Here is a 72,089-nt window from a genome sequence, read left to right as displayed (position 1 = left end):
AGCTCTATTCATTTCTCACGTCTGCTATGGTTTGGCTTTCAAAGTACATGCAGTGCCAGCTGCCTGTGTTCATCAGACTATTGATCTGTGACTACAACGAAACACAAGGTACAAGAGAATATAACTTGAGCATGTGTTTCTTTTTTTCCTTTCAACACATGTAGTAATCTGAGTGAAGAAACTTGGAAAATAAGATACACCAACTTTGTCTGACAACTAATGATTTGCAACTAAATAGCAAGTTATTATAAATTGACTGTTTGGCAAATTAGAGGTTAGATTGAATTCCAATCTATAGACAATATAGCAACTATTAAACATATTTGAGGAGTAAATTGCCAGTATCCCATCTTTTCACCTAATCAGGGATATAACCTGTTAAAAAAATTGCACCCAAAAAGTGTTTGGAAACTAAAATTGAGTGCCAAGTAAAGTAGGTTTTTGTAGCAACAACATTTCATAAATCTGGAGTATGCAACACAGAAAGAACAAGAAAAGAATTCTGCTGCCAGAAAAGAAACATACAACACATAGTAAATCCCCCTGATTGTCTTTTTTGCTTTGCTGTAGTTGGCTATGCAGGATTGGCCAAACTTCGTGTATATGAATACCGTGAGCTAAAATTTACCAGGTAAATTATTTTTGGGCAGCATGGTGGCTCAGTGGCCTTGCAGTACTGGGGTTCTGGGTTCAAGTCCCATCTAGACTAACATCTGCAAAGAGTTTGTATGTTGTCTTTGTGTGGGTTTACTCTGGGTCCTCCCTTTTACTCCCACACTCCAAAACATACTGGTAGGTTGCTTAGATTGTGAGCTCTATGGGGATAGGGACTGATCTGTCAAGCTCTGTGCAGTGCTGCATAATCTGTGTGCTATATAAATAAAGAATTATTATTATTACAATCAACAGCTATTGTAGGTCCGTGGACAACCATACTGATATCTGTAAAACTAGCAGTATTATTTTTATAGTAGGAAAATATTCCCCAAAAATCCATACTTTTCAAGCACAGTAGTCCAGCATTTGAATTGTAAATTATCAGATGAGACTATATTACTGAAGCTTTAAACTCTGCATATATACCCAGTCTAGGAAGCCACCAATTTAACTAGTATGTTAGGATCAGTCATGAGCCCTAAAAATTATTATGCTTCCTCGCCAAATCCAAACCACTAACAATTTTCTGTTTGTTCTGCCTTCGGAGCTGCAATCCACAGACATCAGACAAGCTTTCTTATGTTTTCATTAGAATACAATGTTGTATTACAGACTTCTAGCAAGTACGACACCCTGACCTTGAACGCTAAATTTTTTATTCAATCTTTTCCTGTAAACTGTTGTAAAAAAAATGCAACTTCAATGAAGCTATGCAAATTGCTCCAGCTTCCTGCCAATTTAAACATCTTTAAGAATTTTACAAAATCAGACATTAAATGTCATTCAGTAGCTGCTGATTTTATCTGTAGTCTGAGACAGGGGCCCGTTTCAGTCTCATCAGTAGACGATGCACCATGTATATCCTGGGTCACGTAATTCTCCAGCTAGTTAGCCTTAGGACTGGACTCGGCCAAGCATGAAAACTAGCAATATATATTTGACAGTACAAGGAGAAAAAAGCCGAGTTTCGGTAATGAGCTTACAATTCAGGAACAATTTGACACGTCTGCATTACAGTGGAATGCAGCTCACATCCTGTGGTATACATCTTAGATGTGAAATTCAACTCATACTTGCAATTTTCACATATGCGGCTTCCTGAAATACAACAGTAGGCACATTCACAAAGCTTTCATTCACAGAGGAATGCTCTCTAAAACGTATTTTATTCCTGCTGGAGGTGAAATATGTGCCATAACCATCAGCATTTCTAGGCAGTAATTATGAAGTGTATGAATATGTCTGATTCATGCCGCCTTCCAAATATTTCAGATAGATGCACTATACCTCGCCAAACGCTTCTAACAACATAAGGGCATCATTTTAACCACTGCACTTAAAATATTTTCACTTTTCGAAAATCTAAAGTGCTTCACACGTTATTAGTTTTTTAGTCAATGATGAGTCATTATGTTCTCGCACATCTCAAAGTGCATTTGTTTGATGAGCAGATTTGAAATTAATGGATGATCTGTTATGAACTTATGACTCTGTTAGTGGAATAACTGGTATATGAATTTACACTTTTCTCGTCAAAACACTATCAACTATCAGACCATACAGATAGCCCATTTTTTAGAGCCAGGGAAACACATTACACAATTAGCTTCCACTGGGACTTTTTTGCTAATTTATTCTACTTATGGAGTTTGGCTTTGCAGGCCACTTTAATAGTAATAATAATAATTCTTTATTTATACAAAGCATGTCAAATTGGTCCCTGTCCCCATGGGGCTCACAATCTAAACAACCAACCAGTAAGTTTTGGAGTGTGGGAGGAAACCGGAGGACACAGAGGAAACCCATGCAAACACGGAGAGAACATACAAACTCTTTGCAGACATTGACCTGGGTGGGATTCGAACCTTTCTTTTGTACAGAGTCTTGAAGGAAATCCACCATCAAGATCTAACATGGGACACTTACTCATAGATGCAGGCACCATGACTGTGGTAATCTTCTTATATTTGTTATCTATGGCCTCCTTCCTTCTAAAATCAACTTTTAAAATGATGTTAATGAGCGTGAAGGGCTCTAGGGGACATTACAAGAGCCTCTTTTTGTTCTGTGCTCATGGACTGTTGTCTCCCCCTCCCTCTGCTCTCCCAGCAGTTCCCCTCCTTCTGCCTAATGTAATCTCACTGCAGTAGACTGAGTTCCAGCACATGGTGGGAGAGGAAGTGCTGTAACACTGTGCAGCAGGTAGGGGCTCTGGTAACTCTTTCCAGAGTCTGGCTCATTAGCATAATGTTAAAAGTGGATTTTTGAAGGAAGCACCTAACCCGCAGCACATAACAGGCTAACTGCTGTGATCGGTGCTAGCATCTACCAGAATTTTAGAACAAAGAAGATTACCACAGTCACAGTGTTCTATGAAAGAGTATTCCTGGTATGTCATGCTTGATTTTGACAGTAGATTTCTTTTAACCCCCTTGAAGAACAATTTTTTAAATCTTTTCCAAGCTGTAACTTTTTGATTTTATTGTTGACAAAAGTGAAGGCTTGTTAACTAGTAGACAAATTTATATTTTTTAGTGGCATCATTTAATACCATATTTTTCAGACTATAAGGCGCATAAGAAATCCTTTAATTTTCTCAGAAATCAAAGGTGCGCCTTTGTGTACTTTATATATGAACCGTACTTACAGACAACAGCCTTGAACTGTGCACAGGTCTGCGACCTGCTGGTCAGTCATCCTTATAATCAGGTGCGCCTTATAGCCCTATGCGCCTTATATATGAACCTAGATGTTTTAGCAGGCATTTATTGATGGTGCATCTTATAATCAGGTGCACCTTATAGTCTGAAATATGGTATCCTGTGCCATGTAATGGGAAGTAATTCCAAATGTGGTGGAATTGGCAGTTGAAATTACACCTCTCCTTTATTGCTTGGATATCAGTAAGACCACAAAGATTCCAAATTTATATAGTTTAGTTATGTCATATACATTGAATTATAATAAATGCATTGCGTCTAGCTACGTAAGCTTTTAACAGACTCCCAGCTGTCAATGCACCGATTGGCACCCACCAATAATATCAGAGAGGGCACCAACCTGCATTTAGATGGCGGCATCCAGGAGTTCACTGGCAGCACCTAACAGGTTTACTGCTGTGATCGGTGATAGCATCAACCACAGCAATTACTGGCAGGTGCCAACTGTTAATTACCACTGACACCCGACGCATATGACACATTCTATGAGCCCTCTCTATACATCTCTTCATGACAGACCAGTGTCTATTTACATTTGGTGGTCATGAAAGGGTTAAACCCTTCACGCAGCAGGATGTACTATTATGACCTGGTGCTGCGGGGAAGGGGGGGGTGTATGGAGAGAGCTCACAGAGCTGCCATTAAAAAGTACAATTTGTCCCGCACATAAGAAGCCCTCATATACCTCTGTAAACGTAGAAATACAAAAGCTATCACCTTTGGAATGAGGGGAGTAAAAAACAGCAGCACAAAAATGAAAAAGAGCTGAGCCCTAAAGGGGTTAAAGGTCTTTCACGCTCTGTTAAGGACTTTGTTTTCACAGCTACCATAAGTAAGACCACCGTCAGCGAATCATTCATGGTCTTTAAAACCCTGTATACATGAAAAGGTGTCTTTGTCTACGCCTCTTACCTAACCAATAATCTCCTACACCTTACAAATGAGATTTAATAACATTGAAACAGCGACTTTCAACAGAGTTCCTTTTGGAAAAAAGGGCTTCATTTCCCAACATGGGAAACTTATTTGTATTTTTCATGCTCCATTAACTCCGAAACAGGTGTTGTCAAAGACCACATTGGAACTGGTAAGACATTTTGCACAATATATCTGCACAATGAGTAATTTGTATTTTGTGCTTAAAGGGAACCTACCACCACAAATCTACCTATAAAGGTAGCTCGGGTGGTAGGTGGATCAATGGGACGTTAGGATAGCCCTTTTAAGGGCTAATACTCACGTCCCCGCACTTTTTTAGTAACTTTTATTAGACTTTTATGCAAATTTTGTTATGCGGCTACTGGAGCATGGAGTAGCTGCATCTGAGGTTACACGAGGCGGCTACCCCACGCCCCGGTAGCCTCTTTTCCCCTCCTACTCACCATCTTCGGCGGGCAGCTCCTCGTAGCTGCGCGCCCTCGTCCGACGATCCTGCCGTCTGCGCATGCGCAGAACAGTTGGCTCGCGCCTGCGCGGTCATTGCTCCAAAGCCGGGGCTGCACAGAGGCGGGCCTGCTGTTCTGCGCATGCGCAGACGGCAGGATCGTCGGATGATCCTGCGCGCCGAAGATGGTGAGTAGGAGGGGAAAAGAGGCTACCAGGGCGTGGAGTAGCCACGCCATGTAATCTCAGATGCGGCTACTCCACACCCCAGTAGCCGCATAACAAAATTTGCATACAAGTCTAACAAAAGTTACTAAAAAAGTGCGGGGACGTGAGGATTAGCCCTTAAAAGGGCTATCCTCACGTCCCATTGATCCACCTACCACCCGATCTACCTTTATAGGTAGATTTGTGGTGGTAGGTTCCCTTCAAGGGAATCTACCAACAAAATCAAGCATTATAAACCAAGGACACTTACTCATTGATCCAGGCACCGTGACAAAAGCCTAGCTTTATATTCCTACATGTTTGTCAGTTTACCATTTATATGTTTGTTGTTTGGGTTCTTAGTACGAGATAGTATTCTTTTGTACATTTATAGCTAAATGAAGTCTCTATTCTATCTTATATGTTCAAGCTCATACGGTTAAGCATGTGTCCACATTTCTCAACAAGTGAAAATAGTTACACTGTGTTTGTGATGTAATGGAGGAATGTAACAGGATGAAATATAAATCTGAATGTCCAAATATTTGTGACATACATGGGAGATAATAAATGTCAAGGAAAACTGTCTGTTTTAAACAATGACTTCCTTCCGGAATGATGTCTGTATTATAGTTCTATTTATAGATTAAACAGAAGTACATCATGATCTGTAAAACACAAAAATGTGTCTGAATGGACAGTCAATAAAATCTCTTCAGATTTTTTTCTTCTTAACAATTACATCTAATAATAATGTGTGCAGCAGAAAGGAACACGAAGATTCAAGTTTGAAGATAAAATTGCAAGTTGCAAACTTGAGTCATTCTTATCTGATTCAAACTTGAGTCATACTTGAGTCATTTTTATTAAACTCGTGAATCTAAGATATTAAAAAATTTTCTTATATAATACAAATGAGAAAATCGTGATCCGGGATCCAAGACTTAATTAACAATTTAAATAAACAAGCTAAGATACTCTAAGATAATGACTCATTAGGAAAAGAAGTGTGCAAACACATCTGTTAAAGGTGGCCATTGGCTTTAGACAATAGTAGTTTGACAGCTGCACTGGAGAAACAACTTCTGGTTGAACTGCCTGCTATCCAGAGATTTTGGGATAAGTCTCAGAGAACTCATGATCTGACTGTCACTTCAGAACATGGGCAACGATCCATCCCAAAATGACGGTGCCCTGCGCCACTTGACTACTTGTACATGGCCACACCACAGTGATTTAAATGCTTTTGTAGCAACATTTAAAGAGTCAACGCCACCTATCGCAGGCCTTAATGGCCTGGGGGTTGTACTAAATCGGGGACCAAACTAAGATTGGCAATTACTGAAAGCAACTATGAAATTGAACAATTTCCCTGGTCACTACTAGGGACCTTAAGGATTACTACAAGAGGGTGTTGAGCCTCTTGACAAACAACCTGCAGATTGCAGTCTTTACTATAATCTCCTATAGTGACAGATGGCAAGGAGCAACCTACTGAAAAGTAGTTATTTACTTGGTATGACCATCAATGCAATAAACCATTCATTCTTCCTGTAAAAATATATTTGCAACAAATATGGGACTAGTCGGAGCCCCAAGTAATGGAGCCTTACTACTTCAACTGCATTACCTTACATATAGAAATGTTTCCAGTGGAAAATACAGTGTCACACAGAGACCATAATGCTGGTCCATAACATTGAAAAGTAGGGACTCTCTCACAGCATAGGATCCATGCACACAACAATCGTCTATTACTGATCTCATATGCAGATTCTAATTCAAATCAGTTTTTTTTTTTTTTTAAATCGGAGTATTGTTAAGTCTATGCATAAGCAGTATTGTCTTATTAATTCTTACTGCAAAGGCAGGCTCACCGTTCTCTTCTAGATATTTTAGATTTCTTATGAAAATATTGAACACAAAGAATCTGCTTTTACAAACAAATCTTATACGGTTGATACATCAAAGATTTATGCTGCTTCTCATATTCACTGTGAAAAGCATAAAAAAGGAGGTTATAGGGCAAAAGACAATCAACTATTTCCATTAACAGAGTAGCACTCATGCCAGTGTGACCCAAGGTCAGATCAGACATGTGCTCTATCTCCCCTACAGCTGCTCTCAGAACGTGCAGACATTAGAGCTGTCAAGGGCCAAATCTATTATCAATGGGAATCACAGATTATTGTGCCATTTTGTATTGTGAACACGTGGACGATCAACATAACAATTGATTCACAGAACTTTACCCTGCAATTTTCACCCGTGTTTTATTATACGTCAAGTCGTTTGCTCATAGTTAACATCTACAGAGCCTGAATAAAATCCAAGCAATGAAATGTTTATTTGAAAGTACAATATACAGCTTCATGTATTGTTCATTTTCAATGATATTTAGCAATTTGAAGCATCATGTCTTCATATAGACATGGGATTTGCTGCATATTGCAGCAAACACCCACTGCTGTGAGTGTCAACCCTTTGATTGCCGCCGGCGACATTTAAAAGATGGCTTTAAAAAAATGTAAAGATATAAATAAATATTCAAGTTAAATCATAAACATGTAAAGTATCACCACATCCCCAAAATGCTCTGTCTATTAAAATGCAATAATAGATCTTTTTCCCGGCATTAAACCCTATAAAGGGAAATAGCGTCCAGATGTCTCAAACACCACTTTTTCGTCATTTTGCAACAAATAAAAAAATTTTACAAAAAGTGATCAGAAGGTCATACCATCTGCAAAATGGTAGCAATGAAAACGCCATCTTATCTTGGAAAAAAATACACCTTACACAGCATCATACATCAAAGTATTACGTTTAAAAAGTTGTTAGCGAATAAGATGACAAAACAAAACAAATTATTTTTAAATTTATCAAAACACATAAAAACCTGCATAAATTTAGTATCCCCGTGATTGTACCAACCCAAAGAATAAAGTGGAGGTGCTTTTTGTAGCACACAGTTAAAGCCGTAAAACCAAGGCCACAAGACAATGGTGCAAATAAGTTTTTTAACCGATTTCACAGCATTTGGAATTTTTTCCTGCTTTCAAGTATAAAGCATGGAATAATATATACCATCGCTGCAAAGTGCAATTTGCTATGCAGAAATATTGTTTCATATAGCTCTGTACACAAGAAAATGAAAAAGTTATAGATTTTGAAGGCAGGGAGTGAAAAATGAATGAAAAAAGGCTGCATCCTTAAGTGGTTAAAATAAAAATACTCTCTTTTACTTTATTTTGTATAAAGCAAATATTTTTCATGATAAATGGTTAAAAATACATAAAAAATGTAACAGCTAATTTTACCAAATTTGTCCTAAAATATATTTGTCATTGGTCATTTTTTTATGTAGAAGCCTTCTATGAAGTCATCAGACCTGAGTCAGTATAAAAGTTTAAATTATTGACATTATTGACAGCTTCTCTGTTTGTTCTGTCAATGATTGGTGGTGAATGATTATTAGTAATGGGAGACCAATTTTTTTTTTTGCTAAATTGGAGTCTCTTTTTTCTCTTTCTTTCTCCGTGAAGAGAAACCACTATCTTATCTCACATCAAAGTTATATGTTCTTGAAGGCATGCAAATTCTCTGTATATCTTAACTCTCCAATTTCTTTCTGTGAAAGGATATGAAAGCCGATCGTATGTCTAAAAGATGCTACAAAGAATTCATTTCCTGTCACATAATTTAGATGATAGGTCTCTGGGTTTTTTTTAAAATTTTCTCCCACCCCACCCCCATAGTACCCAATGCTCTAAGCTGTCTCATGTCTGTTGTATTTAGCATTGCTTCCTGCCTCATGCCTGATTTCCATTTTCATAACCATGGGAAAGGAATCTTCTTCTGAGTGTCAGGCCAATATCCCTCCTGCTGCTGCTGCTGCTCCACAGTCACTGGCTTTTCCTTTATTGGTTCCATTACTTAATTAATTGAGTCTGAACAGACAAGAAACCTTCATCTTATTCAGGCACATCACTTCTTCTATATTTGATCTGTCCTCTGCAATTTCCATTAACTAGTACAAGACAAAAAATATCAAAATGTTTAACATAATGACTTTCTTAGAGGTCGTGAGTAGTAATAAAGAAATGGGTGTTGCAATCATTAGTCTAATTAGAAGGCTTCCAGCTAAAGTTTTCTTTGGTGGCAGAGAGGAGCTGAGTATCTTCAACTAGTTTGATCCACTTATTAGTCTCATTACACATCCACCTCTCCAAGTCACACTTCAAAGCGCCTCTTCCACTTCACAGCTGAATACGATATGATGTGCTAGAGAGGGCAGGCATGGTACACGTGCTCGAGTGGAAGCTGAGAAGGCATCATTAACACATGTTTTTAGGACATATCAAGTAAATTGCAGACTTGTACTTATACGTGTGCCTCATTAATTAGCTCAAATAGCTTGATTTGAGATTAATAAAAAGGAGATATTTATCAGAACAGTACAGTGCGTGACAGAGATCATTATGGACATGACAAGGTCATTGTCAATTCAAAGCCATCATTTACAGAAGCTAGTTATCAGACTGCAGAAATGTACTTGATGCAAATTCTCAAGAAAGTCCCTTTCTTTCTTGCTTCATGTAGCAAACAGGTGTTTAGAAATTGACACACTTTTTTATTAATTATTTCTATCTTTCGACAGGAATATGGGAAAATGGGAAAAGGGAGTATTAATTAATGAGGAGATTCAACACCTAACAAAGTGGTCATGCCAGCTTCATGACCTGGAGGCCACAAGCAGATAAGAGCCAGGGCTCTCTTGTCGTGCCTCACTGGTTTTTATTGTGTTTATTGCAGTCCTGTCATAAATAAGATGTCCCTGTATTTATCAATCTGTTTTTTTTTTTTACATTTTTTTATATCCTTTGATGATCGATGCCTAGTGTGTATAAAATGCTGTGAATGTTCTGTTTCGTGCACAACATCATTTCTATAAAGCAATAACAAGTGATGACGGCACTACCAGCAACCACTACATAAAAGTTAGCGTATATCACATCCAAACAAAAATCCGAGGCAGGTGTTAGTAAATACCAGGTTCCAATAGTGCTCAAGTCCCAGAATAGCACAGTACATATGTCATGGAGCTTAAGTATATTGGAAAGGACGGCACTCACCGATATCCTGTAGTAAATCAGTTCTTCTTCATTGTGAAAAAAACAGTACTCACATATGTAGGACAAACAAGGGAGGGAGTGGGGAGTAATGCTCACAAAAAGGCAACGGCCATTTCGTGCTACTCGTGCTTCTTCTGGCCGGAACTGCTGAGAGTCCCTCTCTGATTGCAAAGTGCTACACAGCTTCTCTTGGAGGCCGTGGATCTGAGAGGATATTGATGCTGTGGCACCTATTACCTCCTTTGAAAAATACAACTTCTTCTCTCTTTGCAAAAAACTACAGCAGATGAGGGGGTAAAAACCTAGACGCTTTTCACCACAGAATGGTGAAAAACAGTATAGACCGATCTGGAGACATACTCCCAAATCACAAAAGGGGCAATCGGATACCCAAAAAATGTTGAAGAAAAAGAATATCTTTGCACAAGATAGAATCCCAAAGAGTCTGCTGGAAGTGACATCCGCAGACTTTAGAACAGATGAATCCGACATGGAGAGTGTCCATTTCTCAAAAAAGCACTCTCACAAGCTATGCATCCAGTAATGGCTGAACTGGCCAATATAAAGACGGAAATTGTGAATGTAGGCACTATAGTGAAGAACCTAGAAATAACATGTTCTGGCTATCTGCTTTCTCTGCCACCCTGGTGGACTGTTGGAAACTTGGACTACAGAGTCACTAGCCAAAGTGGCTATAGACCTGTTCTCAACTTTGTTGTTGGTAGATAGACCTGCTAGGGTTGTGATCGAATGCATACACCGTGCACTACAACCATCGCCCAGACCAAACAAATCCCGAGGGATGTCCTTAGTGGACACTTCTCAAATTTTGTCTGCAGCCTGAGATAAACAAAAAGTTAGGTATGGCAATGAGGAACTTTTGTTCTTTCAAGATATTGCACCATCCACATTAGCTAAGTGCAGGCTCTTAAAACTGCTGCTGGAAGTCCTGTGCTATTCCCGTTTGGCTTGGCTTTTCCTGAACATAGCAGGAGAATCATCTTCAGAACACTGAAGGACTTGCACAACTCCTGGAGCATTATGGGGTAAGGGGTTTAACACTTGCTGATACACATTAAATATCAGAGCAATATCATATACACAAGTTGTGTAGTGACAAGAACACATCTTTAATTCAGCCTTATTAAAATTAGTACCCAGCACTGAGGTATGGACCTTTTTTCCCACAAGAAGTAAACAATGAAGTTTCTGGTTGAATGACATCAAGCAGAGATCTAGAATATTGATACAGAAAGTAATTAGCAAAATTGTATGACTTTTCATTACACAAACAATATCAATTATACGCTGAAAGTGGACAACCTCTTTAATGTTTTTTTTTTTTTAAATAGGGGAAGAGGTAAACCTGTAGATATATTATTGTGTTCACTGGCTGATTCAGATCTGCTACAAGCTTAAGTTTAAATAAGCTTATTATACATAATGGGACACATTTACTAAGAGTGGCAGTTTGCCTGTTTATAGTCCAGGGTGTTCCAGATTCAGGATTTCTTCCGAACGTTCTTTATTAATCTGGTGCTCCATGCACTGCCCGGACCAAGTTCACCAACATTTTTGTGGTGCAACTTTAACATAGGGCGTGCACACACCTCTGTCGGACTTTGCTTGATAAATCTGGCGCATGGTCCGACTGAGCAGCGGAACGCCCCCTAATTTGTGTCATATGATGCCTTGTATAGCTGCTCCAAAAAATGGTCGCGTGTGACACAATTGTTGTGCGGGCACTTTTTAAACACATGTGCAAGCAGTTTGCACCTAAAAAGTCGGTCAGAAAACTGGTGCAAGGGCCTAAGTAAATGTGCCCCTATATCGAAGAACCTACATTATCAACAAAGTATAATTTCAGTTTACTAAATAAAACCCAGTTTACTAAATAAAACTTATATTGTGATGGCATTTATGACTTTTCTGATTGTTTTTACCTAACCAGAAGCAATTAATTGATGGCAAAGGTCTAGCTAAAACATCAATTAGTTATGTTGTGTTATGTTATTTTCTAAATAAAGATACATGAAAAACATGTTGCCCTGATAAAATATATAACACTGAATAGTCATCAACTAACCCAGTGCTCATTAGAAAATCTACATCTGTCCAGGTCCAGTCACCTGTGCTGCAAGTACTTTATAATAAAATGAACCATGTGACATAATACATATGACATGACTAAGAAATAGATGTACATAATTACTTTCTTCTGTTTTATTTCAGTGTTTTAATTTGTAATTATTTACTTTTCTACATCACAATAAAAAAGGTCAAAAACTACAGCACTGGGTTCATGGTTAGAAATTTCTAAAGAAAATGGATCAAGTCTTTATCCTCTAATACTTTTCTTCTATAGTTCCACATAACCAGCCATTTTATACTCAACACCAAACAATGATATTATGATGGTGGTTGTCCATGCCCGCTGCTGTGTCACCAGCCGTTACCACTGTGCTGTTGCTGCCCTGCTGTTTGGCATGCTTCCTGCCATCATCTTGCTCCAGACTGATGGTTTCTGGGAAAAGGTGTTTCCTTTCCATCGCCATGGAATAAAAGATTCACTCCAATCACAACTCAGCTTTCATTTTATTAACTGCTGTGTGAAAATTAAAGCTGAACTTTTATTGGTTACCATCAGCAAACAGTTTTGTTCTCAGACACTTCTGATAAAATATTCATGGTATGAAGAATCACATGGCCCTTGACGTTATTAATCATAATTATCAATAAACACATATACACAATGGGCCACATTTATCACTTTTGTGCGCCTAAGTGTAGTAGTTGCACCTAAATTCTGGCGCACTGTTTTGCCAGAATTATCACAAGCTACAACCATCTGTGATAAGTATATTTTCTGCCTCACTTTACTTTAACACAGTTTAGGCGCAATTTTGGCGCAGTTTCGGTGTAATGTTAGATTCGGGCACTTACATGTAATCCTGCTACAAGCTCCCATCTGCTTCTCCCACATCCCAGAATGAAGATAACACTCACAGCAGCACCCAGGTGTGTGACACCCAGCCAGGGGTGCACCTGCCATGAGGCGAGTTGAGACTTTCTCCTCAGGGCGGCACGCCTCCTGCTGGTGGAGGGCGCGGCATTTTGCAGGCTGCTATGCTGCTCCGCTACTACTAACAATAGTACTTGCATCGTTCAGATGCAAGTACTATTGCTGACACAGCAAGCCCTTCCTGTGTCACTACCACAGAGGCAGCCTGGAGGAGCGAACAGGAGGAGGAGGATGAGCGGGAGCACCACATTCAAACATGTGGCTGGTCTCCCTGGAGGTGCAGTCCAGGCAGAGCTGACAGGAGAAGCCCCGCCCACCAGCCCGGGCCTCCTGCAGAGAGGAGACAGCTCCATCCACTGCCATGACATGTATCCCCTGCCTGACCTGGACCTCCTGCTGGATATCAGGTAAGTGACATGTGTATATGTGTGTGTCCTCCCTGTGTATATGTGTTTTGTCATGTATATATATATTTGTGTGTAAAACATGCCATGTGTGTATATAGTATATAGAGGTGTAACGTGTAATAGCTGTATATATAGGTGTAATGTGTTGTGTGTGTATAGAGAGGTATAACGTTTAATAGCTGTACATATAGGTGTCATGTGTGTGTATAGAGAGGTATGCATTGTGTACCACATGGCGGCACGCTATATGCATTGTGTACCACATGGCGGCACGCTGAATGCATTGTGTACCACATGGCGGCACGCTGAATGCATTGTGTACCACATGGCGGCACGCTGTATGCATTGTGTACCACATGGCGGCACGCTGTATGCATTTTGTATTGCTTTATTTTGACACCAAACCAATAAGATAGATCTGGTCCTGACACTCCCTTATACACGCACCAGCCACTTTATTAGGTACACCTGTCCAACTGCTCTTTAACACTTAATTTCTAATCAGCCAATCACATGGCGGCAACTCAGTGCATTTAGGCATGTAGACATGGTCAAGACAATCTCCTGCAGTTCAAACCGAGCATCAGTATGGGGAAGAAAGGTGATTTGAGTGCCTTTGAACGTGGCATGGTTGTTGGTGCCAGAAGGGCTGGTCTGAGTATTTCATAAACTGCTGATCTACTGGGATTTTCACGCACAACTATCTCTAGGGTTTACAGAGAATGGTCCGAAAAAGAAAAAACATCCAGTGAGCGGCAGTTCTGTGGGCGGAAATGCCTTGTTGATGCCAGAGGTCATAGGAGAATGGGCAGACTGGTTTGAGCTGATAGAAAGGCAACAGTGACTCAAATCGCCACCCGTTACAACCAAGGTAGGCAGAAGAGCATCTCTGAATGCACAGTACGTCAAACTTTGAGGCAAATGGGCTACAGCAGCAGAAGACCACACTGGGTGCCACTCCTTTCAGCTAAGAACAGGAAACTGAGGCTACAATTTGCACAAGCTCATCGAAATTGGACAGTAGAAGATTGGAAAAACGTTGCCTGGTCTGATGAGTCTCGATTTCTGCTGCGACATTCGGATGGTAGGGTCAGAATTTGGCGTCAACAACATGAAAGCATGGATCCATCCTGCCTTGTATCAACGGTTCAGGCTGGTGGTGGTGGTGGTGTCATGGTGTGGGGAATATTTTCTTGGCACTCTTTGGGCCCCTTGGTACCAATTGAGCATCGTTGCAACGCCACAGCCTACCTGAGTATTGTTGCTGACCATGTCCATCCCTTTATGACCACAATGTACCCAACATCTGATGGCTACTTTCAGCAGGATAATGCGCCATGTCATAAAGCTGGAATCAACTCAGACTGATTTCTTGAACATGACAATGAGTTTACTGTACTCAAATGGCCTCCACAGTCACCAGATCTCAATCCAATAGAGCATCTTTGGGATGTGGTGGAACGGGAGATTCGCATCATGGATGTGCAGCCGACAAATCTGCGGCAACTGTGTGATGCCATCATGTCAATATGGACCAAAATCTCTGAGGAATGCTTCCAGCACCTTGCTGAATATATGCCACGAAGAATTGAGGCAGTTCTGAAGGCAAAAGGGGTTCCAACCCGTTACTAGCATGGTGTACCTAATAAAGTGGCCGGTGAGTGTAAATTACATATATGGGGTGGGAGGGCCGTCTTTCTATGGCCCGCCTCAGGCAGCAGACAGGCTTGGTACACCCCTGCACCCAGCACCCAGTGATCTCCTCAGCAGAGGCTTCTCCTAGAGGGGATCCCCCAGTGCTGGTCTCCTGCTGCACCCCTGTAATTCTGAACAGTATCCCCCTCAGACACACTGGTGTCTGAGGGGGATACTGGGGACACTTGTCAGTAGTATGTGCAACATTCTGCAAAGTTCTCCTCTCTTGCTCTGAGCTGAGGATTTTGCAGAATGTTTTGTAAATAGAAGGTGATGAACTGTAAATAGAGTCTGCAGCTCCTGTCTGCAGAGTATCTAATGTCTGTGTGATCTGTTCTAGTGTCTGGCTGAGCTTTGCTGCTGGAAATGAGCTGCTCTGCAAAGGGACTCAGTGCTTACTTCTCAGTTTACGCCACCTTCGGGCTGGAGTGTTTTTGCGCCCGTTTTTGTGCCTAAATGAAAAGTCGCAAGTGATGAATATCATTAGGTGCAGCAAAACATCTGGATTGGTAGGATAGATGAGGGAAAGCTGGTTATTTTTGCTTTGCAGCTAGTTTGGCGTTTAATCGCAAAAATGGTGCAAAAACAGTGCGCCAGTACGAAAAGGCACAAAAACAACAGAAAAAACGAGTGATACATGTGGCCCAATATGGTCAAAGAAAAAAAAACAATAATATAAGGAAAGTGTATGTCCACATCAGGTATTGAAAACCACAGTTTCAATACAAAACAATCTTGGAGGCATAATATTATAATCACCCATTACATTATGTTACTAACTGTCAGTTCTAAATTAATACACAAAACAGAGACAACAAATTTAGGGTATGTTCACATGGATGTATTGTGCTCCATTTTAAGTTATCTACACGGCATTGATGAGAAGCAAATGGGGGAGATTTATATAAACTGTGGGAGATTTATCAGAAATATCTGAGAGCAGAACTGGTTTAGTTGCCCTTGGCCACGAATAAGAGCTCAACCTTAAAGGAACCCTATCACCACGGATCTACCTATTAAGGTAGATCGGGTGGTAGGTGTCTCTATTGTACGTGAGGATAGCCCTTTTTGAAAAAAATCCTAGACAGCAATTAGAGCATAAGAACATTTATTAAAGGGCCAAAGCCACTTTAATGAATCTGATGGGCAGACAAACTCCAAAGACAGACATAAAACTGTCCCAAGAAGAAGCCTAATGATAAATGCAAACAAAGAAAGACAGAAAGTGTAAGCTCACCTGTGGAGAGTAAGGGGTCGCTCCGTATAAATGTGGCTGTGCTCGTCGGGACAAGGAGAAGCCTGGTCCGGTCCCAGGTAAGATATATGAATATGGACGAAAAAGGAAGGCGTCCTTCGGCACCAGCTTTATCGTCCATATTCCTAATGATAAATACACCCCTCTCTTTTCCTTGTTAATGCTGAATCTTGCTTCATCTCTACAAAATATATATGTATAGTTATGCCAATTTCATTTTATTCTACATAAAAAGTTATAAAACATAATCATTTTACAGTATATACTTAATCATCTACAGTATGTAACTTTCACTTGTCCTTATGCCCTTACACTTCACTAAGTATAAAGTTCTCCTTGAGGTACATGCCCGCAATCTCATTTTCGCTCTATATTTTTGACACAGCATACTGTACATGTGCTTATCTCTTCTGGTTTGTTCTATTTTCTCCTCCATAATACACTAAGGTCTGACCTATTTCTTCTGAGATTGAGAGAGCCAACTGCATCTTGTCTCTTTTTAATATCGCAGCTCTAATCAGTCTGATTTCCAGCTGAAGCACAGTCTCACATAGAGGCTATGTAAATTGCAGTCTCAGCTGCTTTATTACATATTCAAACAAGAGATGGGAATGCAGTGAGCTCGTGATTTCCAACATGATTGTTTCATTTATAAGGAAGCATTTTTCATCACTGAGAAGGGATCCAAGAAAAGCTCCAGCTCTATCTATCCAGTTTTGGAGAATAATATCTAATATGGTTTAAAAAAAGCTTTTTCTTCCATAGTTTGTAAGAAATCCATGATATTTTCTCTTTATGCCTACCTACATAGTTTTAGTAAATAAAATACAGTAATCTACAAAAAAAACTGTTTGCTGCTATATTCCATATTAAACCAGGTAAGAATCATTAAAGGGCACCTACCACCACGAATCTACCTATAAAGGTAGATCGGGTGGTAGGTGGATGTATGGGACGTGAGGATAGCCCTTTTTAGAGCTAATCCTCACGTCCCCGCTAGCCTAGCATAAACTTTATTGCCCTAATATGTTAATTTAATTAAGCGGCTACCGGGGCGTGGAGTAGCCGGACACGAGGCTACACGGCGCGGCTACTCCACGCCCCAGTAGCTGCTTTCCCCCGCCTACCCTGTGATCTTCGGCGCGCAGCTCCTGGCAGCTGCGCGCCCTCGTCCGAGAAGCCGGAGTTCTGCGCATGCGCAGTAACTCCGGCCTCGTTCCCGAGATCGCGCATCTTGGCCGGAGTTACTGCGCATGCGCAGAACTCCGGCTTCTCGGACGAGGGCGCGCAGCTTCCAGGAGCTGCGCGCCGAAGATCACAGGGTAGGCGGGGGAAAGCAGCTACTGGGGCGTGGAGTAGCCGCGCCGTGTAGCCTCGTGTCCGGCTACTCCACGCCCCGGTAGCCGCTTAATTAAATTAACATATTAGGGCAATAAAGTTTATGCTAGGCTAGCGGGGACGTGAGGATTAGCTCTAAAAAGGGCTATCCTCACGTCCCATACATCCACCTACCACCCGATCTACCTTTATAGGTAGATTCGTGGTGGTAGGTTCCCTTTAATGGCACATTTTTTTCGAAAAGCAAAAAAATATATATATTATTATACAAAGAGTCAAGCAATTTTTTTCTGTAATGAATGTCTGGAGGAATAATTGAAAAACTTTTACTTAAACTATCATTTTGTGTAATAGTTTCCAACACCAAAATTCTATTGCTAATGATTGCTTAATTATATGAAACATTATATGTGTGCAAATTATAATGATATATTTAAGCGACTACAAAAACAATGCAAAATGATAAGCTCATCAGGGGTACAAATAAAGAAGGACGCTTGCACCTGGTTGAACTATCACTAGTCAGGATACAGGATGAGATATGGTTAGGCATGGAGGCATATAGTTCAGTTTTCCTGCTGTACTTACCCAGATGTTGCATTAGGACCTGTTAGGTCCAGCACATTTAACCCCTTAAGGACCAGGCCCTTTTTCGTTTTTTCGTTTTTGCGTTTTTATTTTTCACTCCCCACCTTCAAAAATCTATAACTTTTTTATTTTTCCATGTACAGAGCTGTGTGATGTCTTATGTTCTGCGTAACAAATTGCACTTCGTAGTGATGGTATTAAATATTCCATGCCGTGTACTGGGAAGTGGGAAAAAAATTCTAAATGCAGTGAAAATGATGAAAAAACACATTTGCGCCATTTCTTGTAGGCTTGGTTTTTACAGCTTTCACTGTGCGCCCCAAATGACAGATCTACTTCATTCATTCAGTCAATACGATCACAGGGATACCAAATTTGTATAGGTTTTATAATGTTTTCATACATTTACAAAAATTAAAACCTCCTGTACAGAAAAAAATTCTTCATTTTGCAGTGTTCTTGCGCTAATAACTTTTTCATACTTTAGTGTACCGAGCTGTGGGTGGTGTCATTTTTTGCGACTTCTGATGACGTTTTCAACGCTTTTATTTTTAGGACTGTGCGACCTTTTGATCACTTTTTCAAAATGGCAAAAAAAAATGCAATTTGCTACTTCGGGCGCTATTTTCCACTACGGGGTAAAACGCAGTGAAAAACGGTTATTATATTATGATAGATCGAGCATTTTCGGACGCGGCCATACCTAATGTGTTTAGGATTTTTACTGTTTATTTATATTTATATCAGTTCTAGGGAAAGGGGGGTGATTTGAATTTTTATGTTTTTATAATATAATTTTTTTTTTTTACTTTTTTTTATTTTTTTTTCACTATTTTCAGACTCCCTAGGGTACTTTAACCCTAGGTTGTCTGATTGATCCTATCATATACTGCCATACTACATGTATGACAGTATATGGAGATTTTGCATACCATCTATTACAATGTGCAGATTGTAATAGATAGCCTAGATCATGATAGCCTCGGATCTTTATGTGATCCGAGGCTGTCATGACAACGGATCGCCGCTCCCCGGTGACGTCACGGGGAGTGACGATCGGAGCTCTTTAATGCAAGCGGGTGTTAGCGATGGGCGTTTGCTTCATTATGAAGCAAATGCCCGGTGAGTATGAAGAGGGCTCAGCCCGTGAGCCTTCTTCTTACTCCCCCATGCGCAGCAAGACGTAAGGGTACGTCTTTTTGCTCTATGGGGTTAAAGTCCGCTGAAGGATGTATTCAAGCTGGCTCTATAGATACTCAATGTTATTAATTTGGCAACCATTCAGGAAAAGAAAGTGTTCAAGATGGGAGACATTTCTTGGAAACGCTTGTGGTCTGTTGGTAAACACTTTCCTGCTGAAAAATGCCTGTTGGACATCAGTTACTATTAGGGTGACCGCCTGTTGTGGATTTCAAGCACTTTGTTCAATGTGTCAATCCATATCAAATTAGGATAAAAGCATTAAGCTAGAAACCTCCATCCTGGAATCTCAATAGGTGGTGGACAGTAAAAATGTTGGAGATAACTGTGCTTGTCAGCAGAAAAAATTATCTTCTCTACTGATGGTCTGTGTATGTGTGTATGCTCTTTATTAATCAGCCAATTAAGTTAGGTGAAAACATCCTTGATGGCAGTTGAGGCAACCATACTACTTTTCTCATTTCAATATTGAACCTCTCTTAAAGCCTTTGGCCAAAATGAGATCTCTTATAAATAAAGAATCCATGCATTGAACTCCTGTTGTCAAAACAGAATATCCCTGCATTAAGATGTGGTTGTCCATAAGTTGTATCTCAGCATTCAGCTCCTCTAGGCTCCAACCATTACTATAGAGTTCTCCAGCCCCTGTTGCTGTCAGCTACTCATGGTCCAGTGGTTGGGGTAAAACTAGTGCTGCACCCAGAGAGAGGTTAGGAACCATTGAGTATCAAGTACTGGACAGAGAAATATTGAGCCATTATTTAAAAAGGCCCTAGTGGGGGGGCGTGGCTTGGCGATGGCGGAGTAAGTCGCACTGACTGCGAGCTCCCGGCCATTCCCGCCAGATACCTACGGCACACAGCGCTCTGAGCCTGGATCCCACCATGGTACACAGGAGGGGACCGAGGAAGACCACGGCACCCCCAGCAGCCGATCCGGGAGCCATTACTAAATTCCTCAGGTCAGCGGAGCTGCCTGAGGACGAGGCGCACGAGGCTCCCAAGATGGCGGCCGCGACCGCTCGTCGTCCTCACACCGCAGCATCATCCTCCCAGCAGGAGCTGGGTGAAGCGGAGGAGCCAGCCCCGCAGTCCCCAGGCACTTCGGTGAGTGCCCCTTCAGAGGGGCATCATGAAGAATACCCCCCACTATCGGGGAATGGAGGAGATGTGCCTTCATCCCAGGCCTCCCCTTCTTTAACCTGGCCTTCCACCCCTCACAGGGCCTTACCTCCCACCCCCACTACAAGCCAAGGGGGCAATATCTCCCCATCCCAGGGGGCAAGTGCCTCACATCAAGAATGGGACTGGAAAGCACACATACGTGCCATGCCAACCAGGCACGAAATTAATAATCTTTTTTCAAGGTTGGAGGAATCTCATAAGAGGGACATTGCTGGTCTGCAAAAAGAAATACATCACATTGGCCACAGGGTGGCAGAAGCGGAGTCTGCCCAGGAGAAAATTCTAGATCAATTGGACACTCACTCACAAGTTCTACAGGAACATGCATCCCATATCTCTAGCATTTTGACACATCTGGAAGATATTGAGAACAGACACCGACCGTAACAATCTAAGGATTAGAGGCGTGAATGAAGACGTGGAATCATCTAAGCTTGAAGAGTGGGCTCAGGCGTTTTTTGCAGAGATCTTGAATCAACCTTCTGCCTCTCCAATTGAACTGGATCGTATCCACCGCACACTGGGCCCTAAGCCGGCGGCGTCTGAACGTCCCAGAGACATCCTATGCCGAGTCCATTTTTTCAAGGAAAAAGAGGAGATACTTCGCCGTGCAAGGGAGCTCAAGGATATCACGTTCCGTGGATCCAAAATTATTGTTCTCCCAGATCTAGCGAAGAGAACCCTTCAACTGCGGAGGGCCCTGCGTCCTCTATTGACGGAATTACAATCCAGGGACATCCCGTACAGATGGGGCTACCCGTTTCAACTGATCGCTAAGAAAAATGGGAAGTCGGCTGTCTTCAGATCCCTCGGTGATCTTCCGAAATTCCTGGGGACGTTCGAGCTGCCACAGATAGCCCTACCTGAATGGCCTGTAATCAACTCGGCCCCGGTCCAACCGCCGAGAGAGAAGTGGCAGGAAGCACGCAGAAGAGGCTCTGACCGGGCTGCGAACCACTCTACAGGAACCTGAACGGGTTTTCTTTATGCTTTTATATCTGTTAGGTGTTACCTGTTTTGTTTTCTTTACTATGCTGTTATAATCTTTTTCCGCGTGGCCTCATAATAACACCTATACTCCTCGATTAGTCACAGGATACAATACCTGTGGGAGTTTAACAGGGACCTTTATAGTCTTTAATTATTTGAAAAGCTAACTTAGAAGCGCTTAATATACTTTCTTCTGTATTATTAATAAACTGTTTTTTGGCGGAGATGTGCCGGGAGACTCGCCCCCCATTGGTCTCCTCGCCCCCCCCTTAGGGTTGCGGTGCTGGACATCGCCTTGGCTTTTTATGCCTTATCTTAGATTTACTAGGCTCACTAGGAGCCTAGGTTGTACATTTTTTCATGTATGTTATGTTCGTCATGTTTGTTCCCCCCTCTCTTCCCTCCCCGTTCTTTCCTGGTCTACCCTCCTCCCTCCCCTCACTACATCATCTACTCATGATCTAAGCTCTCCTTTACCCAAACTATGGCGGTATTAACTTTCTGTACATACAATGCCAGGGGTCTAAATAAACCAGAGAAACGAAGCCAAATATTATATCGCCTCCATAAGAGACGAGTTCTGGTAGCAATGTTTCAAGAGACTCACTTTAAAGTGGACGGCATCCCCAAATTACAGAATAAGTACTACCCTGTATGGCACCACTGCCCTCACCCCTCTAGGAAGGCTTGTGGAGTCTCCATAGCCTTTCACAAGTCATTCCATCCGTCCATATTGACCAAGGAAATAGACACGGAAGGCCGCTACATATTTCTTAAAATCAATTTACTGGGAAATGTTTTCACACTTGCTAACGTTTATTTTCCTAACCAGGGCCAGGTGTCTTTTGGCTTGGGGGTTCTGAAAAAACTGGCTGTCTTTGCTGAAGGATCTGCACTGATTCTAGGAGGCGATTTCAACGTTCCTCTTGATCCTGCACTGGACTCATCCACAGGTAGGTCCTCACTCTCTCACCCGGCACTACGTAGACTGAGACGCTCATTATTAAACCTCAAATTAGTGGATATGTGGAGGGTGCTTCACCCGGGAGTCAGAGATTATAGCCACCATTCTCAAGCGCACAACAGCTATAGTCGCCTAGATTACCTCTTTGTATCACACCAACTGTTAGATCGGGGTCCTAAGAGTTCTATCGATTCCGCCCTTTGGTCAGATCATGCCCCAGTGTACGGATGGCTAGGTCACCTGGGCAAACGCACTAAGGAATTCTCCTGGAGATTAAATGACAACCTGCTAAATGATGCCCTATGTGAAGCTGAGGTCCGGGGTGTAATCACGGACTTTATCTCCACAAATCAGGCTCAACATCTTACAATGCCAGTTAGATGGGAGATTTTAAAGGGATCTATCCGAGGGGTGTTTATGGCGCATGGGGCGCGCCTTAAAAAGGAGAATTCCGCAAAACTGAGCTCCTTATTCTCAGAATTGGGGTCTAAAGAAACCGCTAATAAATCTTCCCCAACTGATCTTTTGAAGTCGGAAATTTCAACTATTAGGCACAAGATCCTCCAAATATTAGATCAAAAGAGCCTATGTTTTAGGGATAAGGTGAGAAAAGACTACTTCGAGTATGGGGATAAATGCGGGAAATTGCTAGCCAAAACCCTACATCCTAGGACCCCTCAGGCACCAGTAATGTCCATATACTCACCTCAGGGCACTTTAGTTAACTCACCGAATGAGATACTCCGGGAATTTAGTAACTTCTACTCCGCTCTGTATAATCTGGATGTTCCAGCTGCTGACCCTGTGCGATTCGTAGAGGAGATCTCAGGTTATCTGGAATCTCATTTCCCAAACTCTATTTCCCCAGAAGAAGCCTCTGCGATTGATAACGACTTCACCTCAGAAGAAATTCTGCAGGTAATAAAGGAACTGAAAATAGGCAAGAGCCCGGGGCCAGACGGCTTCACACCCAGATTCTATAGAGTCTTCGGTGAAGCCTTAGCTACACCTCTGACGGATTTCTTCAACTCTATAGACATCGACAGTCCCTTTGACCCACAATCTCTTAGAGCCCACATTTCCGTTATCCCTAAACCGGGCAAGGACCCCAACCATTGCGGAAACTATAGGCCCATCTCCTTGATCAATATCGACCTCAAAATATACTCCAAGATTTTAGCCCTACGCATCTCCCCATTTATTCCAAACTTAATTCACCCTAAACAGGTGGGCTTTGTCCCGGGTCGCGAGGCAAGGGACAATACCCTAAAAACGCTCACCCTGATCTCGTGGGCTCGGTGCTCGGGGACCCCTTTATGTCTGCTTACGGTGGACGCCGAAAAAGCTTTTGATAGGGTACATTGGGGGTTCCTGGGGGCCACTCTCACGAGGATAGGGTTGGGAGCAAAGACAAGGAATAGAATTATGGCCCTCTACACAAATCCGTCGGCGTGTGTCAGGGTTAATGGGTCGGTATCTTCCCCCTTTCCCATCCGCAACGGCACGAGGCAGGGGTGCCCATTGTCACCACTCCTTTATATCCTGGTGATGGAGTCTTTGGCTTGTGCACTTCGTGATAACCCATCAATTAGAGGTCTAGAGGTCAAAGGAAGACCCTATAAACTCTCACTGTTCGCTGATGACTTACTCATTTATGTCTCGGATCCGGTAGTAAGTTTACCTAATATTATGAGGGAGTTTGAGGCGTACAGTAGAGTAAGCAATTTTAAGGTCAATGTCCAAAAATCTGAGATCTTGAACATTAATATCCCGAATCATCTGGTCTCCTCCCTGTCCTCCTCCCTCCCTTTTAAATGGGCAAATGGGCATATCAAATATCTTGGAGTGCACATTCCATCAGATCCTAACCAAATTTACGCTCTGAACTACACGCCTTTGCTTAGGAACATTGAAACTGATCTCAAATCTTGGAGCTCTCTGTCCCTTTCTTGGTTTGGTAGGATGAATACACTTAAGATGGACTCCCTGCCTAAGATCCTCTACATTTTTCAGACGGTTCCCTTAGATCTAAGCACCGCTTTCCTAGTTCGTCTCAGGAAACTAGCTACTAAATTTGTCTGGAAAAACTCCCCCCCACGGATAAAACATAGTATTTTAACAAGACATAAAGAACTAGGAGGGGCAGGCCTCCCAGATTTCTCACGCTACCATAGAGCGGTCATTAGTAAAGTGGTACTTGACCTGACAAGTCGAAACAGTGGAAAGCTATGGGTAGACCTGGAATGTTCCTTACTGAATAATGGCCATCTCCCAGATCTGTTTTGGCTCCCCCCTAAGAGTGATTGGAATTCCTACAACATCTCACCACTAATGATACATATCTTGAAAGTCTGGGGTAAATTCGCCATCAGGGTCAAACTTATTAATGTCCCCGGTCCTCTGTCCCCGGTCATGGGCCTTCCCGGAATGCCGGAAACCTTAAATAGATGCCCTATTTTACTAAATGACAATGGTCGTCATAAGACTCTGGGGGAGATAATATCCACAACAGGGATACGCTCTCTAAAAGACATCTTAGGAGATAGGAGACCTTATCCTGGGGTATGGCTACATTACCTTCAATTACGTAGTGCTATTCAAACTCTGACTCCCGGGGGAACCTTGACTTCCACACTTACGGCTTTTGAGTCCATCTGTAGTTCAGCCAAGCTGACTCCTCATGGAGTGTCTCTAGTCTATGGGATGTTGTCGGGTTGCGGGGGGGAGGACCTACCACTGCCATATATGAAGGCATGGGAAACGGAGTTGGGCAAAACCTTCACCAAAGAACAATGGGAGAAGTCCCTCCTCCTAACCCATAAGATGTCGGTGTCCAACAAAATCCAGGAGACTAATTTTAAAATCCTTACTAGATGGTATAGAACCCCCACTCGCCTACATAGCATGTTCCCTTCGGTTTCTCCTATTTGTTGGCGTTGTCACAAGGACAGGGGCACCATGCTTCACGTGTGGTGGGACTGTGGAGTGGTGGCAGCAGTGTGGAACGCCATTTGGGATCTCTACAAGCAGCTATACGGCTCCACAGGGAGCATTTCTCCTGATATTGCTCTGTTATCAATGCTCCCAGGGCGGCTGAGAGACATAAAAAAAGGCCTCCTACGACACTGTATAGTGGCAATGAGACAGGTAATCCCTAGATTGTGGAAATCCACTTCTCCACCTACCAGACTATTGTGGGTGGAGGAGATGGACAGAATGAGACGAATGGAGGAACTGAGAGCATTAGATAACAATCAATATGATGTTTTTCATAAAACCTGGTACAGATGGGACACGTTCAGGAACTCACCTGCTCTAACCTCTTGGATTTAGACGTCGTAATTGTGGGCACTACTGTTTCAACAACAGGGGATACCCCTTAACCTAGAGGTGTAGTGATTGTTCCCTTGTCTCCCCCGTCCCCTTCCCCCCCCCCTTTTTCTTCTTTCCCTACCCCCTTATTTTTCCACTTCTAGATGTTTAGTTAATGTTAGATACGTTTATATTTGCTTGGTTGAGCTTGAGTCCTACTTGATTATGTTTCCTTGTCATAACTAAATATGGGGCTGCGACCCGAACATGTGCCTGACTTGTAGGCTTCTCGCTCACTTGCAATAAAGTTTATTGAACCATAAAAAGGCCCTAGTGATTTTAACATTAAAGAGACCCCCCACCCTTATTTCTCTAATGATTGAGAGATATCTTTCTTGTGTGAGACCTAGAAATCAAAATTGGCCAGGCTGGAGAGGTGGGAGTATATCCAAAGTCTTTTCTACATGCTTGAGTTTTATAAAACTATGTGTAACCCCTTACCGCACAATTACATTTGCCAATGACATGGTGCTGTAGTGAGTGATGCAGCAAACACTGCTGATAACATCCGCAATCAGTATTAACCATTTAAACACCTTGCCCACGCAACAATGGGCATTTGAATGCCGCCTCCCCTCCTTGTGACATCATCAGGGAGTGTTGATACATTCTATTAGGCCCACAAGGACATGGCAAACAAAGAAAAAATACAGCAACAGCAGGAGCAAACAATGACAAAATTGCAATCCAATAGAGTAGTAAAAAATACATGCCGAAGATCAGATACCAAAAGTTTAACAAACTTTGACAAGCCTTGACAGAAGTTTTGACCAGCAAAGAGTGTAGCCTGTGCTGAACACTAATAGAGCGACTAGGCCCTGCTCCCGTGGAAAGAGCAGGCAATCACAGGCACACAGAGTTAACTCTTGCAAGACAAAGGCAGGGTGCAGATTGAAGGGTGTGGTAGAAGTCAGGTCACTAGCACCCAGTCCAGACTGCCGGATGAGACAGTAGGAGAAAAACTCAACACTCCTAAACCTACAAGCATGGGCAGAGGAGAAAGCTGACGCAGACATGACAAGGGCTTTATCCTTACGGGGTTAATCAAAAGCATCTCAGTGTTACAAATAATAATAAAGAAAGGCCTATTGGTAATTTTTTTCTGCCTGTGTATTGATCACCATGAATCTGCTAACAAGATCCCTTTATCATTTTGACTTGATTTTCTGACTTGTGAGGGCAATGTGATTTTTCTTCTTTGCTCAGGGCACAAAAATGTCTAATCCCACTCCTGGGTGTATTTTCTGGTTGAAAGGTTTCCTGTGACATTATTTTAATAGGGAAACATTGATGTTGAATCCTGGTCAAGGTAACACCACCATTGTTCCACAATGTGTGGCTCAATCTTGTGTTATTTTCAATGTAAGTAGCAAGTAATCATTGTTATCACTAAGTCATTGTTGTCTCCTATAGAGAAAGAAAAGCGTATTGTTTATCATGATGCAGTCAATATCAGATGACATTCAGAATAAAAGGAGGTAATATTTGATAGCTGAAATACAATATTTGGATTCCACTCACATCGCCCCCACAAATTCCATCTGTACTATGCAGCTGGTATAAAACACATTTTGTGCTGTTCAGAAGTGCTGTAACATGTGTTGAGCAGACACTATTGATTGTCACTACTTCTTGTATTGTTTAAAAGTAAAATAAATGGCACGTCTGTAAGCTGACCTTTTTCAGTTGTGTAGCTGAGATCACGCTGTAGAATTGAATGAAACATGGAATGGAGCTTCTAACTAGTTCCGGAGCAGGTGGATGCTGTGAGCAGCTGGTCATCTATGGTGGTGGATATCAGACCTCCAAACCTAGCCTAATGGTAGTTCATCGATAAAGTCTACCTCTTTATTGCAGTGTTTCATACTGATTACATTGTAATGTATGCATCTGTATTTGTTTGTTTGCAATTGATTTACCGTGAGTTCATTCCAGCAGAATTCCAGGCTGCAAAATATACTGGTTGAAGTATCCCATAAATAAGACCATCTACACTCACCGGCCACTTTATTAGGTACACCATGCTAGTAACGGGTTGGACCCCCTTTTGCCTTCAGAACTGCCTCAATTTTTCGTGGCATAGATTCAACAAGGTGCTGGAAGCATTCCTCAGAGATTTTGGTCCATATTGACATGATGGCATCACACAGTTGCCGCAGATTTGTCGGCTGCACATCCATGATCGAATCTCCCGTTCCACCACATCCCAAAGATGCTCTATTGGATTGAGATCTGGTGACTGTGGAGGCCATTTGAGTACAGTGAACTCATTGTCATGTTCAAGAAACCAGTCTGAGATGATTCCAGCTTTATGACATGGCGCATTATCCTGCTGAAAGTAGCCATCAGATGTTGGGTACATTGTGGTCATAAAGGGATGGACATGGTCAGCAACAATACTCAGGTAGGCTGTGGCGTTGCAACGATGCTCAATTGGTACCAAGAGTGCCAAGAAAATATTCCCCACACCATGACACCACCACCACCAGCCTGAACCGTTGATACATAGCAGGATGGATCCATGCTTTCATGTTGTTGACGCCAAATTCTGACCCTACCATCCGAATGTTGCAGCAGAAATCGAGACTTATCAGACCAGGCAACGTTTTTACAATCTTCTACTGTCCAAATTCGATGAGCTTGTGAAAATTGTAGCCTCAGTTTCCTGTTCTTAGCTGAAAAGAGTGGCACCCGGTGTGGTCTTCTGCTGCTGTAGCCTATCTGCCTCAAAGTTCGACGTACTGTGCATTCAGAGATGCTCTTCTGCCTACCTTGGTTTAACGGGTGGCGATTTGAGTTACTATTGCCTTTCTATCAGCTCGAACCAGCCTGCCCATTCTCCTCTGACCTCTGGCATCAACAAGGCATTTCCGCCCACAGAACTGCCGCTCACTGGATGTTTTTTCTTTCTCGGACCATTCTCTGTAAACCCTAGAGATGGTTGTGCGTGAAAATCCTAGTAGATCAGCAGTTTCTGAAATACTCAGACCAGCCCTTCTGGCACCAACAACCATGCCACGTTCAAAGGCACTCAAATCACCTTTCTTCCCCATACTGATGCTCGGTTTGAACTGCAGGAGATTGTCTTGACCATGTCTACATGCCTAAATGCACTGAGTTTCCGCCATGTGATTGGCTGATTAGAAATTAAGTGTTAACGAGCAGTTGGACAGGTGTACCTAATAAAGTGGCCGGTGAGTGTATATGCAGCATGAAGCAGAATCTGGTCATCCTCCATAGCCCAGCCATGTGGTAGGTAGCCATTTTACTAGGCATGATACAAATAGTCTTCATAGCCATATTAGGTTGGAGTATTGCAACAAGTATCAAGCAAAGTGGCCAAAGTATTCAATCATAACTTTTAATTTAAAGGACTAAAATCAATAAATATGCCAGCACAAACATACAAATAGAAGTAAATCAATACATTAATCTTACAATCACATGGATAATGTGGAACGGTGTCCAAGATAAAAGAAGGGATAGATCTTGCCATGTTTCACTGTAAGCAGCTGGGCAAGTAGTAGTGCGGGCCGGAGAAGGAACAACCGGTCATATACTCCAAAGTGAGTTGTGGGAGCACCCTATTACACCATATCACCCACTATAGCACCTGTCCTTACAAGGGCAGTCCCAAACTGTCCCTTTTATGTAGGTATGAGCCACACACAAAAAAATCCACTTGCATAATCCTGACACGTTTCTGGTGATGTAATGTCACCTTCTTCAGGGGGAGTATGATGGATATGCACATAATATGGCTCAGTTACATAGGTTGACGCTATAATGCACAGGTTGATAGTGGCTGTGTACCCATACTTGACACTGCACAGTAGCAGGTGTGAACTAGCGTTCTAGTGTCAAGTATGGGTACCAACCTGTGCATTATATAGTGTCAGCCTATAAAACCGAGCCATATTATGTGCATACCCATTATTGTCTTTCCCCTGAAGACGGGGACATTATGTTACTAGAAACGTGCTAGTGGGGTTGTAGTGTGAGGCTCTTACCTACATGCAAAATACTATTTGGGACTGCCCTAGAGGGTGTAATAGGGTTCCCCCAAAACTCAGTTTGGAGTATATGACCGGATGTTGGCTCACCTGCCTGCACTACAACCTGCCCAGCTGCTTACAGTGACACATGGTAAGAGCTATCCCTTTTTTGTTTGTCTTGGACGGCTTATGACATTATTTATGTGATTGTTATGTTTTAATACTTTGGTCACTTTGCTTGATGTGTATTTAAGATATAGGGTGACTTCTAGATTGCAAGTGTGGCTTATTCTCAATTGTTGTTGCTTTTTCATCAGTAGTATTGCAACACACTTCTACTATTTAAACCCCAGAGCTGCATTCTCCTTCATCTGAATGCCTTGCAGGAGTGTGGAACAAGTCTTTTCATGCGATTTATAGTTTGGTAAGAAGTTTTCTTGGGCTTAAAATAACCTTTCCTTTAAAATCCATCATATATCATGCCTTATGCAACAAAATTTCCAACTTTATGGGCATTTTGTCCCGCTTGCATGACTTTTTTTAAAAATTGGGTGCGGCTGGCCAAATTTGCTATAACCTGTATAATGCTGCAGGTGACATCTACACGAAGTCGGAACTAGGACAGATTTAAATTCCAGCCCACAATATTTTTGTACAGTAATTGCTTCCCCATATGTAATATAATGTGTTTGTGTAACCTGTATTGCGCTGTATCGCAATGTCCTGTAACTATGATTGTATGCAACCAAGGAACTAGTAAGATGTAAGAACGCACCTCTAGAATTATTTATGTATTTGTATCGTTATAACTGTCTCTAACAATTGCCGGATAACTATGTACAAAATAATTTCCCCCGGAGGGGATCAGTAAGTTGTATTGTATGGTATTGTATGACGTGAAAAAACGTGCCAGACCTAGAACATTTGCCCCATTATTCCTTCATTAATCAAGAAAGCCAATCCCAGCTCTATGAAATGAAGTTACTATAATTCATATGTCGCTGTATATTCCAATGATTGGTCATATAATAATATATGCAACATTAAACGGGAGCATTCCCAGATATGGAAAAGGAAAAAAGTGTGTTTATAATTTTTTCTAATTATTTAGTTATTTTGATACCTGGCATTAGCATTTCTAACCTTGGATGCACAAGTCCGCAGTGTAATAGACAATATACTGTACATTCAATACTATAAAATGGAGTAAAGTGATCACACTAGATTAAGGTGGTATTTGTTATTTTCTTATCTCTGAGCTTTGTGTGAAGGCCTCTGTGAACAAACAGTATGACCTCTATAAAGTAAACTGATGATGCCATTGTTGCAGAAAATAACTCAACACTGATGGAGTAAGCTCACATTGTATAGCAGAACATGCAGCATCTCCCCAGGACAGCTCTTGTCACAAGCCTACTGCCTGAAGTGGCTTCTTCATTCTGTCACATTAAAGGATTGCACCTGAGAATAATAATAACGCCAGCTTAGACGCTGCAGGGTTTTAAGTATCACTGTACAACTCTTTGAAAAGCCGTCCCTTTAAAAAAAAGCAAACACAAAAGGTCCTTTTGTCAATGGTAAAGCATCTTTCTTATTCATCTACAAGATCATTTTAGTAGCAATGTATCCGCTTTCATGAAACAGCAAATGTTTCCTCGCTGCTGTGTACAAATTTTATGTAATACACCCTGGATTCATTTCTTACAATTTCCGCACTGCTTTCCCATCTTCTTTAAATGAGTTTAATAATTCAAGACAAACACATAATCAGAATCTACATATCAAACATATTCTATATCTGTGATGTCATGAAATCTGAAGATTACTGGATATAGAAATAATAATACTGTTCTCTACTCTATTCCCTTGGTGATTATTTTCCAAAGATATTACAGAGATGATATCTCATATCTACAGTATATATAATATGGTGTAGGGGCTTTCCCCACATGGACCACAAAGCAACCGCGGGGTCCTGCCCCTGCAACCTCAGCTAAACAACTGACTATTGCAGCTGTCTAGACCGACTTTAAAGGGGTTGGCCCCTATCACACAACTTTAAAAGGGTAACTACAAGAGCCAAGTAGGGTCACTCATGTAGCACTTAGCCTGGTAACATTTCTCCCATTAGCAGCTTCCGGTGACGTCTTCTGGTGTAAGGAAGCTGTATGCAAATATCCACATTTATAACCACTTCCATAGCAGTGTGTGGATGTCCTTGGCATGTCTTCAAATTACTGCTATGGGTGTACTTACCCTCGAAAACTTTTCTGATAAAGGCCAATCTCTTTAAGGAAAATGTAGGGAATATCCATCTTAATAGAAAAAGAATGCTTAAAATGTGCCAGAACACGCTGACCCCATATTGCCTTATAGATGGGATCCCTGTTTGGTCAGGTACACTCAGGAGGGCTTAAAACAGGTGTTGTCTTTATACTGTAAGTGATCATACACTTGGGATGAATTCACACAGGGCAGATTGTGACTGACATTTAAATAACTTTACCATCTATCTGGATGGATATAGAAGAAATCAAGGTGTTTTATACTAAATGGCTACGAAGGAATGGAAATGGTTTTAAACCCTTCCTGAACCCTGCTGTAACTCTACGTCATAGGATACGGGTAGTTCCTGCACCTTGATGTAGAGTTACGTCATGGTGATTGCCCAGGCTCAGAAGCTGGGCCCGGGAGATCTCTGTGGCATCCCCGCAGTATGCAATACATAGAAAATGTAGTCCAAGCACAACTATATGCAGAAAACGGGTTTTTATTAGGACATATGGCCAAAATTCATGCGTGAAGCAGCCTTTATCAAACACATAGGGCAGCAGGAAAATAGGAAGAATTGCAGTCTTATGGTGCCTAGGGATAGTACAGCAGTATTCTAGATAATTGGCGCTTGCTATGGAGTTTTTGGTCATTTAATACATTGTGATGGTTTAATTTTTGGCCAAAATGAATGTATTGTCTGAAAAAAAATTACAGTTTGTAAATTATTCCTACATTTTGTTTTAACTGCAACATCAAAAGGGTTAACACACTTCTTAAAGTTGATTTTTCATACATTGAGGGGCATAGTCACTTAGAGATGGGCAGGTGCCCCCAAGTATGGGTTTTGGTGATTTTCCTAAACATGAAAAAATTGCACCCAAAATTCTTAACCTTCTAAGAACCTAAGTAAAAAGAGAGGATAAAAAAAACCAAATCAATATAAAGCAGATATTTGGGAAATGTTAGTTCTTAATATATTCTTATCTTCCACCAACATCATCACTGATGGAAGAATTATAATATGGTGCCATACATGGCAAATGATCTGAATCCTTTTACAGCTGTGATATTAACTGTGTTTATCCTCTATGTATGGGCACCGTAAACTGAAAAGTGATATGTATACAAAACTTTTTTATGTAGATTAGACCACATCCCGTTTCCATTTTCTATTAGTTCACCCATACGTAGTCTGTGGCACAGTGGTTAGCATTATTGCCCGATAATACAGGGATCATAGTTTCTAACATTCGTATTACATTTATGTTCTTCAGATGTTTTTGTGAATTTCCTCCCACATTTCAAAGACACTTTGATAGGGAATTTAGATTAGCCCTGATGTGGGCCTAGGGTGATGACAATGTCTGTAAAGTGCTGTAGAATATGTTGGAGCTACATCAGCAGGTGAAGCTAAAAAAAAAAAACCCTTTAAACCGACAGGTTTTTAAGAAAGGCCATCATCATCAGTGGGTGGGTTCAGCTAAAAGTTGATGTCAAAAGGCCAATCTACTCCATTACATGGCAGTGCTTTCTATATTACAGGAAATCACACTGACATATTGGCATGCACCCCCTCTGGCAGGATCTTATCTTCTTTTAGCTCCTTAAGTCCTTAAATTATGCAAATTAGACTGAAGGGCTCCAGATGTTGATGGAGCCTGGAGCCCTTCAGACTCATTTGCATAATTTTTAAGCCCTTTTTTCAAAAAAACAAATAAATAGTAAGCTAAAATAAGAGCAGATCCTGCCAGATGGGACACAAACCAGTATGACAGTGTTCTTAGCTTACAATCAATGATCCTAGATTTCCTTTAAATATACACTATATGAGCAGCAAATTGTCATTTTAACTAGGGCTAAGGAATCTGATTCTTTGATACGGTATTTATCCTAATAACCAGGTCCATCATTACAGACAAAGTGGGTCATTTACATCTTGTATACATCCAGGACAATTTTCCCTGCTATCCGTTTTTAGGAAATTGTTTTGAATCCTTTGGTGTGCTTTGTTACAAACAGCTTTCCCCATATTGCTAATAGTGATTAAAAAAACAATAAAACTTTGAAATGAACAATTAGCCTGTGAGGCAGAGATTACACTGGTAGTAGCTTGTTGCTCGAGCTGTGAAGGGAGTGATCTGACACCTGCATTGCTTATTAGGCTGTAGGGATACATTACTCTCTTCTAGTGTCTTAGTCAAAAATTGAGTAGAAAATAGTTTATAAGGTTTTTAACAAAATTGGCAAAATAAGAATCCTAATATTAAGAATTGCTTCTTTGTCCATATGCTATACACAGTATAAGGAAATAATGAAGCACTTTTTTTCTAGAGCTACTTCTTGTTTTGTCCCTTAACTTTACAATGCAGCATACCTACTATCCTTCATCAGCATTTGTAAGCCAAAACCATAAGTAAAATCTACAGAGAAAAGTATAAAGTGGTTGGAAATCATGGCTTTCTTTCAAAAAGTGTGCCATACCTGACCATTGTATGTGTCACTATTGCACTTCAGCTGTGCAGGCGGTCCCCTACTTAAGGACACCCGACTTACAGACAACCATAGTTACAGATGGACCCTTCTGCCCACTGTGATCTCTGGTGAAGCTCTCTGGATGTTACTATAGTCCCAGACTGCAATGATCAGCTGTAAGGTGTCTGTAATGAAGCTTTATTGATAATCCTTGGTCCAATTACAGCAAAAATTTTTAAACTGGGACAAAAGACAAAAATTTGTCTAGAACTTCAATTTTAAAATATACAGTTTCGAATTACATACAAATTCAACTTGAGAGCAAACCTCTGGACCCTATCTTGTATGTAACATGGGGACTGCCTGTATAGAGATGAATGGAGCTTAGTTGCTATACCACACCCTACTCATAGTCAGGAGAGGCGGGTGTGATTAAATCGCTCAGGAGCAGTAACTAAGCCATTGTTCACACTGCCGGATGAATGTGAAGCACAGGGAAATTCAACATCTTCTCGGCATAGAAGTGCCGATCAGGGAAGACATTGACACAGATATAACATCTGGCCAGCACGGACCCACCCACATTTATGCTAAAATTATATAAATCACTTTATTCCAGGTAATTTGTTAAGTCACTTGTAAGTAGGGAGGGAGTATAATCAGTGTTGCGGCTTTTCTACAATTGACAACTGATATTTGTCAAGATTGCCAAGAGATTTTTACAGAATAGAAAACACAGAAATATCTACTGATGTGATGTGATATGATGTGATGTGATATGATGTGATCGAAGAAGTTGCACCATTGTGAAATACATAGAAAATGTGACTGTGTTGCAAGACGTGCACTTACATGCATCGGGAGGAAGATGATGAACTCCGGCGGACCTGAGTGGGGAGCGACACATGCAGGATATCGGGCGCACGATGTAAGTGAATCGCGGCAGCTGTGCATTCTCGTTGGACAACGCACCTCACGCAACGCACAGGGATGGGTAAGTAAATGTTCCCCTTTATGTTACCAAAATGATTTTGAGATGATTTTTTCATGACACATTGTACTTATAATAATAATTCCTTTATTTATATAGTGCACACAGATTACGCAGCGCTGCACAGAACTTGCAAGTTCATGCTTTGCATTTATTTATGAAAAAAAATTAAATTTGCTGAATTTTTGGAGAAATTTATCATTTTAAAAATTTTAATCTGCTTTTGAGATGGATAGTTTTACCACCCAAATTAGTTATTATACATTTCCTATATCTCAACTTTATGTTTTCATCATTTTTTAAAAGTCATTTTATTCTTATATGACTGTAGACAGCTTACAACTACTGGCAGTCCCCGGGTTACGTACAAGACATGTTCTATAAGTTCGTTCTTAAGTTGAATTTGTATGTACACTCACCGGCCACTTAATTAGGTACACCATGCTAGTAACAGGTTGGACCCCTTTTGCCTTCAGAACTGCCTCAATTCTTCGTGGCATAGATTCAACAAGGTGCTGGAAGCATTCCTCAGAGATTTTGGTCCATATTGACATGATGGCATCACACAGTTGCCGCAGATTTGTCGGCTGCACATCCATGATGCGAATCTCCCGTTCCACCACATCCCAAAGATGCTCTATTGGATCGAGATCTGGTGACTGTGGAGGCCATTTGAGTACAGTGAACTCATTGTCATGTTCAAGAAACCAGTCTGAGATTATTCCAGCTTTATGACATGGCGCATTATCCTGCTGAAAGTAGCCATCAGATGTTGGGTACATTGTGGTCATAAAGGGATGGACATGGTCAGCAACAATACTCAGGTAGGCTGTGGCGTTGCAACGATGCTCAATCGGTACCAAGGGGTGCCAAAGAGTGCCAAGAAAATATTCCCCACACCATGACACCACCACCACCAGCCTGAACCGTTGATACAAGGCAGGATGGATCCATGCTTTCATGTTGTTGACGCCAAATTCTGACCCTACCATCCGAATTTCGCCGCAGAAATCGAGACTCATCAGACCAGGCAACGTTTTTCCAATCTTCTACTGTCCAATTTCGATGTGCTTGTGCAAATTGTAGCCTCAGTTTCCTGTTCTTAGCTGAAAGGAGTGGCACCCGTTGTGTTCTTCTGCTGCTGTAGCCCATCTGCCTCAAAGTTCGATGTACTGTGTGTTCAGAGATGCGCTTCTGCCTACCTTGGTTGTAACGGGTGGCGATTTGAGTCACTGTTGCCTTTCTATCAGCTCGAACCAGTCTGCCCATTCTCCTCTGACCTCTGGCATCAACAAGGCATTTCCGCCCACAGAACTGCCGCTCACTGGATGTTTTTTCTTTTTCGGACCATTCTCTGTAAACCCTAGAGATGGTTGTGCGTGAAAATCCCAGTAGATCAGCAGTTTCTGAATACTCAGACCAGCCCTTCTGGCACCAACAACCATGCCACTTTCAAAGGCACTCAAATCACCTTTCTTCCCCATACTGATGCTCGGTTTGAACTGCAGGAGATTGTCTTGACCATGTCTACATCCCTAAATGCACTGAGTTGCCGCCATGTGATTGGCTGATTAGAAATTAAGTGTTAACGAGCAGTTGGACAAGTGTACCCAGTAAAGTGGCCGGTGAGTGTAAGTTGGAACTGTATACTTTATCATTGTAACCCCAGTCAATTTTTTTTGTTCTCTGTAACAATTGGATTTTTAAAATGTTGGATTTTTTTAGGAACCAGGATTATCAATAAAGCTTATTTGCAGACACCCGTGATAACTGTTATAGCTGTTTATTGTAGCCTAAGGCTAAAGTACAGTAAATTACCAACTCGGGTGTCCTTAAGTAGGGGACCGCCTGTAGAACACAGTTTATCACTTTATTTCCCAAAATTTCTACATTGAAATTTTTGTGATCATTTTTATTTTAAATGAGTTTGAAATATAAAATTATTAGAATTCCCCTATGAATCCCCCATTTTCAAAAGTACACCCTTTAAACTACTAAAAACTGCTTTTAGGAAGATAGTTAACCATTTTAGCACTGCAAAGTAATTAAAGCTAAATGGAGATGAAATTTGGAATGGTCTTATTTAATCGGTATTACATTCATATAACCCTAAAATTTACACATTTCCAAAAGATAAAAAGAGAAAAACGATCTTATAATTTGTTATGCAATTTCTCCTGAGTACGGGGACACCCCACAGCTGACCCACTCCTCCCTCCCCCGTCGTATCTGCCTACTCCGCTCCATGCTTACCTGCTGGTAGGAGGTATCGTATATGGTTACAGTCAGGTTCTCCTGACCCTACATACATTGTTTCATTTTGTCTACCATTGGGGTTCATTTTCAGGTGGGGTGTTGTTGGACAGCTGTGGGTTTCCCCGGGGTTGGGATTTCCATCCCATACCCTTAAAAAAGGGGGGTTGATTGTGCTCTGTGTAGCACAGCTTTTAATTGTTTTTATTGTCCTGTGTCTTTTTGTATGTATATCCTCTTTCATTTCTAATAAAGTTTGATACTTTTTGCCAAATAGGTGCATCCTTTTCTCTTTTTTTCTATTTTGCATTTTCGCTGCACTTTGGCCCATGCTTATACTATTGCAGTGCCGTTCCCTAGCTTTTGTTGAGACACCCCACATGTGAACATTACTTGTTGTAGGGGCGCACAGCAAGCTGCAGAAGAGTGCCATGCAGCTGCCAGTTTTATTCTACAATAAAGAACTTTTAGATTCCTCATTGGTGCCCTTTTGTAGGCTATACATTTTTTTTCCTGTTAATGGGGAAATAGGTAAAAATAATAGTTTTGGTGTTTATTATGTAGGTTCAATAATGATTTATTTTTATTCTATGGGTCTTTACGGAGGTGGTGATACTATATGTGTGGGGATTGTGTGGGGATTGTGTTCTGATTTTGACCTTTTTCACACTATGTGGCAGATTTATCAAGCTGTCTGAAAGTCAGAATATTTCTAGTTGCTCATGGCAACCAATCACAGCTCGACTTTCATTTTACCAGTGCTCATGAATATTTAATTTATAGCTTGATAAATTTGCCCCTATAAGTCATTTTTATGTGTTAATGGGGGTTTTCTTAAAGGCACTGCCTGTGGACACCCCTGGTCGGATCTCAGAGCTGTCATAGAAATGATTGGTCGCCCCCCTGAAGATAGTGCGAAGGGGGCCGATCGTGGGGAAGAGACCCATGACATGCAAGATAAAGGCAGCTGTCACACTGACCATGGCATGGAACTGGTTAAACAGCTCACTCCGACCCTGGGTGTTACACTGGAGTGTAAGCTGTTAGTTACAACTGACACCCCATATTTTATGATGCGTGCTTAGCTTCCATTGCGAGCTGAGCTGGCATTAGCTTTTCGTCCGATATATAGCGATAAAGCCCAGCTAACAGGTTAAAGTACATCGACCCTCAGGATGAAGGATTGTAAAGCAAGCACATTGACATACTGGTGTCTGCTCCTCTGGCAGGATCCACTCTTCTTTTAGCTTTTTATGCCCTGATTTTTACAAAAAAGGGCTTTTAAATTATGCAATTGAGCCTGAGAGGTGTTAATGAAGCCTGGAGCCTCTCAGGATCATTTGCATAATTTTTAAAGCCTTTTTTTATTCAAGACAAGGGTATATGAAGCTTAAAGAAAAGCAGATCCTACAAGAGAGGGCAGACAACAGCATTACAATGTGCTTACTTTACAATAGTTCATCCTGGTGGTAGATGTCCTTTAAGCCCAGGGGAGAATAAAAAAAACTGTGCAGTGGGAGTGCATCTTTAAGAAATAGAGAGGGCAATGCTTTTTTTTACATTTCAACATATTTCAACCTTTTGTGATTGGGGGAGATGAGCTAGTACCAGATGTGTCTCGGAGCCACTTATTCCTGTCTCCTGAATGAGATCAAATGTAGGTTCAGAATAACAGAGCCTGAATTTGTACAGTATGGGTGGTAGCTGAGAGCTATGGAAGGTCAACAGTAATCGTTAAATATTTTGTCTAACATTTCTATGAAGTAGACACCTTAGACTCGCTACCGTTTATTTCTGAAGGCATAACACAATAAAAAAGTTAAACTAGGAAAGTTTTAAAATGTTATACAAATGAAACATTGCTATTTTCACCTTCTGGAATACTTTTCTACAATTCATGTCTGAACTGATTTCTTTTGTTAAAGTAAACGTTACACATGGTATAAAAATGTGGCACATACTAGTAAAAGACCCAGACTGAATTCACACAGCGTTCTGCGATGATGTTAGACTGTGCAGAAGAGGAATGCAGCTGTATATTTATTCAGTCCCACTTGCTGCCACTGAGTGCAATGAAATCCGAAATATGAGGTTGCGTTATACGTTTTATTATTTGTTTATAGATAATGTAACAAATGGAACTGAATTATTCCAATGCATTTATGTGAAACATCTGGTAAAGGAAAGCTTTTGGTATATGTTTCTCCAGTAAGTCACTGAATATGATTGCTCTCTCATACACTCTTACAATGGGCATATATAGATCAAGGTTGCAGTCCAAAGTAGTAGAGTTATCAAAGTGTAAGAAGTCTAATTGATAGTAGATAGTGGTAGTGGATCCTAGTAGAGAGGAGGGGACCTGGAGTTTGCATTTGGGGTTTGGACAAATTGCCAAAACAATTGGCCAAACAGCCCTGGCCAATCATTGTCATCGTTAGTTGCTAGGGCCATCCATTTGGCGGATTAGGCCCAAATCCAGCAATGTCCATGTCACACTGCCGAGTCCAAAATCAAACGTTGGGTCGGCTCATCTCTAGTTCCTTTGCTTCAAAGCTAGTTTTAAGGCAGCCCCATTGACATAAAACATGACTTTTCCAAAAACCTAGTGGCACATGACAATGGGAGCGATAGAGAAGGTAAGCATATCCACTACACTGGGAAATATTGATTTTTTTTTAAAGGGTGGACAACCTATTTAACTATAATCTTGCTAGTGGGTGTTCACTTTAGTAAATTGCATATGTTAAGGGCCCCATAGCAGGCTTCTGAATGGGGCCCCCTTCCCACTTAAAGAATATACATATTTGTATACTCACACAAGTTACAAGCACGCATTTATTCACTCATGCACTTACATATAGAGCATATACTCCCGCATACAATGCCTTATACATACAGCATATGTACACACATATAATATATTCACACACCATACACTGTATACACATACAGCATCACAGATACAGCATTAATGTACATATGTTGTGCAATGTGTAGCTTAATATGTATATAATGGTGTACATCCTCCATTCTTTAATGTGTCAGGTTGAATGATGGGGACCCCTGACACTAAAGGCCCCATAGCGACTGCTGATGGACTGAATGATAAGTCTGGTTGAGGCAAGGATGAAAAGAGGAGACTTTTTATAGAGTTAGGGCTCTTTCAAATCGGCGTTGATGTTCAGATTCAGTTGCACATCCATTGCATTTTGTCTCCGTTGTGTCTCCATTTTTCTTTGGTTTTTGTCTCGATGATGAATCAGGTTTGTCTCCATGTCTGTAAAAAAACATTGTTTTACATTGCTTTGAAAACTTCACACCTGTTTTTTTCTTTTGCGGACCCATAGGACATGTTTCATCATTTTTTCCATGAGCAACAGATCAGTGAAAATACAAGCCAATGTGAAAACACCCATAGAAATCAATGGCTTTGTGAGACAAATTACTGAACTACGGAAGTGAAAAACAATGCCAATGTGAAAGAGCCCTAAGACAAATCAGTATGAGCTGCAGAAATAAAGTTAAGAAATAATCAAGGAAGCAATGAAAATTCTGCTGTTTCGAAAGTGAGAAAAGAACGGATTATGGAAATAGTTTAAAGTACATGGGCATACAAGTGATGGAATATATGAAGTAAAGGATAGATGTGAATGGAGATGTTGAGTCCTAAGAATTATGGAAGTACCACATAGCAAGATCAAGCTATCATGTTTAGATACGCTAGGTTAATAGTTGGACTTTCTTTCATTAATAGACATGATGAAATAGACATATAGGGACTCCTTTTCTAAGGGTCCGTGGACCGCACTATCGTTGGATATTCCAACATTTTCCAATTTACGCCACATTTAACTGGGGATTTTGGCCTCTATTGAGTGCCCCAGTTTATTGAAGACAGACGTATGCCCTTCGATAATCTGGTGCATCCTACAAGCGTTATTCATGCTTAAACTGAGTGCACCAGTTTCGTTTTTTTTTGGTATATTCAGTGCGCCACAATTATGTAAAACTTTCAATATAAATGTGGCACCTTGTGCAAATTGGCTCCGAAACACCCATTAAGGTGCACAGTTTTATGTCACGGTGGACACAGTGTAGCCGTGACACAAAACTTGCGCAAACACTTCATAAATACACATGCAAGCAGTTTGCCCCTGTATGTATATGCAAAACGCATAAATCTGGGCCAATGTGTGAGAATAAGGATTCATGCTTTTTAATGTGCTAACCTCCTACGTCTGGTGGCTGCAGCTGGTTTGTCCATGATAAACAGCGAGAACAATCAGCTGTAAATTGTCACATATCAACATCTTGGGCTTCTTATATAAGATTTGTCCTTTAGTTTCGATGAAATATTCTCCCTATCATCAGCTTTATTTTATGTTTTCTAGCTGGTTTATTTTACAGTGTCGTGGGTCCAATTTTGTAATGGATTTCCAGACAGACCTTTAGAACTTTTCAAAGAAACAATGTTTTTCCAACAAATTTATTTATGTTCTAATTGCATGTTAATGATTTTATACGGAATTAAACACTGATGAGGTAGACCATTTTCCAATTAAGCAGGAACATTAATTAGGCAATTGCTGAACTGAAAAGGAATCATTACACAGGGATCATTGCTTTTCTTCAGAGCATCATTTACCAGGTTATTGCGGCATCACCTTCCCTCTGAATAGAACATTTACTCTCAGTATCGAACAATCTCAAAAGATGAAGTCTTTCTACAGACATACAAACACCTGGTTATTTTGGTTATTAATTCTTACTTGAGCCCCAAATGATTGAGCCAAGCTTGGAAAACAATATGAAGTCATATTGTTCTACAGAAAAAAAATGTCATCATTAATAATGTAATGCAATAATTGAAGTTTTGTGTTTCTAACATGCTATGTTCCGACTACAGGATATAATATTAATGCCTGCTTATAAGATATGCAAACATTACTGTTATGTTCATTATTAGAAGAGTAGATTTTCCCTACATGTAATCCTTCTTGGAAAGAATAACTCATAGTGATGGCACATAGAACATGTGCCCCTAATCTGCACTGCCCAGGCCGGTGGGAAATGCCCAAGGCATCTCTCATTCTAAAAAATATCAATAGATATATATAACTTTCTTTCTAAGGGCTCTTTCACATTGGCGTTGTTTATCACGTCCGTGGTTCAGTGATTTCCACAGATGCCTCACAAAGCCATTGATTTCTATGGGTGTTTTCACATTGGCTTGTATTTTCACTCATCCATTTTCCATGGAAAAAAATGGGAAATGTCTCCTATTATTTCACTGTTGTGGCTCACGGAAGGCAATAAAAGGCTATGACTCTGCAAAAGAAAACAGATGAAACATAATTTTTCTTTTTACTGATGAGGCTGAAAAACCAGGTGCTCTGCCTAAGCACCTCAGCCTAATTTGTATATTTCTAAAGAGCAGAATTGTCATGGAAGGAGCAACTGGACATGGTGGCATGTGCGGGAATAGCAGTTTATTTGCATTTGTAAATAGTCATAGCTTATATGGTTGAAAAAAGAACATGTCCCTCAAGTTCAACCAAGGAAGGGAAGGATTTGGATAAAGAAGGAATTTAGGGGAAACAATTCTATATAACACAACCATCAATGTTATTTAGGTGTAAAAAGGCATCTAGACCTTTCCTGAAGCTCTTTGCTGTCTCTGCTGTGACCAGCGCTTGAGGCAGGCTATTCCACAGATTTACAGTAAATCTTTACTCTCACAATAAAGAAGCCTCGCTGCCTCTGGTGAATAAACCTTGTTTTTTGCAGATGTAGACAGTGCCCCCCCGTCTTTTGATTTGATTTAATCTGGAACAACTTTCCAATATATTTTTTGTATGGACCATTCATATATTTATATAAATTAATCATGTCCCCTCGTAGTCGTCTCTTTTCCAGACTAATTAAATCTAGTAATAATATTTACAGATAATAAATATAAGCGTCGTTAGCCCTAGATTTCTCTGTATTTGTTCTCTTATACTTCTCACATGGACACTAAATGGAACTACCGTAATACTATTAACTTACATATGTATTTGGCACAGCGATGTCTTGTTCTGATACTAGACAATATGCTTAATGTAAAATAGTCTTAAGAAATGATATGTAATTGTGGGTGGGGTGGTACAATTTTCATACAGACTAGAACCTGTGGTAGTCTCAAACCTAAGCAAAAATACATCTCAGCTCCACAAAAAATTCATCTAAAGTCATTGCATTGCCCCATTAACAAAGAAATAAAAAAATGTATAGCTTGTAAAGCCCAACCAACCCTATCCTTGTTTGGAGACTTTTCAAAGTTTCTTTTTTCTCTGGTTAATGCTGACCCCCCCCCCCCCCCAAAAAAAAAAAAAAAAAAAGATCAGAGGATGCTTAAAGTTGGTAGGAAACATGGGTAAACAACCATGGACCTACTACGCCACCTTCTACAGAGTGGCGCATACAGGGCTTATTTTTCTCTTGTATAGTGGTTTTGTAATTGAGCCTATTAGGTAAGGTTCCTTTGGAGATTTCTTGTAGAAATGCCTGCCACTGTCACATACATTTGAAATGGGACTTATAAAAATTCCTGCACATGTTGCAGAAACAGTTTCAAGTTTCAGCAAAAAATCTGCCATGTGTGAACAGCTTATCAGATACAGTGTTGCCGACTATGTAATTTGGTTTAAGTAACCTCTGGCAAGAAGAAATAAAGTCATTTCCATCCCCAGGCTCTCTAAACTGCTGAACTGAAAGAAATATATATTAAGCATTGACTCCCTAATGAATAATTACAATAGGAAACTATTTTTGTGTGTGAAAAGCTTCCTTCTTTTACAGACACCATGCAATCACAATGTGCTGTACATTTGGATTAGAGCTCAATGGGTTAAATGACACAGCTCTGCTAAGTTAGTTAGACAGTATGACACCACACTTATGAATTTTCTCAGGAATAAAAGGACAGACATTGGTGAACAATGTTTATTTTCTTGACAGCATTTGACTTTTCTCATAGCCCCTAAATAATTATAGTGTACAGATCAGCTTGTACAAGCAAGAAAATGTCATTGCCCTGTAAATAATGACCAGAAAGAAAAGAAGCTGAGCAGACGTGAATCCGTGGTATCAGAGAATGACACATAGTAATCCTGTTATAGGCAGATGGATCAATCAATAATTGTTAGATTCTTGTCATAAAGTCTACTAATGGCACAACCGGCAACTAGTCTCCAAAATTGGAGAAGTGAATATATACTCAATGTTACATCTGTGACAATGTCATCCTCTTCTAGTAACTTACGCCTGAATCAGGTAATTTTGTTCTGCTTTGTTAGTGTAAATACTGGTATATTCCTTTTCCTGACAGCCTTGATAGAATTGCACCACATCCTTCTGTTTCTTGTACACCCTGGGTTCTCTAAGAGGTAACCCACTGTGATTGGCAGGATTCCTCTTCAATCACATTCTGAACCCGGATTATGGATTTTCATATAAGCCCTTTCTGACCTTTACTCTTTACCTAATACAGTTCATACTTTCAATCTTTTATATTCTGTTGTTCTATATCTTGATCTTTCTATCTCTTCTCTATATTCTTGACCATCAATTTTCCTAAAAGATTTTGTACTGCATTTGTTCTCTTGGATTTGGTATTCTTATCTGTTTGTTTTGTCTTGTGTTTGTCTCTGTGTTTTCACTTTAGTGCAGGTATGGAATGTCGACCAGTTATCCATACCGCTCAGAATAGATGAGACAATCTGGCAGGGACAGCAGGAAAGAGGTTTTAGTCTCAGGGCGCCCACTGTCTGTGTCACCTGTGCAATCCACTATCCTGCCGTGCAGTCATTTTGTAAAATCCTTAGATAATCTTCACTAGAACAGTGTATCATTAGGTGGAACAAGCACGGATCATCAAAGCAACATACACATTGTTATTGTTTGCTTCAATCTTGATCACTGTTGGCATCATGTATCTCCAATACAATTCCATTAACAGGGATGAATTTTCATCAGTCCATAGTTTTAACAGATTTTCACCACAAGTCATGCTCTTTTTGACCCTTTAATAATTTGAAATATTCACCCAGGAATTTATCTTTTTTTAATGTAATTGATATATACTTTACAACTACATAGATACAGAATACAGACATAATGATTTAGTTGAAATAACTATGCTTCTAAATTTCAGAGCGAATTAGGATTTTTTTCTATTGAATTAATGCAAAATAGAAAGGGTAAAGGTAATAAATAGAAAGGAGAGGGCAATAAATATGCTCATAAGTAATAAAACTCATCTTTTTTAGGGCTCCTGAGAAGAAATTATCGTCTGATAATCAATACAGATGAAGAACCAAATATACTACATAGGTATGGCACCAGACTTCTATTGTACAGCATAAAGCTTACTACAAAGATATGATACCAGTACCAAGCTTCTTACAAAGATATGGTACCAGAACCAAGCTTACTACATTGGTGTAGTACCAAAACTAAGCTTACTACATATAGTAGCAGAACCAAGCTTACTACATAGATTTAGAACCAGAGCCAAGCCAACTACATATAGCATCAGAACCAAGCTTACTACAAAGATCTGGTACTTGATCCAAGCTTACATTTCTCAGGGACTCTATGTGGCTCTGCACAGACCTTTTGTACTCAGTTCTACCAGCTTAAGCACAACCACTCAAATCCTTAAATCTAACTTTCGGACTGTGCTTTCAATGATTGAGGCCTAAGCAAGCAACATGTCATAGAAAGAAACTCCCCCTCAACGGCCTTGCTCATTTGAGGCAAACTTTGTTGATGTTCCAGCATAAGAACAACGGACATGAAACATTGGTATAGGATCTTGTACGGGGGTTTTATACCCATTGTTTTTTATGCTGGAATGTCAATAATATTTGCCTCAAATGGACAAGGACGTTGAGTTGGATTCTCTTTTTATTCCTATTCACACAAGGCTGTCTTTACACTGTATATTATAGTGGTGAGATTCATTTACGTTGGTTTTGCATTCTTACATATGTGAATAGATATCTTTCAGGTAAAGAAGCTGCTGTCAATGAGGTCTTTTGAGGATAAACATACCATATAAGGCCATCTTTACCATTTGTGAATTATCCATCTTTACCATTTCTGAACTTTAGCATCAAAAGAAATAGGGATAAACTTCTCAATAGTTCCGGGTTCTGAAAGTACTGTAAGACCCACGTCAATAAGCTCCCTTTCTCAAAGTGGTTGTATGTGTTTGTGAAATTTCATGCTGAGTATAATGAGAAAATAAATTTGTTTCCTCATTATCAACCTTCTTACCCAGAACAAATATAACATACGGTAATTCTATTAATGACACCTACCTCTTGTATTAGATGAGGTTAATTCATTTATGTTAGATTAATATTGTACGGTGATCTATAGCTACAGAAGAATAAGGCTTTACCTGGAAAAACAGGATTCTCTATATAAAGGGTCATTGCCATCATGCACAGCCTTAGGCAAAATGTATTTCAACTGATACAAAAGAGATAAGAACATCAACAAAAAAGGTACAATGGAAAAATTCATAACTCATACAGTTTTAATTTAGTATATTTGACCTATCTCCACGCTGTGTGCATTGAAGAAAAAGAAACATGTCACTGCTCTGAAAATGTCTTTTCTAATTCACTGAATCCGTGTATTGTTATAAATCTGTTTCCTTGTCTTGCCCAAGTCACTAAAAGATACAACCACAGGAGAACAAGTGCCATCATCTCAGATAATGAAAAGGTTCTCCACCATTAAACTGTCAGTTTTGTGAAAAGGAGGCATGCAAAGATTTAAATAGGCGAGCAGTTCATACATTAATTATGTCTGGAATAGCAATAGACTGGCAAGACAATTCTTCCAATCTATTTTAGCAGTACCTGCAGGCAAGGCAACATGCCAATTCACATCTGCTACTTTTAGGGAGGTCTGAGGATCTGTCTGTTTTGAGAAGTGTTGGGAGGATTGTGATGGGACTGCAGGTAAAATTCCATCTAGGGAGAATCAGATGCTATTCGAGTATGCATGAGGATAACAAACTCAGGGGAAACTGGGAGCATTCACAAAATATCATTCTATTACTTCTGCAGACATACAGTGACATATTTCTAGGTTTTGATGAAACTCAAAATCCTGTTTTTTTTTACCTTGACTTTTAGGCATGAAATTACTAAGGGGGTTAAAGGAGCTGAGATTCTCAGATCTGTGTCCTAAATTGAAACTCTTGCTGTCATTTTTTTTTGTATCATGCAGGTCATTTGTCTGTAAAAGATTCCTAACATTGATCGCAATGTTGTGGCTCAGTGGGGAGCACACTGATAAGACAAACTTAACTTAGAGAAAAGAAATAATAATCCAACCATTTCCTCCCTTTTCCTTTTTAGAAAGTTAGAGATTTCTAAAATCTTTCTGCAATCATAACTGTGATAAATATTGTGAAGACCTGTAGAAAGATGAGTCATTTATTTCTCCTTCTCACAATCCTGTGAATGGATGTAGCATAACTGGCTGTAGCAGGAGCTCCTGCAGCTGCTGTGGTGGCCCCAACCCTTAGCTGTCCAACAGCCCAAAAAAATTGGGCTTCTCTCTGCAGAACATACAGGATCCTTTGGGCTAATGATCAGCAAGTGAAATTTTATTTAGTAATTCTCTGTATCCTTGTTTTGCATGTTATCAAATTGGCCATAGTCTGTATTTTCTGTGTATGTACGCTATAAATACAAAAGCAATTCTTTAGCTTACCAATCCCTGTGTAAAGGTATGTTCGGCTCAGAATTACCATTTTGAAATGCTAGAGGCATTTTGAAATGTAAGGGGCTGCCTTACAAGGTATCAAAAGAGGTGTTGTTTCCTTGTCTTGTCCAGAAAAACGAATTTCTATGTTTCCCAGGAAGATATTATATGATAAGAAACTTGGCCTCAAATTCAAACCTGTACCAAGCTCCCCAACTACAGTATAATGTGTAGCTTATAGTACTTAACTCTTTATATGGACAAAACACACCTTATGGGTCTCTTAATCCTTGGCTTTATTGTGACTGCACCTTTAATTCTATTGCAACAAGCAAACAATCATGCATAATTTCTAGTCATATATACTATCGCAAACAGCAATCTATTCATACTGTATATGCCATGTTTAATACAGGACTATAAAATTAATATTGGCATCACCTTCTCACAGGCGAAATACACTGCTACAAAGTAATAATAATAGAACTAATAATGACTTTTATAACTAATTACTAAGTAAAGATGATTCCTAGTGCCTGGCTATTGGGTAGAATGAGGACAAGAAAACTTGTGTGAATGCAGGCGTGGTCACTACCTGCAGTTCCTAAAGGATAATCATCATCTCTGTGGGGATTCATGAACTGTTAGGTGTCCCTGAGGGAGGAGCAATGAGGAGGAAGTCAAAACCTGGGAATCTCCTTTATGACAATGTATAGAACCTACAATTAAGAGACACAAGGGGAAAAGGGCAGAGAACCACCATTTATATTTAATGAGCTACAACACATATAGAACAGAATATCTGTACGTTATTTGATACGAGTCCCAAATAATAACCCATAACTATGATAGTTGTAAAAGATCGTTTTCTAGGGCTTAAACTGCCCTGCAGTTGTAGGGTGAATTTCAAATGAACCCTTTTATCCATAAATGGCTGCCAGTACCGGGATGAGAGCAGAAACCAAGACACACCAGTCTCTTAGAAAATGCAGACTCACAAACTTTATTAACGCACAGCCACATATACAAAACATAGAAAATCAGTTTCATAGGGGCGTGAAAAGTTGATAAAATACTGCAATGCTATAGGCCAGCTAGAATATCTCCCCATAAATTCCTTTTCCCAAAACATGTACATAAACTTTACATATTATTTTTCACAAAGAGCACTGTTTCCGGGGAGACAGAATGTTTTTACTAAAAGTCCTGAGAAGCAGAAATGGCCAAAACATATGATAATCAGGTGGTGAAGCAAAAATATAGGATAAGAGTCAAGGACAGAACTGTCTCTCAGCAGATTCAAACAAAATGATGTTCGAATCATGAGATGAATAGACATTTTACAATATAGCTGACAGTGGACAACATACCCCCCCTTCCCCCGCGCTGGCGTCCGTTTAGACCAAAATGGCGTCTGTTTAGAGGAATATATCTCTCACATAGTGCACTTGTAAAATTATCTATTATATTGAAGTGCATGTGAGGCAATAATTTATAAATCACATATCCATGCTGAGGAGTTAAGGATAGCATATATCATGATGTGTGTTTCTATACAGCCTTCATTTGAGAGTGAGACTCTAAAACACAGTTATCTCCTTGGTCAGCAATCGGAACACAAGTGAATGTTATCTACATTTCCTATTGTAAAACTGGACATCCTGGGATGTAAAACTATAAGAGGATTGTGCATATCCTGGTCTCCAGAGCAGACCTGTTTTATGTTACCTGCCTGACATCTTCTCTAAGGTGAGTCAATGGGGCAGATTTATCAAGTGTCTGAAAGTCAGAATATTTCCAATTGCCCATGGCAACCAATCACAGCTCCCCTTTAAAATATTCATGAGCACTGGTGAAATGAAAGCTGAGCTGTGATTGGTTGCCATGGGCAACTGGAAATATTCTGACTTTCAGACTGCTTGATAAATCTGCCCCAATATGTTGTAACGTCATTTGATGCTAATTCTGATTTTTCAAGGAAGCTCTCGCTATTGTCTGCTTTTGTTTAATTCCTGTTATCACATCTGTAAATGAATTGGACCTTTCTTCACTATGTGATAATGGTGGGTTTGATACTTTCATAGTTAAATGAAAAAGGAAGGAAAATGCTGATGTACTGACAGAAAACATCAGAGTTTGTCTCTTTGTTTGCCTGAGTAGAGAAACTAAAAAAAAACTGGATTTTTATGGATTGAAATGTAACTTTCATCTTTGATGGAACATTGTTTGCAGAATCTGGTCTGAGCACATGAGGGCCACATGCTTGTATTCCAGACAAAGGAGATATTGAATATACAGTGACGTAAAGGACAAGACTGCTGTGCTCAGAATATGAACAAAGTTCAGACTATTCATTATTTTTTTAGCAAAATTATTTAAAAGAGTATCTGAAGGCTATGGCGCAATTCTACACCAGGTCAGACCTCCTGATAGATCTGGCCCGTTATGCCCATTATTTATTTTAAATGCCCATATCCTGACAAGGTCCTTTTAAATTATATGGTTCTGATAGCCTTTAATCACTGCAACAGGGAGTTTTGGAGCGCATGACATACAGATCATACTCAACAAAATCACTATGCACTAACAGGTCCTCCTCAGTTATAGCTGCAGCTGCTACAACATTGCTATTTAACTAAAAATGTACACTTTTTTCTCATAAAGTATTGCTGTATACCGTATTTGTTTTATTTTTACTATTTTGCTTCCGTAAATGTTTACGTCAATGGGAAATCTTGACCAAAATGCCTGTGAAGCATATGACCTTAGAAATGCACGCAGGTCAGTGAACTTTTCTGTAAAGACACAATATTTTCTCTACTGTAAATCAAATCTTTAGTCAATTCATACACAATGAGGCACATTCATACATGATTTTATTGCGTATAGTATAAGCATTATTTATATTAGAGCAGGACTAACTGAACCTATCTGAGAAAGTTGTCAGACAAATGTAGCAGGTTTGAATATAACATAATGGGGTACACTTTACTTTCCCGTCCAGAGTTGTTCACAGAAAGTGCATTGTCCGAGGATAATGCTCTGTGCCGCGATTCACTAAGATTGTGCACCCGATATCGTGCATGTGTTGCTTCCCCGCTCATGTCTGAATGAGTTCACCTTCTACTTCCTGTTGCATGTAAATCCATTAGCTTGCAACACAATTTGGAAGTTAAATCCTGCGTTGAGTCTGAATCAATCGGATCGTTAGATGGCACATCCCCCAATCTGTGTCGCATGGAAACCAGCACAGCTGCACAAAAAACTGAACGTGTGTGACACAATGCCAGCGCAGACCCATTAAATACCTGTCAAAGCTCTGCAATCCCCGAAAATGTTGGAAAGTCCGAAAAAAGTGTGCATGTGGACCCTTAGTAAATAAGCCCCAATATCCCCAAAGAGTAACTCCTGAATGACCCACACTACTACTATACAGGCAGCCCCCGTGTTACGTACACAATGGCTTTTTCAGGTTTGTTTTTAAGTCAAATTTGTGTGTAAGTCGGAACTGGCATATTTTATAATTGTAACTCCAGACACAATTTTATTTTGTCCATGTGACAACTGTATTTTCACAATTATGTGCTGTCATTAATAAAACTTCATTATAGACACCTTACAGCTTATCACTGCATCCTGGGACTAAAGCATCCAGAGAGCTTTAAAGGGAGTGTACAACACCAACGTCTCCCTAACCCAAGTAAAACCAGCAGTATGTAGGATACCTTATAAGCTTCCCCAACATAACATTTCTATATCCCATCAATCTGCCATAATATTAGAGAAATCCCATTGTTATCTTTATGCAAATTAACATCTCAGTACCTGGAAATGTGCCTGTTTTCATCTCTCTGTGTTGCTCATCCATACAAAGCTGCACCTCTTTACACATAGTTAAAAAAATATGGGTGCACTAAAACCCCCAGGTGCAGATAAGCTAATTTGCATAAAAATAAAATGTGAATTAACAGATCACTAGAAAACAGAAAATGTATTTAGAAAAGTATACACTTGTGGGGTTATTTGAAAGATAGTAGACTCCCTTTAAAGTATTAGGATCCATGTGGTGCTAGTTTATTTTATGAGTTTCTGCTGACAGGATCCCTTAAAAAACAAAAAATATTGTAACACTAGTGTGTGGGCTGGAGAAAAGAAATAAATAAGGGTGAATATTATATTCCCTCACTATTTAAGGAGATAAGAAACACATATTAAGTATCTTCATAGGTCCGCACTAACAAACCAAGTCAATTTACAATTCCTTATGCTCTAGTATATCAGAGGAAAACACACAGAATTAATAATGTTTGTGTCATCTTGCTCATATTCTCTACTTTCCCACCTCGAGTCTTCATTCAGTCGAATCATTTGTATTTTAATCAGTCTTCAAAGCAGAGTTTCATTAGTGCTTCAATGTTTCCATGCTTGGGCAGGGATCAGAAGGACTTGACTAATTGAGTAATATTTCAGAAGTATTTATATTTATTATGCTTTAAAGTTTTTTGTTTGTCATGTTTACTATCCAATTTAAACACTAAGCTCCTTAATTGCCAAACACACAGAGACAAAAAGCTGCTTGCAAATACCCTCAATACACTGTTTATGCATTGGATATGTTCTCACTCATCACAAATATGCAAAGTATTTTGATGGGAAGAGAAGTCGAGCCTTTGATTTGCTGTATGTATGCTAATTACCCGGCTGTACGCAAGTTCTCATAAATAAAAAATACCAAAAATAACAAATTACAACAAACTCCATAGCATTTCACAGGGAGCTTGTGTAGTCATATGGAAAATGTGACTGACAGTGTTCTTACAGTTCTAAAGAGAATCATTGTAAGCTACGCCTTAGGCCTAACCACACAAGACCGACCAAGGCCAGTGCAGTTATACAGTAAACGGCATGACTCCTTTCAACTTTAATTATGAGTATCTGATTATGATAAACCTTGGCATAATAAATGAAAATGATGTTAGCCTTATTTAACTGAAGTCTGTCTCCACTGCATTATAATGAATCATAGGCATCAATCATAGGCATACAAATCAGTTGTACGTGTCCCAAAGACAAAACTGTCTAAAGTTCTAGACAGTTTAGACACTTGTAATACTAGTATAACAAGGAAGACCCTAATTATGCATCAGCATTGTGGTGCAAATTTGTGGCAAGAACTAAGCCAACCAATGGGTGGTATAAAAGCAGACAGTCATAATCTTTAGCAGACTTCTTATTCAGTATTAGACACTTTGATGGATCTGGTGCAGCTTAATATTGCCTGTCTGTGCTATCATACTGATTGTATCCTCAAATGAATAGTGCAAATCAATATTGACGCATAGGGGGCATTTATTAATTTGGAAGCGTGTTTAAATTTTCAGTGTGATAAACTAGAGGTGCAGCAAACTAGACCAACTAGTGATTAATCTGATGCAGCAGGGAACTGTCTAGTTCTACTCTGCACTGGTCTAAAGGGCGACACATTTATACATCTCCCTGTCTTTTACTGTCAAGACAATACAACACACTAGAACTGCCAGCCCCTAGTTGTCACTTTCAGGAGGAATATGAACGACACAATGCAGTGTAAAAATAGTCCTTTGTTTTTATTCAGTCCAATTTATTACTAAAAAGAAATGTACGAAAAGTTGATGGGTTCACTTTAACTTTTAATGAAATGAACATCTGAATATGTGTAAATGATGCTCTATGACTCCCACCTTAATTCCTCAGAATACACATTTCAGGGCAGATTGAGATCACACATTTTAGAATTTGATGAACTGGTGCCTTATATTAGGAAAACGACTGTTGCCAGGGGTAGGTTAAAGGGGCTTTCCTGGAATCCTTAGGGCCGTGTTATGTGAGAAAAAAAATGACCCACTCTGCTTCAGCTCCATATTCCATCATTGTCACAGTCTCTGATTCTTTGCCACTGCCAATCAATGGTCTTAGAGGCAATAAAACTACTCTATAGTTATACAGTATAGATGTATAGTTATAGTATAGATGTGTAGTTATAGTTCCTTTGTAATTGCACCTGGTTCAGTCGCTAATTTGCCTCTTACTTATCTCAGGTATTTTGACACTTGGTTAAGTTTAGACGTTTCCGCTGATTATTTAATTATTTTCTCACCATGATTTTCCAACTTTACTGTAAGTCAGTTGCAAATTTGTCGCAGATGGGCACCATTGCTTGATCTAAGCTGTATACCACTGCGTGGATGGAGGGATTTTGAGAGAAAATTAGCAACTTGAACCCAAGTTGCAATTTATGAATCACCATTAGGTGCAACAAAACGGCTGGATTCAAAGGATAAATGATGTGTAAATGGGCAAAAGTGATACAACTACAAGTTTCCCGTTCAGGCACCAAAAGGTGCAAAAATACATGAAAAGTTTGAATACATGCAAAAAAGGAGAAAAAAATTATACATCTCCCCCTATATATAACACACTTTTCACTTTATATAAATTGCTTTTGCGCTTAACAGGTAAAATAAGAGCAAAAGGAATTCTTTACTTCTGGATAGATTCACACTGAATGTGTGTTGCATTTCCATTGCGTATTGTTTCTGTATTGCCTCCATTTTTTGTCCACGTCTGCAAAAGAAACTGAAGGTTTAAAACTGGTTAGAAAACATTACACCTGCTTTCCCAGCCTCATCAGCTAAAAAAAACGGATCAGTCATTAGTTTTTTTGCAGACCCATATACTTCTATTGCTTTTGGGCAATTTTGGAATTTTCTTTTACAGCCAATGGATCAGTAGAAAACAACTGAAATGTAAATACCCCAATACAAAACAGCGTCTCAGTAAGGTATCAGTGAAAACAACACAAGTGTGAAAGAGCCCTAAAAAAGCTTTTTAGTCATATAGAATAACAATGTAGATTTCAGATATTCTTTCCTATACTTAGAAGTTTACATAGATTTAGGATTTATATACTCAATTGAAAGCTCTTCCAAATTTTGTAGACTACACAGTTATTCTTGACCTACTATATATGCCATTAGTTTCTCCTGATATTTCATACCGCACTTACCCTTTCCTTTTTAGCTTCATGAATCCAAAATGTACCAGCTATCGAATCATCTGACCTAATAGAGCCTTTGTTTCATTTCTAAAACATATGAATATTTTAAGGCCACAAAATGTTATAGCCAGCAGGGCCCAAGAAAAGTAATTTGTTTTATAAAGGGTGTGATAACAGTAATCAACACCTTCTCCTACTGCCTCACTTGTTTTCACAATTCTACAACCATAGTCAGCACGGCATTATCCGGGTAGACCGTGTATGGTGCACATATTTCCTTCTACTGATAATACTTTGTAATAAATCTATACATATATATGAGAATAAAATAGAATACAAAGATAGCTAATGTGAAGAAAGAAAGATAAGAGAATAGATATACAATAAATATTCATAATAGCTAAAAAGATAGATTTCAGATAGATAGGAGATGATAAATAGACAGATATACATATTGTAAAGAGATAATATATGGGATGATAAGTAGAGTAAATAGAGATAGATACGACTGGGGAAAAAATATTTAGTGAGCAACCAATTGTTCAAGTTCTCCCACTTAAAAAGAGGAAAGAGGCCTGTAATTGACATCATAGGTAGAACTATGAGAGACAAACTGAGAAAACAAATCCAGAAAATCAAATTATGGTGGAAAATAAGTATTTGGTCAATAACAAAAGGTCATAATACTTTGTTATATATCCTTTGTTGGCAATGACAGAGGTCAAACATTTTCTGTAAGTCTTCACAAGGTTGGCCCATGGAGGTCCATTTCTCCATGCAGATCTCTTCTAGAGCAGTTATATTTTGGGGCTCTCACTGAGCAACATGGACTTCCAACTCCCTCCAAAGGTTTTCAATGAGGTTATGATCTGGAGACTGACCAAGCCACTTCAGGACTTTGAAATGTTTCTTACAATGTCACTCCTTCATTGCTTGGTCGGTGTGCTTGAGATCATTGTCTTGCTGAAAGGCATAGCAACATTTTATCTTCAATGCCCGTGCACTCAAAATCTCTAGATACATGGCCCCATTCATGCATTCATATACACAGATAAGTCTTCCTGGTCCCTTTGCAAAGAAACAGCCCATACAGAAGCAAGATTTCGCCACCCCCATGCTTCTCAGTAGGTGTGGTGTTCTTTGGATGCAACTCAGCATTCACAACACGGCAAGTTGTGTTCCTACCAAACAGTTCTACTTTGGTTTCATCTAACCATAAGATGTTCTCCTAATACTCTTCTGGAACATCCAAATGCTCTCTACCAAACTTCAGATAGGCCTGGATATGTACTGGCTTAAGCAGGGAGACATGTCTGGCACTGCAGGATCTGATTCCCTGGTGGTGTAGTGTGTTACTGATGGTAGCCTTTGTTATGTTGTACCCATCTTTCTGCAGGTCATTCACTAGGTGCCCCTGTGTGGCTCTGGGATCTTTGCTCATGGACCGTCTGACAATTTTGACCTGTTGGGTGAGATCTTTCTCTGACCCCCTGAGGAAGGCAGGGAGATTATCAGTGGTCTTGTACGTCTTCCATTTTCTAGTTATTGCTCCTACAGTTTATTTCTTCACACCAAGCCTGGTGCGGGTCTACAATTTTGTTTCTGGTGTCCTTCGACAGCTCTTTGGTCTTCATCATAGTGGAGTTTGGATTGTAACTGTTTGAGGTTTTGGACAGGTGTCTTTCATACAGATAACAAGTTCAAACAGGAGCCATTACTACAGGTAATAAGGGAAGGACAGAGAAGCTTCTTAAAGAAGAAGTTACAGGTCTGTAAGAGCCAGAAATCTTGCTTGTTTGAAGGTGACCCAATACTTATTTTTCCATAATTTGCAAATAAATTCTTTAAAAATCGGGTAATATGATTTTCTGGATTTGTTTTCACATTTTGTCTCTCATTGTTGAGGTCTACCTATGATGTCAATTACAGGCCTCTAATTAAGTGGGAGAACTTGTACAATTGGTGACAGATACCGTATATAGATAGACTATAGGGACCATAGATAAATAGAAACAATGAGCCACATTTGTTAAACTGGCTGCTGCCGTACACTGCACTGAAAAGAATGTGCAAAGTCCTTGCACATGTATTTATGAAGTGCCTGCAACGATTTAATGGGACGGCACCACTTGTCTGCCACGCCCCAAAATTCTGCACATAAAGGGACGTTCCGTTGCATCAGGTGAAGTATTGAAGTGTTCAATAATCTCTTAAAATTTACATTATATACTATTGGAAAAGAATGTTCTTCATTTCTTATACTTGTATTTCCATTATAGACTGTGTTGATGTATGATAAAGTTAAAATAAAAGATAGCTGTCATCATATGAGGTTTAGTCTTTATGAGAACTGACTCAGACTTAGTTCTGAAAAAGAAGTCATCCAAGACGTGACAATGTCACAGAAAAGAAGAGCAGTGCTTTTGTCCTTCAGTATCTTACCTGTTAAGTAAATGATCTATTCATCGTACATGTCTTTTGGTGTTTGGCTGTGTTTGATTCAATCAAACCCAATTTTATGTACTCTGCATACTGCTACATACGTGTGCTTCTTTTCCAACATCACCATAAACCAGTTTGCTTGAATATCAAGCCATGAGAAGAAAACACTGTCTACAAGCCTAAAGCAAGGTCTGTAAGTTGCATCTATCCCCCATGGTTCTTGGCATTCTAGAATCAGTATTGAATTAAGTTGTAGTGTATGTGAATATATAGATGTAGCAAAACTGGGTGTGAGTGTATAGGTGTAGCGGAGCTGAATGTGTTATGCTTGTGTTTGACCAACAAGGCATTTTTAATCAAATACATTTTTCCTTTTTTGGATGACTAAATCTGGGGTGTGTCTTATAGTAAGATGCGTCTTATAGTGCTAAAAAATACAGTATTTACAGATTGGTTAATTTATATATTAGTACTATATTATTTATTTGTAAATGTGCACAAATGTTATAATGACTCACGCAACAACACGTGACATATTAATATTTTTTCAAAGGTGTGCGGGATCAGGCGATATTGTATATAGGTTTCCGAGGGGGTAAAAATAACAAATGCACTATAAATGCAGCATTGTTATTTTTATGTCCCTGGGGACCAATAAAAAAAATCTGATCCATGAAAACCTATTAAGGATCCACTAACTGCTTCCATAAAATCAAATGCCCTTAATTAATTGATCATGAGTAATTGTGGCCATCTCTATAAAGGATGAAGTTTTGTCAGTTTTTTTGTTTGAAGTAAAGTTATGTGTTAACAGAACACAATGGAAGAAAGACATCAACAATGAAGCTATAAATATTGAAATGGTTAAAGACCTTAACAAACGATTTAAGATCCGTATTCTATAGTGAAAAAGACTATTTTTAAAGTTGTATCTAAAAAAACCACAAGACCCCTGGAACAATGGAGAGAATTTTGTAACTGGCCACTGGCTTCCAACAGATTTATTATTATTTATAAAGGAACGTAAGAAACTAGGCACAAAGTACAGAGGGCCGAGACACTGATTTCTCTAGAACAAGACCTGCTAATTATTGCTGCTGAAGGTGATTCTGCAAATTGATTCACTGATTGTACTTAGTTTCACACACACATGGCTTTTCATATTGGTTTCATTTTTGTTCAATAAAATTTGCAGTTCATCTGAGGCTGCATTACCCAATTTTATGACTTTCTAAGGATCAGATTTTTTTTTGTTATTCTGTCACTGGACAGCAGTTTCAGGGAACAAAATCAAGTAACTGTATGGACTTAATCCTCCTCATTTGAAAAATGTTTTTATTCTGAGATTTTTCTATGACTAGCAATGTTTGTAAAAATGTCTTTACAAAGGCATGTAGCCCTTCATTGCCAATGGGGTCATGCATTGTGAAAGCTATTTTGTGGCACGGTGGCTTGGTGGTGAGCATGTACTGCAGCATTGCAGTACTGGGGATCTGGGTTCAAGTCTCAGGATCAACATCTGTATGTTCTCTCTGTTTCCTCCAGGTCTTCCGGTTTCCTCCCACATTCCAAAACATACTGGTAGGTGGATTAGATGGTGTGTCTCATGGGGACAGGGACCGATTTGTCAAACTCTGTGCAGCTCTGCGTAATCTGTGTGCACTTTGCTTATTTTTGCTTATAAATTTTTCATAATTTTCTTCCTAACAATTTGCATCACTGGGCCAGACCTGAGCAAATCTGCCAAGTGTAATAATTCCCATGCCTGCTAAAGATCATTTGTGTCAAATTAATTAAAACCAAAATAAATTTTGGAATGGATTGCCCATCTATAATTACTATGTAAACCAAAATGTTCCCAATTAGGTGGAAGGTTGGCACACCTATTTTAACCTTCAGAGCCCCTCAGTCCTGCAGATTAATAGGGTATTACATTGAGCAGAACATTTCTCCCCTCCCCCTCCTCCCTCTGCCTGTGTAATTTATCAGCAACAGGAAGTGCAGGAGGAGAGGAGACCTGCTCTGCTCAGAGTCAGTGAAAATATCTGGGAACACCCACAAGAACACCCCATGATCATTAGCATAATTCTGAAACTTGATTTTAGAATTATGGAGGCCATAGATAACAAATATAAGAAGATTACGACAGTCATGTTGCCTGGATCTATGCGTAAGTTTCCTGGTTTATCATGGTAGAGTTTGACTGTAGATTTTCTTTAAATAAAGATCAATAGCACAGTACAATTTGTTTGTTTGCAATGCCCAAGCATTTGTTCTTCTGTGTTACTTGTGAGTGGAATTCGGTTGCTTAAAGATAGACATTGAATCATCTTGTCAGAAAGTGACAACTGTAACTGATGATCTGGAGGCCTACACTACAAAAAGGGAAAGATACTTTAGTAGAGAGGTGTAGTATTACAATGAAAGCATTGTTATGGAAATGACTACAGGGAGGGGGAGTGCTGGCTAACCTGTCAACACTCTTTGCTTAATTACAGAGATACAACACCCCTGGTGGTCTCTGGTGGAGGCATTTTTTCTTTTTTTAATTCTGCTAAATCTCACCATCCAGATGTTACATATTCCAAAAAGCAACATTTGTGGAGGCGAGCTTATCCTCTATGGGTTCTCAATTACCCACTGCCAGGAAATCATTGAGACAGTGATAATTCAAGAAAACAGATCCATAGATTTAAGTCCAGCATCCAATGCTTATGCCAAAAAGTAGGAGTTTATTCAGGAAATAATAAAACAAAATACATGTGGACATGGAGACGACAACCATCTGTCATCTCTATATCCACATGTATTTTGTTTTATTATTTTATTATTATATTGCACCACAAATCCACATTAATTCAGTCACACCTGAACCCATTCTTACTTGTTACAGTCTCAAAAGGAATCATAAATTTTAAAACATTGTCCAAAAATAACCATCACCCAGCATACCAATGGTTAAAGGGGCATATTCTTGCATGAGAGACTGGTTCATTATTTCCAGTGCAACCTGCTTATTAAGTTAACTTTTAACAGAAAAGTTTAACTATATTTCCCAAAAAATATTGTAGTGTCCAAGTGTTCAATGAATATAACTTGATAATGCTAATACTTACACATGGACTGTATGTAGTCTCTCACATCTGTTTCCCCAGATGGGCTCACAATCTAATGTCCTATCTCTTACACACTATGTCCAAATTCACTGGAATCTAATTAATCGATCAGTATCTTGTAGAAGGCAACTGATGCAATCACAATGAGAACTTGTAAACTCCAGCAGATGTTTCTTCTGTTCGTGTACAAGCTTAAGTCTGCAGGGCTGAGGATGTGCATGTGAAAAATCCTGTACAGGCAGTCACCGGGTAACTTACAAGATAGGTTCTGTAGGTTTGTTCTTAATTATAAAACTGTATATTATGTAATTGTAATCCCAGCCAGAAATTTTTTGTTCTCTGTGACAATTGGAATTTAAAAATGTTGGATCATCATAAGAACCAGGATTAGCAACAAAGCTTAATGAAAAAAAAAAAAAAACCTTGGTTTTTCCGAATCTGTTGAGTTTTCCGACGGCCACGCCCCCGATTTCCGTTGCATGCAACCCGACGTGATTGCGCCGAAATCCGATCACGTGCCTCAAAATCCCCAACGGAATTGCGTGATTCGGCCCCTTAGTAAATGTGCCCCTTTGTGTTATTTGATTTTTGTGAATCCGCAAAAAAATAAAAAATGGAAGGCTGGCATATGACCTCAGTAGCATATCCCAGCCGAGAATAGGATCTGCTCATTGTTTATTCTCACGGGCAAAAAAGGCCATATCAAGGAAAAACGATTATTTGCATGAGGGCTTTCAAGTTACTCATTTAGTCCCCATTACCGGTAGAGAGGTGACATGCGAGTGTTTCAGTATTTGATCCAGCAAATTGTGCATTAAGTACAATAGTTGGTATGTACAGCAATACGATCAATAGATTTGGCCACAAATAATAAAATGAAGTATACAATAATTTCCTAAAGACATATAGCAGGAGAAAAATGTATAAATTCACCATCATATCTCCTTAAATGGGCACAAGGCACAAGCGTACCTTGTGGAACAATAGATTGTAAAGTCAGACGTTTGTCTTTCTCCCTAGTAATAGAAGAACCCCTGCAGTGTGGGTCTTGTGGTCTGAAGAAACAAATAGCTGGTAAAGACACACTTCACACCTGGCTATGCTTGAGAGAAGGTGGAACTAATTGCTCCAAAACAAACAATTCAATAATGTAATTGTTATGTCAAGATAAACACAGTGCTGATGCTGTATCGAGTTACTGTCAATTTTCTAGTTCTGGTATTGTACTTACCTTAAAGAGTCTTGAGAATGTTCCATAATGTTTTAAACAAGCAAAAAGGACAATGGACAAATGTGAGTAATGAAACAAATAACGACTCCAAAAAGTTGCTCTTCGCTGCCTAGTTGATGGTGGATTTTTTCTTTATTTTTTGACACCTGGCACATCCACTATTAGTAAAGATAAAGTGTTCCACACAATACCTAATCGTACATAGATAATAATAATAATAATAATTCTTTATTTATATAGCGCACACAGATTACGCAGCGCTGCACAAAGCCTGTCACTGTGCTGCCCTATAGATATTTTTTTCCTGATATACATAGTATAGGTGCATTAAATGATGAGACTAGAATGAATGCCTAGCTAAACAGACAGTGGCCAGATTAGAGCACTTTGGATTTGTATAGGGGAAACCTGATAATTTTTGTAGTACTTGAGGACCATTGATATACATGGGAGCAGCATAACTGTCCCTTGAGGTTACATGTTCTAAAGTGCAATCCTTTTGTTTTCAGGAAGCAATAGATATATTTGGAACTTTGGTTACAATAACTTTTCGTCAACTTCTACTTAAAGGAAACCTACCATGAGGAATCTACTGTCAGAAGTAGATCTGATGTTAGATTCTTCCTGCCTGGAACCTGCCCAAATCTGTAATATAACAATCCTAGAACCTAACCTAACTTGTTAAAAAACTTTATTGTAGTAACATGTAAATTAACTGCAGAGGCCCCTAGTGCCTGGAGTTAATTTACATAGCACTAAAATAAAGTTTTTAACAAGTTAGGTTAGGTTCCAGGATTATTAAATTACAGATTAGGGCAGAGACAGACAGGAGGAATCTACCATCAGATCTACCTCTTATAGTAGATTTCTCATAGTAGGTTTCCTTTAAATACCATCTTAAGGGAAGACCTTTCCAGAAGAGAGCAGACAATAATGAATGAGAGAGAGTGACAAACCATTGCCAGAAACCTATCTCACCCCCCATCTCCATTAACGTGTGAACTTTTGAACTGGGCAGTCAGTCTCTTACACTTCTTCATGTACCGACAGAGTAGTAATTGATATATGCATATTTTATTGCATTTATATTTCATGTACAATATTACTGGTCTGTTGAGTTAATATTTGGATTTATGCATGGATTTTTATCTTTGAATGCATCTTGGCGACTTATTTCATATGTATCTGCTCTTATATTATTTTTGTTTATTACATCCATCCAATACAATACAATATTTACATTATATTGACTGTAACTTTCATATCACTTTTATATCTCTTATTGAATCAAAGAATTCGGGGGAGATACAAACTCAAAAAAGAGCTCCCTTCTATGTCACTTCATTTTATAAGTCACTTATAAACTATATAGAAGATACATATTTTCATTTTATTTCCCGGTAAGAGACTGTAGACACATTTTCAGCCTTACACGCATTTTCTCCAGCCAGCAGAGCAGAGGTTTCATCTGCGAGATATATATCCACTCATGTAATTAGTGGTTAATTTCCAGATGAATTAACCTGGGTTCTATTAATTTGTAGAAGTCAAAGCTCTTACTCTCAATACATTATATCCAGGTTAAACTGCTCAGAATGCCACAAAGTTCAAGGGCAACTACTTGACATTTAAGCAGTGGGTCAACTGTGAAGTAGTTGACATATATATATATTTTTTTCTTTCAACAGCTTAGTGTGTGCTATGCGATCTTCCTATAGTTCTTTATGTTGAAATACAATCCCTTCTTACTCTGGGAAATCATCTCTTCCTTTCCTCCCACATTTATCTTGAATTTCATGAGCTTAACCTTAGCATAAGCCCAAATCATCTGTTCTTTTCTTGATTTAATTGACTGACATCTTGAAGAAGGTTAATGTTACACACAATTATATTTACCACAATCCAACTGTCCTGTTGCAGTGTTCATCTCTGTCTGTACGTTCTGTTTCAGTATTTAATTTATTATCTGCCATATTTATCTGGCATCTGTTTTGTTTTTTTTTAAAGACAGAGTGATGGTGGGAAAAAAAGACTTACTTACTTACCCTGCTCAGGTAATTTTTGTTTACTACACTTTAAGCAACCACATGTTTTGGTGGTGTCACAGGACCTGCAGTTACCAATGAGTTGTTTCCTCTCTTCTGAGCACAGCAAAAGAATTGTTTTTCCATGGTCAATAGTAGAGATGTCCCGTGGTCCGATGAGATGGTCCTGTGATTTGTGGTGTCGAAACCCTGAATTTGTTTGCTGCATAGAAATTGGCATGGTAGTTCATGCTATCATTGGTAAACATTTTGTAGATGTTTACCACCACTCCTGACCAGCATTCCCTGTTCTGAGCTTAGCCAAGGCTACAGTTTCTCTTACATGTACAATCACTAGGGATGTCTTAGACTAAAGGGGAGACATGTAGCAGTACAGGACGCCATTCTATCCTATGAAAGTTCCGGCCAGTAGCAGCTGATGGAATCTTAAGGGTGAGTGTCAGGACGTGGGGCCAGTGTTTTTCTTCCTGGACTACAATAGAGTCTCTGAAACGATACTCTTCACCCCTACTCTCCTTTATCCTCCATCTCTCCATCAAGGGACTGGGAGACCAAAGCTATAACTACCTGAAGACCAAATGGAAGGGCAACATCCTTCTGGTTTTCTACTCTTTAGCAAGGTGAAGCATCAAAATCAAAATTAGTATGAATGGTCTGGTTTGGACTGAATGCAAGTTTGATTTTAAGTGGATTTGGGCGTTCTATATGTGATACTTATAAAGTATACTACACAATAATGCTTTTACTTGTAGGGTGATATGGGAATTAGCTATAACAGTATAGTATAAATTGTGACCCTCATTTAAAGAGAATAGTTTCCTATGCAGGAATTGCTTATAGAAAATATTTCAAATTTCCTGAATGTAGGTAATGGCACGCCCCCCTCAACTTATTTTAGGAAAACAAAACGCAACATCACAATCAAAATTCAGAATGCAAACGAGAAAAAAAGTACATGGGAAGAAGGAAATTAAGGGAAAAAATCTTAGATTGCAAAGAGCATTTTAAGAACGCTTCCAAAAGGAGATATCTATCAAAGATTCTACTTCTCTTTTAAGGAGAGAAAGTGTCTATAGTTCATAGCCATATAATGTATGTATGTATGTATGTATGTGTTAACCCTGTTACAGACCTCTGTTAGATCTAAGTAGGTTATAGTGCTTTCCACTTCAAGGCGATGGATTGTGTTGCTGCTTTTAGAATATTAGTAATTAACCATCGCATCTTTAAGTGCAATATCCATGAGCCCATATGTAATATATTTGGGTCAATTTATATCTCCACTACTGTAGATATGAGAGCAAACGCCTGTAGCCACAATTGCGCAACATTAGGGCATGATCACCACATATGGGCTTGGTTTCCATTTCCATCACAACCTCACCAACATTGCATCTAATTTGAATTTATTTATTTGGTTTTTTTTTTTCAAATTTCTTTCAAATGATTTATGCAAGGGGAACATTGGACAGTCCATTTAAAGAGTATTCCAACGAAAACTAGATTCTTAAATTTATTCAGGATAACAAAATAACACATTCTCTAATCCATTGTTAGTGCTCTCTGTCTCCCCCGCCTGCATTACAAGACCAGCTCAGGCACAGGCACTTCCTGTCGGCAAACAGCAGTGTGCAGAGACTTACTCTACAAGCTACAGTCAAATAAGGTCTTTATAACAGAGCTGACTCTGTGTTTTATCAATTAGGTGAGGGAGCAGAGCTGACTCTATGTTTTATACATTAGGTGAGTTAGCTGAGCTGAGATTTTCATTGTGTTTTATATTCATCACATGGATTTCTCATCTCTGATCTGTCTCATCTCTTTTTTTCTATGTGACACATACTAATAGGATGTTCAGAAACATAACAAAAGTGTAAATGAACCTGTACCCTGATTTTCCAAGCACATTGTCAGCACACAGCATCTCATAGCACAGAGGGATCATGAAGTGTCTGCTTAAAGAGTCCCCCCCCCCCCTCCACACACTATGGAATCTTACACTGGCCATCACTGAGTTATAGGTGCTAAAACAGCAATAGAACTGAGTAAAATTGCAAAGTATGGGGGTTAAAAATAATCTTTATTGTGTAAACATCACTAGGGGGTTAAAATTTGCGAACTTTCTTTTATGGCAAAACCCCCTTGAGAACTTATGAATCAAATAGTTAGCCTAAGCACAGTGGATTCATTTTTATTTCAACACTGTGCAGCATTCACCTTAACCTTAGGTCTATGCTGTATAAGTTAATACATATGCGGTGGTCTATTCAATGATTAGGATAGTTGAGTTGGATCTTTTTCCAGCTAGCATAGTTCATAATACTCTTTAGTTGCCCATCTTTAAGTCAGAATAATTATACATTACAAGCTGTAGCTTTTAAAGCCCATGCATAGAATAGAAGATTTTTATTAACTAAAAAGCCATTCCCAAAAATATGAAATGGAGTCATAAATATGAATTAATAAGTATTAGGCAATGGTGAACATCATTATGTAACCCTTCTAAGGATTTTCCTCTAATGCACGCTGAGCCATACAGTTTCGGGCCAGTTCTGTCAAGATAATGAACGCATTAGGTCACCTTATTTGTACCACTGAAATAATTAACTGAATGTGTACTTATGTCCTTGCCTTTTACAAAAGGAGCTCGTACCAAGTAATGTGAAACACTAGATTCACAGGGTCCAGAAAACAGTAGAAAGTACTATGTATTTTATTTCTCAATTATTTATCTGGCATATATTTATATTTAAGTCATTATCGTCTCTCTATGCATCCATTAATCTAAAAATGTTAATACCTGGAATTAAAGCAATATAATCGCAATATACTCCAATATAAATATGTGCCGGATAGATAATTAAGAAATAAAACTGAATGAGAAAGAGAGGGAGAGAGATAGATAGATATATAATTGGATAGATAGATAGATAGGAGATAGATAGGAGATAGATAGATAGATAGATAGATAGATAGATAGATAGGAGATAGATAGATAGATAGATAGATAGATAGATAGATAGATAGATAGATAGGAGATAGATAGATAGATAGATAGATAGATAGGAGATAGATAGATAGATAGATAGATAGATAGGAGATAGATAGGAGATAGATAGATAGATAGATAGATAGATAGATAGATAGGCTTACACCTGAGATAAATCATTGCACATAGAATAAAGACCACATAGGTATTTTCCTTTTTCAATGGGAGTGTTACTCTTTTCTTGACTTATTATTGGAGTTGTCTTGTAGGAGTTGTCCACATATAAATGAATCAACCGGTGGACCACTATGTCAGTGCATGGTGTGTCTTAACTGCCCTTCATACAGATATTTATCATTCAATGGGGGTCAATTTTTCGTATTCTGATGCACCTTTTTTAGTGACTTTTTGAGCAAATTGGGGTATTTGCACAATTTTTTGTGGCTTTTTCTAGCAGTTCGCCAGAGTTCGCCGTGTAGCATTGATACTGGTTTGCGTCTAATTTGTCTTTGTATTTCTCCTGCTTCCAGATGATTTGCAGCTATATAGATGCACATAATTGGACAATAACACGGCAGTCCTGACCCTGCTTAGGTAAGGCGACAGTGTGATCTGCGAAAAAAAATTGTGCCTTTTTTAACAATTTTCCAAAATGATTTATGTATGAATACCTCACAGTTTTGTAGATCTCTGCTTGTGTTGCTTTCAGAGTGGATACAAAACAGTCCCTGGTCACGTGATGTCACACAGATGCACGGCTCGTTATAACACACAGCGCTGATTACCTTCTGTGATATAATGACTGTGACCATGGACAGATTGCTATCTCTTACCATTGTGGTTATTACATTTGAGAAGTCTTGGCAAATGCTGTGGTTTATGATCTACTAGTGATAAAGAAAGGACTTGTTTGTGCTTCCTGGTTGTTACATATCTGGCAAAAGCCCATGACAGGAAAAGCTCATTATGGCATGGCCTGGATTTTGCAGTATCCAATGAATGGTTTTGAATGGACAGAAGCTAGGAACGTGGAGTGTTGTTCCCGAGGGCCTGAATGGAGCGAGGGGATGTTTACTTGAGAGTGCACAACTAGATGGATTGTTGCAAGAGACTTTGATGGCTCATTAGCTGTGGTGGGGTGTTCCTCCACTGCTCACCATAAGGCCTCCATTTTAAAATCCAGTCATTTGCTGATCCCACACAGATTTTGGATTTGTCACTATAAAAAATACTATTTTTCATTTTTTCAGTGTATTTTCAGTTTATGTTTTATGTTAGTTACAAACAGTTGATCTGTAAAACTAAGTACAGCTTTCACTCTATCACCGTAGAGAAAGGAGACAGGTGGAGATAGCTGCTCTACCTCAGCTGTCGTTCCTTTGTGCTATTTTGAGGTACCAAAACATAGAAGCACAAATCACAGATATTTAAGGTAAAACACATCAAAATTGACATGGGTCCTGCAACTGGGTTCCTTTTGATAGGTCAACTGCCAGTCAATGCATCTAATTATGGCTAATTCAAGTGTTATTTAACCCAAATTCACATCTTGTACTGTATCTTTATTACTGTACTTAAAACAAATACTGGAGTTATAAGTAATAATGTAACACTTTCAACATAAATCACTGCTTTAGAGATGAACGGGAGATTCTTCGCTGTATTTTTTAACCTTTCCAAGAACCGCAACAGTATAAATTTAATTCCCCAGCACAAGGGAATATGTTGTATCTAGGTAAAATAGATTTTTCAAAGCAACATATTTGTAGTGGGTTTCTAAACATAAATCTACAAAAGAAATAAGAATTTGTAAGTGTATTTATATTCCTAAGTGCAGTGAAGCATCATTCCCAAAACTTGCAATTAGGCAGCTTGACACTAATCCTAAAAATTGTGAGATAATTTGAGTTACTGAAACTACAAATAAACAGTATAACAGAGAACCTGAATCCCTAATGGGGGATTGATCCAACCTGCAAAATCTTAGGAAGACTTGCCATAATATAATAACAAATAAACTCATTATAACCAAAAACATGCCAAACGGATTAATAGCCCTTACTTTTTTTATAAAACACTTCAACAAGTAATAATAGACAAGCAAATAACAATTGACACAAAAGAGAAAGTGAATGCAGGCCCTAAACTCCATTCCCTACCTAATTTACAGACAATATAAAGTATGCAAACATGTTTTCCAAGATAGGACAACTTTAGACAGCACTGAGACATTAGAGAAATGGGAAACAGGCACAAAATTCAGGAAGGTCTCAGAATTAGGGTACTGGCTTTGGATGGGGTACAGAGAACAGGCGCCAGATAAGGCTAAAGGTTCTGGGATCAGGGTAGAGTATCAGAAACAGGTTTGGGGTTGCAGATCAGATTGGGGTTCAAGATGAGATTGGGGTTTCAGGGACTAATCTCAGGCAGTATACAGGCTCAAGTACAGGTTCAGAGTTTTAGGTCTACCAAAATACAAACAGACAGAGATACCGCAGGTCAAAGCAGAAAGTACAGGCAATCCCTAGGTTACATACAACAAATGTTCTGTAGGTTTGTTCTTAAGTTGAATTTAAGTAGGAACTGTATATTTTATAATTGTAATCCCAGCCAATTGTTTTTTTGCCTCTGTGACAATTGGAATTTAAAAATGTTGGGTCGTCATCAGAACCAGGATTAACAATAAAGCTTCATTGCAGACTCCTTTCATAACCGTTATATCAGTTTATTGTTTAAAGTACCGTAAATTACCAACATCCATAGGTCCGTTTGTAACTATGGGGTGTTTTTAAGTAGGGGACTGCCTGTATAACCAGCCCTTAGTTAACTGGGGATTAGCAACTTATGCAGTTCCATGATGCCATCCTAACATCTGACTGGCTAAAACTGAGCTCAAGATTGAAGCATCCAGCTTTCCACAGATACAGATACAGCTCCCTGCCAGGCCGCCCTGGTGTGGCTCAGAAACTCAGACACCTGCAACCAAAAGACTTCTGACAGCAAGTTAAAAAAATTATGGACAAGTACTTACAGCTGATACTTCTCTATTTACTTTTCTAAAGTCTTCTAAACTGGCTGCTGCTTTTTGTTCAGTTTTTTTGTGACTATTGTTGATTTACAGTGACTATGGGTTTGAAAAGAAAATCTACCTCCAGGATGAAGAATTGTAAACCAAGCATACTGACATACTGGTGTGTGCCCTCTCTGGCAGGATCTGCTTTTCTTTTTGCTTCTTATGCCCTGGAGTTAAAGAAAAATGGCTTTAAAAATTGTGCAAATGAGCCTGAGGGTCTCCAGGATCCATTGACACTAGAGATGAGCGAGCACTAAAATGCTCGAGTGCTCGTTATTCGAGACGAACTTTTCCAGATGCTCGAGTGCTCGTCTCGAATAACAAGCCCCATTGAAGTCAATGGGAGACTCGAGCATTTTTCAAAGGGACCATGGTTCGGGAATAAAATGTGTTAATTAATTGAAAAAGAATGTCTTCTGATAAGTTAGCAGATGTATGCAAACATCTGCAATCTATTCTTCACTGTTCCGCGCGTATATATCTCCCGACAAGTTAGCAGATGTGAAGAACAGTGAAGAATAGAATAAAAACAGTGACCACAGGATCATTTAAGTGAAAAACACAGTGAAGAATAGATTGCAGATGTTCGGCACATCTGCTTACTTGTCGGGAGATACGCTGTCTCCGTGCCCCGCTGTCTCCGTGCCCCGCTGTCTCCGTGCCCCGCTGTCTCCGTGCCCCGCTGTCTCCGTGCCCCGATGTCTCCGTGCCCCGATGTCTCCGTGCCCTGATGTCTCCGTGCTGCTCCGTGCCGCTCCCCGATGTCTCCGTGCAACAATGTCTCCGTGCGGCTCCCCGCCGCTCCCCGATGTCTCCGTGCCCCGATGTCTCCGTGCCCCGCTGTCTCCGTGCCCCGCTGTCTCCGTGCCCTGATGTCTCCGTGCCCCGATGTCTCTGTGCCCCGATGTCTCCGTGCCGCTCCGTGCCGCTCCCCGATGTCTCCGTGCAACGATGTCTCCGTGCGGCTCCCCGCCGCTCCCCGATGTCTCCGTGCCCCGATGTCTCCGTGCCCCGATGTCTCTGTGCCACTCCGTGCCGCTGCCCCATGTCTCCGTGCTGCTCCCCGGTGTCTCTGTGCTGCTCCCCGGTGTCTCTGTGCTGCTCCTCGTTGTCTCTGTCCTGCTCACCGTGTTCTGCAATGTGTTCTTCACACATATATATTGTTCTTCACATGCTATTTTGTTCGCACCGTTCCGCGCGTATCTCCCGACAAGTAAGCAGATGTGCCGAACATCTGTAATCTATTCTTCACTGTGTTTTTCACTGTGTTTTTCACTTAAATGATCCT

Source organism: Engystomops pustulosus, chromosome 1, assembly GCF_040894005.1.
Source record: "Engystomops pustulosus chromosome 1, aEngPut4.maternal, whole genome shotgun sequence".
NCBI classification, from domain to species: domain Eukaryota; kingdom Metazoa; phylum Chordata; class Amphibia; order Anura; family Leptodactylidae; genus Engystomops; species Engystomops pustulosus.
Note: the sequence above shows the minus strand (reverse complement) of the source record.